The following is a 63548-nucleotide window of genomic DNA, read 5'->3' as shown; positions in this document are numbered from 1 at the left end:
CGCCCAGTCAGCCCCCACCCAATCCCCACCCCATTCTCTCCCCATCCCTCCCTCCCATGCTTGGCTTAGTGGTTAACATCTAGTATTATAGCAATTTATCCAAAATTAAAAATGATAATCTCACATAACAGTTTCATTTGTCTGATACCAAGCTTTTGATGACTTAAAGATAACATTTCAATATTTCTTTTTACTTTCTTTCTTACCAGAGAATATTTTTTTCTTTTTTTTAGGTGAAACTATCATATATTTATTTTTCAGAAAAAAATCTATCCTGATATGGAATATGGACTCTAGATACCCAAAACAATCTCGAAGCAAAAACAAAGCTAGAAGATGTATATTTTCTGATTTCAAACCATATAAAGCTACAATAATTGAAACAGTGTAGTACTGTTCTAAAGGCAGATATATAGACCATTGGAGTTAAATACAAGCCTAGAGCTAACTTCTTCCCTATATTGTCAAGTTATTTTTGACAAGGTTTCCACGAAGATTTGGTGGTGGAAATAATAATCTTTTAACTAAATATTGTTGAAAAATAATAATTACATGGAAAAGAATAAAATTGGACCCTTACCTAATCCCACATACAAGTATTAACTCAAACTAGATAAAAGACCTAAATATAAATCTTAAGACTATAAACTTTTAGGAGAAAATCTGGGTCATAAAACCTCACAACATTGAAATTGGCAGTGATTTCTTGGATATGATTTCAATGGCACAGGCAACAGAAGAATATACAAACTCCCTAAAAAATAAAAGAAAATATTGTATATCCAAAGACAATGTAAACAGAGTTAAAAGTTACTAATAGAATTGGATAAAATATTTCCAAATGCTATATCTGAAGGTATATTAATATTCCAACTAGAAATCCTAAAAATTAACAACAATAAAGGCAAACAATACAATTTAGAGATAGGTAAAAGACTAACATAAATAATGAATCTCCACAGATAACCAATCTTAGTTGTCTGTTGGATGGAAACTCTTGTTTCTCTGGTTCTGGTGAGTGTTACCTATTTCTTCTTTGTAGTTAATCTCTTTGAGTATTTTCTCTAGCGCTGGTTTTGAAGACATAAATTCCTTCAGTTTCTGTTTGTCATGGAAGCTTCTTATTTCTCCATCTAATTTGATAGAAAGTTTTGCTGGGTAGGAAATTTTTGGCTGGAAGTTGTTTTCTTTCAGAGTTTGGAATATGTTACTCCAAGCCCTTCTGGCTCTCATGACTTGGTTTGGGAAGTCTGGAGTGATTCTAATTGGTTTGCCTCTGAATGTCACTTGGCCCTTTGCTTTTGTTGCCTTTAAGATTCTCTGCTTGGCTTCCACATTGGTCATTTTGACAATTATATGGCGTGGGGATCCTCTTCTCGGATCCTGTCTAAAGGGAGTTCTATAAGTTTCCTGGATCTGTGTATCAACCTCTTGCTCTATATTTGGAAAATTTTCTGCTATTACTTCCTTGAAGAGATTGTTGATCCCTTTGGTATCACTTTCTTTTCCCTCCTCTATTCCAATTATTCTTAGGTTAGCTCTCTTAAGATGGGCCCATATTTCTTCAATGTCAGATTCCTGCTGTTGGATATCTTTTTCTAGATTAGAAACTATGCATTCATTTTTGGATTGCTCATCTTCTAAGAGCGAGATTCTGTTCTCCATGTGTTCTAATCGGTTGTTTGTGCTTTGAATTGAGGCCTTTACTTCATTAATTGCATCCTTTATCTCTTTTTGGCTCTCTCTGAGTTCTTTTCGAAGCACCTCTATTATTTCTACAGTTATTTTCCTGATTTGATCTTCTAGAAATCTCTGGTTTTCTGTTTTATCAGGTTCTGATGTTGTGGGGTTGTGCACATTCATTACTTCAGTGTTATTCCTCTTTCCCATGATTTCGGAGGTTTGTGCCTTCTCTGGGTTCTTCCCTTGGGTCACTATGGCTTCACTTAAGGTGCTCTGGATCTCGAGTCTGTATTATCTCAGACCCTACTACTCCTTTACTGGGTTGTATCACAGCGTCTCCGACCCAGGGAGTCGATAGAGGCTGCTTTAAACTATGGGGGATGCCAGGTTGCACGCTCTCCTATGGTGTGATATCTCTGCCACCACCACTCCCTCACTGGGTCAAGTCCCAGGAGGCACAATACTGGGATTTCTCCTCTGTGGCCCGCAATTTGACTCACTGTTCTTGAGTACGCAGATGTAGCTGTACTGGACTCGGTGAATTCACTGCTGCTGCCGCCGCCGGTGGCAATATGGCGCCTCTGCCACGCCCTCGGCCATGAGGCTGGCGTATTTTTTCTTCTCTGGTTTTGATTTCCACTCTGAATCCCTGCAGCGTGTGCTGAGCTCAGCCACTGGGAGCTTTAAATGCTGTCTGCGCCGAAAGATCCCGCCTGGCTGTTCCGCATCGGCTCACCTCGGCTTGCTGTAGCCGTCCGCTGAGTTCGCCGCTGCCGCTGGCAGTATGGCGCTGCTGCCGCGTCCTCGGGCGCGTGTGTCTCCTCTGTGGCCCTGAGCTCTGTTCTCAGTCCGCTTTCTCTCTGGAGCCTGGTGGTTTTTTTGTTTTTCTGGTGATGGTGTTTTCTGGCTATGAAAGGCGCTCTTTTTGTGGTAATGGAGATTGGTTGTTAGCGGGACTCTTAAGCCCCGCTTTTCTCGGTCGCCATCTTCCCGGAAGTCCCGACCTATTCTCTTAAATGGGAAAGTTGATCAACCTGCACATTGATTGACCCAGCAACTCAAAGCCCTTTGTGAGCTCCCGCTGTATGCCAAGCGGTCTTCTGAGCACCAAGGATGAAGCAACTGGTGGTTCAGGTGAGGGATCTTCTGTGAGCTGAGGGAGCGTTGCTGGAAACACTTGCAGGTACGACCAGGCACCACCATAGTACCTTGGCTTTTGCAAGGGGTCGATAAGTATTTGTTGGCTGAATGATGAAGGCCCCGCACATAGTTGTTAGGAGATGGATGGTAGAGATGCATAGAGATAATTGAGAGGAAGTGTCTTTATGTACTTCTATGTTGTCATTATTCCTGACAGGAAATGAACCATTCAGGTCCAGGCAGGACCAGATGGAAAATTCTGTCATTGATGGCTTACAAGAAGCCACATGAAGTTGGGTGTGTTGACTCACGCCTGTAATCCCAGTATTTGAGAGGCAGAGACAGAAGGATCTCAGGTTCAAGGCCAGCCTCAGCAACTTAGCAAAGCCCTCAGCAACTTAGTGTGACCCTGTTTCAAATTTTTAAAAGTAGGGCTGGCGGTGTAGCTCAGGTAAAATGCCCCTGGGTTCAATCCCCAGTAATGCGTGCACACACACACACACACAAAAAAAAAAAAAAAAAAAAAAACAGGAAGCGAACAGTGTTCACCAAGGACTGGAGAGAGAAAGGGAAGGGAGGGGAGGACAGATCCTCCCCTCCCCTCCCTTTCTCATGATCCTATCAGACATTCTGGCTGCCCAGCTCCATCAAGAATACCCCACCCCCAGACTACTCTCTCTGTAGCCGTCTCACTCTGGACCTGTCTGCCCACACTCTGCTCCAGCCATGGACTTCTTTCTAGTCTGCTGGTCAACCGCCCAGCCTCAGGGTGCTTCTCCACTGCTCAACGAGAATTCGCTTCTCAAACTGGACGAGTTGGTCTGGTCAAAAGCTGGACCCATACTAGGAGCGTACTCCTACCCATTCATTCATTCACTCACTCATTCATTCATGCATACATGTATACATTCATTAATTTGACAAATATTTTTAAAACTCCTACTGTGCTAGCCCTTCTCCCTATTATTGGAAAAATAAAGATAATTTAGACTTAGTCTTGTGGAGCATGGTGGCACACACCTGTAAACCTGGTACTAGGGAAACTGAGACAGGAAGGATTGCACTTCACGGCTAGTATGCAGTAATGTAGTGAGACGCTGTTTTAAAATAAAAAATATATATATGAGGAGGGTAGCTTAGGGGTAGAATACCCCTGTATTCAACCCCAGGAACCCCCACCATATACATACACAACTTAGTCTCTGATCTCAAGAAGCTGATAGGTGAGGAACCAGCCTGCAGAGAATTGTATTACTTAGAATGTTAAGAGTTTTAGCCCTGCATGGTGTTGTACACCTGCATCTCCGTACATGGTGGCTGAAAGAGGAGGCTCACAGGTTCAAAGCCAGCAATTTAGTGAAACCCTGAGAAATCTAGCAAGACTCATTTCAAAACAAAAGATAAAAAATAAAGAGCTGGGAGTGTAGCTCAGAAGTAGAACATTTCTGGGTTCAATCCCCAATATGTAAACTCAAAAAGCAAAACAAAACAAAAACAGTGAAGGGCTCCATAGGGAGCAGGAGAGGACAGAGCATCCACGCAGCGGTGCATGCCAAGGGAGATTCCAGAGGTCTCTTCATGGAGGGCCTGCAGAGAGGAGTGGAAAATTACCAGCCAAATCACACTGCGTTTTCAATTATTTACTAGCAAGTGTATTTACTTACTATCATGTGATACACACACACACACACACACACACACACACACACCATTATTTTGTCTTGCTCCTTGCTAAACCAGACAGCAAGAAACAACAGAGCACAGAAAGGACCACTGACACCCCACATAATCCTTCCTGCCCTGAGAGGTCCAGGCCCTAGCTCAGGCTAAAGTGATGGCCACAAGGCTGGAAAGGCCATTTTTAAAGAGCTTCCACTTAGGACCGTTTTGACATGAGAAAATAAAGTTTATTTCAGATTCTCTAGGCTTAGGATTAGGAGTCTGTGACAACCATCCATCAAGCCACCACTCTGAGGAAAAGCAAGGAGGCTAAACCTTAATACCATACTTATTATCCAGCCCAAAAGGTAGCCCGGGTCTTTAGTCTGCAGATTTCAAAATCAGGGTATCATGTGACCTTGCCGAAGGGCAGGAATGCTATCAGGAAGCTGTGTCAGCCACCGCACAGTTGATGTGCTCTGACTAAGGAGGGGGCAGGAAAAGGGCCCTTAATTCTTCTGGAGAGGGGGACAGGCTGGCAGACACAGCACATTCAGCAGTAAGGAGCTCAGAGGGCTGTGAATGAATAGGTCAGACTCAGCTCACTGTTCAAAGCGCAGAACAGCTCCTAGGCAAGACACATTTGCTGTAGCTTTAGAAATGAAGCCAGAAAGAACCCAAAAACACACATTAAGAAAAAAGATAGCCTCTTCAACAAATGGTGTTGGCAAACTTGATTAACCATATACAGAAAAATGAAAATAAACCACACTTTCTCACCCTGCACAAGAGTCAATTCAAGATGGATCAAAGACTTGGAAATCATACCAGATACTTTGTAGCTCCTTGAAGAAAGCATAGGTCCAACACTGCAACACATAAGCACAGGTACAAACTTTCTCAACAAGACCCCAAAAGGCACAAGAAGATAAAAGGTGAATCAATACATAAGATTGCATTAAACTGAAGAGCTCCTGTGCAACAAAGAAAACTATTAAGAACATCAACAGAGAGCCAATAGAATGGGAGATTTTTGCTGGATACCTCTCTGATAGAGGACTAATATCTAGAATAATACACAGAGAACTCAAGAAACTCACCACTAAGAAAATAACCCAATCATAAAATGGGCAAGTGAATCCAGATGTAGTGGTGCACAGTTGTAATTCTAGTACTTAGGAGGCTGAGACAGGAGGATCATAGGCTTGTGGCAAGCCTCAGCTACTTAGTGAGGCCTGCCACAACTTAGTGATACCCTGTTTCAAAATAAAGAATAAAAAATTAGGGCTGGGGGTGTAGCTCAGAGGTAGAATGCCCCTGGGTTCAATCCCCTGTGTCACAAAAAAATGGGAAAGTGAACTAAATAGACACTTCACAAAAGAAGAAATTCAAATGCCCAATAAATGTGTAAAAAATGTTCAGCATCATTAGCAACTAAAGACTCAAATCAAAGCTACCCTGAGATTTCACCTAACCCCACTTAGAATGTCAATCATTAAAAATATAAACAATATGCTTGGCATGGTGGCACACACTTGTAATCCCAGTACTTGAGAGGCTGAGACAGGAGGATCACAGGTACATGGCCAGTCTCAGCTGCTTAGTGAGGCCCTCTGCAACTTAGTGAGATCCTATTTCAAAATAAAGAATAAAAACTAGGTGGGGGTGTAGCTCGGAGGTAGAATGCCCGTAGGTTCAATTCCCTGGTATCACACACACACACACACACACACACACACAAATACAAACAAGCCAGACGTGGTGGCGCACACTTGTAATCCCAGCATTCAGGAGGCTGAGATGGGAGGATGGTGGTTCGCGGACAGCCTCAGCTACTTAGTGAGGCCCTTTGCAACCCAGTGAGACCGTTTCAAAATAAAGAATAAAAAATAGGGCTGGGAGTGTATCTTGGAGGTAGAATGCACCTGGGTTCCATCCCCAGTACAGAAAAAAAAAAAAGTACAAACAACAACGAATGCTGGCAAGGATGTAGAGAAGTGGGAACTCTAATACATTGCTGGTGAGATTGCAAATTAGTGAAACCCCTTTGAAAAACTGTATGGAAGATCCTCAGAAGAATGGGAATGAACCTCCGATATGACAAATCAATACTACTTCTAGGTATCTACCTGAAAGAATGAAAACCAAACTACCAGAGTAATGCATGTATTGCATACCTATATTCATAACCACACGATTCACAATTGCCAGTCAAGATGGCCGTCAAAAGATGAATGGATTACAAAACTATGGGATATATACACAATAAAATTTTACTCAGCCATAAAGAACAAAATTACGTCATTTGCGGAGAAATGGATGGAAGTGGAGAACATTATGCTAATTTAGATTAGTCAGAAAAGGTGAAAAATCGGATGTTCTCCCTAATAAGGGAGAAAATGGGGAATAGGAGGAACTCTAGATAAAGAAGGAGAAATCGTGAATGAGTAAAGTAGGCAACCTAGCTGAGGGGGATGGGAAAGGGAAGAGAGTAGCACCCTAATGTACATGATGTGCGTTCACAAACATACCAAAGTCAGTCACTAAGCTGGGAGGGGAGGAAGCGGGGTGGGAACTGGGAAAGGGCTAAAAGTGTGATGCGCACCACGTATGTCTTTGCCATTCTGTATCTCATAATGATGTATGATTACAATGCACCAATAATTAAAAAACAGAAGGATCTATAAAGAAAGTAAAGAAGCCAGAAGGAATCTCATCAGGAGACCAAAGGACCTTCATCCAGAGAACACTCCAGGGTGGAGACCAGGACTGCATGGCATGTACATGATGGGAACCAAGAGGTGACACACACACACACACACACACACACACACACACACACACTCACACACACGCGTTAGATGCTCTCTACACCTATAAATTTTTTAAAAGATTTTTAATGATAATATCTAATCCTGTCAGGTTTGGAGTAAAACTGGCATTGCTGTTTTACTCTGTACAACATAAACTGGTTGTACTTCTCTGGAAAACACTTTATCTGTCTATGGTCAATTCTTAGTCACCACAGATATGTTTTGTAAAGTCACCATTAACAGTGAATTAGTACCAGGCATATACTGCTCTGAAATTACATCTGTAATCTCAATACTTGGGAGACTGAGATAGGATGATTGCAGATTCGAGGCCAACCTTAGCAATTTAGCAAGGCCCTCAGCAACCTAATGGGAACCTGTTTCAAATTTTTAAAAAAGGGATTGCAGATGTCGCTCAGAGGTAGAACACCCATGGTTCAATGCCAAAAATTTAAAAAAAATCACTGAATTAGTGAACATGAAGCCATTGCTTCCAAAGGAAGCATATGATTAGGGTCTTGTGGGCCTCTGGTGACAATATTTTCATCCCCTGATTGATAGATAGATAAATAATTTGTTGGCAATGAGTTTCTGTTTAAAGGCAACATATTTAATAAACCACATATTGTTGATTTATTAAGGCTGAGCTCTCTGCCGCAGCTCTGTGACTCAGGCCTGAACGAAGTCTGCTGACGATACAGATTCTCTCCTAAGGCATCTCCCAACCTTCGTGCATTTCAAAACACCAAGGCAGCCCAATGCCTCAGTGATACTTCCATCAGCAAAACCACGAACACAAAGCACAAAATTCAAACACAAAACAAAACAAAAAAAAGGCACCAAATAACACGTGTTTACAACATAACCAAAACCAGAGAGCCAGTGGCATCACCTTGCTTGAAAGAATGTGCATACCAGGTGACTCAAATGTGTACTTACCAGCACAGATCCAAAAGGGGTCAGGACAACACAGCAAGTATTGATTTAGGGTTTATAAATAAATTTCAGCAAGTGGATGAATTCACAAATTCAGAATCCATGGAAAAACGTAAGATCTACTGTGTATATCAGGAGCCAAAAGCTCACACAGGTTAAAAGACACAGGTGAGGGCTGGGGGTTTGGAGTATGGCTCTGTGGGTTTGCTGGGCATGTGAAGCCCAGGCTCCATCCTCAGCATTGTAAGGAAAGAAGACGCGAGAGGTGACCATAATCTACACCTGCCTTCCTGATTTCCCTTAATTGAACTGATCCTCTTTCAGCTGAAAATGATCCATCTGAGACCCAGAGCAGGGACCTGACTATTGAGCACCGCTGTGCATTGCAGGCTAAGTAAGCACCCACCATAGCGAGGATTGTTAAAGATGCTACATTTGTGTCACATTTTTGCATCACAAAACCCCACCTGATGATCCTGGAGATCATCCGACCCCAGGACCTTTGTCCTTGCTGTCTGCACCATCCAGAATACTCCAAACATTTGGTTGGCTCTCTCCTTCCCTCCATCCCTTTCGCCTTTCTGCTCAGTGAGGCCTTCTCTCCCACCCACTCCCCGCTCTCCCCCTGCCCTTTCCCATTCTGTCTCCATAGAAATTACGATAGTTGTCTTGGCAGTTTATGTATCGTATCGTTATCTCTCACACATTCAAACTAAGGGGAGAGGTTTCGTATATTTCGCTGTATCCCCCATTCCTAGAAGAAGGCCCAGCGCATAGTGGACACTCAATGAAAATTTGTTGGTGGAATGAATGAATATTATAAAAGTGGGAATTAAAATTTTTGCAATTGCAAAAATGGGAATTAACGTTTTTGTATTATTGTGTTAAGCACTTGATACAGGTGACCTCACTGAAATCGCAGAGCCTTAACAAGGGCAGTGGCATGCCCATCTGACAGGGGAAGGAACCTTCCTTAGGGTCAACCAGCTAGAAAGACACTGTGCTACAATACACACTAGATTTTCCTCACTTTTATTATTATTATTGTGTGTGTGGTACTGGAGATTGAACCCAGGGACATTCTACCTCTGATTTACACCCCCAGCCCTTTTTATTTTTTATTTTGAAACAGGGTCTCACTAAGCTGCCAAGGGCCTCGCTAAGTTGATAAAGCTGGCCGTGAACCTGCAATCCTCCTGTCTCAGCCTTCCGAGTACTGGGATTACAAGAGTGTGCCACCATGCCTGGCTAGATTTTTCTCGCTTTAAAGCCACTACACCGATACTTCTCCATCTGTCTATGGTGAAGGACCAGTTGGATTTTTTTTTCTTTTCAGTCCATTGAGATTGAAAACAGAAAAAATGAAACACGGAAACCCGACTGAGCACAACGTGTGCCCGAATGCTGGTACTGCCCCCCAGTGACAGCCTGAGCTCCCAACAGCTCTGCCCTGAACCCAAAGAACCAACCGGTCCCAAGTGTCCCGGTCATCAGGAGCTGGAGCTGAGGATCCGGGAGAACAGTCTGTGCTTTGTTTTATCTGTGGGAATTCAAAATTTTCACAAGTCGAATTCCCTTTATTTGACCCCTTCCAGGTGTGGGAGGCGGATTTTCTCACATTTAATTTTCAGGTCAAAAACCCTGCTTTTCCTCTGCTTCGAATGTTGCTCCTTGGCCTCCTCGTGGAGTGCTATTTGGTGGTTAGAGTGAACCAAACCAACCACCCCACCAAATAGCACTGCTGAGCCTCCCACTACACCGGCTATTTATTTCCCTCACAGTACTTACCACTGCCAGGAATGACCTTTTATGCCTTTGCTTACCCGTTTCCCTTCTCTCTTCCTTCTTTCCAATACACACTCTAGGAGAGCTGGACCCCAGTTCATCAGTCTCTACCTACCACTTGGCCCAGAGTCAGGCGCCTTGACCCTGGTGAGTAAATTCAGTAAGAAAACAGAATGGAATGATGAAACAGCTCACCTGAGACCAGGCTCTGTGGTGCACACCTGGACTCCTAGTTCTTGGAGGTGGAGACTGGAGGATTGAAGAGTTCAAAGCCAGCCTCAAAAACTTGGTAAGGCTGGGCGTGGTGGCGCACACTTGTAATCCCCGCGCTTGGGAGGCAGAGACAGAAGGATCGCGCAGGTTCGAAGCCAGCTGCGTGCGCTGGCTTAGGAGACCCTGTTTCCAAATAAAAATGTAAAAATGGGTCTGGGAGTGTAGCCTGGAGGTAGAAGGGCTTCCAGGAACCCCAGTACCACCAAAAAAAAAAAAAAAAAAAAAAAACTTGGTAAGACCTTGTTTTTTAAAGAAACAGAAAATAAAATAAAGCCAAAGCCAAAGGTGCAGCTTGGAAGTAAAATGTTCCTGGGTTCAATCCCCAGCGAGAGAGAGAGAGAGAGAGAGAGAGAGAGAGAGAGAGAGAGAGAGAGAGAGAGAGAGGAGAGAGGAGAGAGGAGAGAGGAGAGAGGAGAGAGGAGAGAGGAGAGAGGAGAGAGGAGAGAGGAGAGAGGAGAGAGGAGAGAGGAGAGAGGAGAGAGGAGAGAGGAGAGAGGAGAGAGATGGATATCTGGGAACCAAGTCCTTTGCCATCCAACAGGTAACATGTAAGTGTGCCTGGGCGCCAGCCACCTAGATGAGGACCGGGGTCAGTGGGAGGACAGAGAGGAAGGCTCCTGACCTGCCAAGGTCACAGGCCTCAGCTCCCAACTCTGTGGTCCTCTTCTCTGCTTTTCTGGTCCTCTCTATTTTGTCTCATCTGTGTATACTTTTCTGCCTTTCTCACAATTGCGTTATCATGTAAGAAGGGATTACACCTATTTCTGAGGTTGCCAGGGAACTGCCATGCCATTACATTTGAGCTGCAAATAAAAAACGAGTAATCATTCAGTATTAAATACGTCCCAAGTAATTCTCAGAGCATATTTATACAGGAAATTGATTCATCATTAATCTGAAATTAAAATTTAACTGGTGTCGGGATTTTTTTTCTTTTTTCCCTTATTCTGACAATCTTATGTGTTTTACAGATAAGAATTTTTTTAGCACAGTGAGAACAAAGAGTTTCAATAACTTGCCCCAGTGGCACACAATCAGTTTGAGAGCTAGCCCTACCCCTATCATGGTTGAGACATTCACTAAAAGCGTCTCACAAGTCGGGACACTTGATCTCACAAAGCTCCTTTTATTCCTTTTCTCAAAAGCCCTGTGCTTCACTGGGCATGGTGGTGCACACTTGTAATCCCAGTACCTGGGAGGCTGAGACAGTTCGCTGACAGCCTCAGCTACTTAGTGAGGCCCTTCCCAACTCAGTGAGACCCTGTTTCAAAATAAAGAATAAAACATAGGGCTGGGGGCATAGCTCAGACATAGAATGCCCCTGGGTTCCATCCCCAGGACCACAAAATAAATAAATCAATAAATAAAACCCTGTGCTTGTGAGCTCAGGCCAATCCCAGCATGGCTGTCTAGTCCTATGTCCCATGAGAAACATCTTGTTGAAATATCTCCTTAGTTTCTAGCAAAAAGCCAATTTTAGTTTGTTTAATGCTTTTTAGTATTTTTCTGATTATAAAAATGCATCTTTTCCATATATTCACACAATGAAATGGTACACACCAAAGAAGAAAAGAACCTATTCTAATACACCCAACAATGGAACAGCTTGGTGAGTTTGTGTATATTTGTATACATCAAATAATATTGAGCCAGAGTCCAAACACAAAAGAGACCATTCCTTATGATTCTACGTATGTGAAGTGTAAAGAGTCAGAACTAATCTATGATGATGAAGTCAGAGAATAGCTCCTGCAGGGTGCAGGTCACTGAGGAAGGACGTGAGGGAACTTTATGGGTGTTTTGTATCTTGATCTGGATAGTATCATGCATTTGTATAAACATATAAAAACTCACCAAGCTGGGCGTGGTGGCGCACGCTTGTAATCCCCGCACTTGGGAGGCGGAGACAGGAGGATAGCGCAGGTTCTAACCCAGCCTTGCTGGCTTAAGAGACCCTGTTTCCAAATAAAATATGAAAAAATAGGTCTGGGAGTGTAGCCCGGAGGTAGAAGGGTTCCATCCTCAGTACCACCAAAAAAAAAAAAAGAAACCTCACCAAATTGTTCTAATAATATTTGATGCTTTTCCATTTGCAATACTTTAATAAAATATTTAAGATAAGCAAAGTAAAGCATGCTCATTTTTATAAAAAATGCCTAGACACATACAAAAATATTTTTACACCATTGTATTTCCACCACAGGGAGGTATCACCACTGGTCTTGCAGTGTGTATCCTTCCAGGTCTTTGCCCAGTCACATTAACTTCTCATCAGGGCCTCCCGACGGTCACTGGAGATGCTAACTTATTTAGGAGTCTAATTTCCTGGACATATCTTCCACTTACCCAGGAAGCCGTGACACAACCAGATTTAATTTGACCATATTTAGAAGAGCGTGGAACAATTAACAGCAAATAAAGGGAATTAAAATCAAATTGAACACAGCCTTTCAATATGTCTTACAATTTGATGTTAAGCACAGTAATGAATATGAAATGAAAGCCTGGATTGGAGGGTTTCTGGAGCCTCCTGGGACCTCGAGTGCCACCTACTGGTCACATTCTGGCATGACACCCCACTGCAATATGAGGACTTGCTACCTAACCTAACCTCCCCAATTACGATGTCTGTCTCCTTTTCTCCTGTGAATGGATACATTTCCCCCAAGAGCTCTCCAGTGCATTGCACCATTCCTACAACGTAGAATCATCTGAAATATTTGATGAATGAAAGAAAGTATATATGAATGGGCGTTTGGAATAATCCCCACCTGATCTGCCTCAAGGATTCTCTTGAAAGAATGGCTGAGAGGTCCACTGGTAGAGATAACATGTATGTGAGAGGATATTCTGACAATCCAATGCCAGGGTGCATAGGATTCAAATGTTTACCTGGACAAGCAGGGAGATGACAAGGACCAGTCCTGGGCCAGAAAAAAGAAATGTAGCTGGGCGTGGTGGTGCAGCCTCTAATCCCAGTACTTGGGAGGCTGGTATCAGAGAATTGCAGGTTCAAGGTCAGCCTCAGCAACCTAGCAAGACCCTATTTCAAAATAACGAATAAAAAGGGCTGGGGTGTAGCTCAGAGGTAGAAAGCTCCTGGATTTAATCTCCAGTACCGAGAGAGAGAGAGAGAGAGAGAGAGGAGAGAGAGAGAGAGAGAGAGAGAGAGAGAGAGAGAGATATGAAATAATAAAGTTAAACAAATGTAAAATATTTTGAAACAGGGACTCAATAAGCCCTGTTTGCTCTTTTCCATTTCCTCTGCCCCTAGCCCCAGCTCACAAATCCTTTGCAAGTTGCCGAAGGGGTTAAGGATGGAGCTTGTCCTTTCCTGGGCTCATTCGCAGGTGCAGCCATGTCCAGTGCTGTCTGTTGTCAGTTCTGAAACAAGCCAGGGCCGCTGCGTTCTTGGATGTGCATTGGCCCATCAAGCTCCCCCCCCCCCGCACCAGGAACAGCGGGTTCTGAGCCATCGCTGTCAGCCTGGCTGACGGTGAGGTGCCCATCTGAGCGTGTCCACCACTGACAGCGGTTGACAAGCGTCCCGCCGCCTGGCTTTTAGATGCTGCCAGCGGGGGCCCTGGTCAGCACAGAGCCGGAGTGATGTGGTGGGAAGAGTGTGGGCGAGGGGTCAGAAGGCTGGGCTCTGCCACTCGCTGGCTGGGTGACCTTGAACAAGTCAGCTTGCCCTCAACCATATATAAGCCATTTCATTAGAACAATGTAACAAGATAATGCCCAGCAAAACACTTTGTAAACTACAGTGCTGTACATAGGGTAAGGTGTAACCGCTATTACTACCCCGGTGAACACCTTGTCCAAGATGTGACCTGATCCAGCTCAAAAGCTGCAGGGAGTGTCACTGCATTGATCTGGATTTGGTTTCTACTTAGGAAGTCCAAGTAGCTGTTGTAGCAGCAATATGAAAAATTGTCTTTCACATCGAGCTTGTGCCCTCCTGGGACCTACCCCTACTGGTTACCCCTTTCAAGTTTCACCCACTTTTTGTTTGAGCAATTGATTTTTTAAAAACCAAATGTAAAGCTAGGCATGGTGGCACACCCCTAATCTCATGACTTGGGGGTCTGACACAGGAGGATCCCAGGTTGGAGAACAGCCTTGATAACTTAGACTCTCAGCAACTTAGCAAGACCCTGTTTCAAAACAAAAAATAAAAAAGACTGAGATGTAGCTTGGAGATAGAATGCCCCTGGGTTTAATTCCAAGTATTCCTCCCCCCAAAAATGTATGCTTTAGTTACATTTCCACTAGATAAATTTAATTTTAGTGTTTTGGTATGTCTATATAGATGATGATGATGATGATGATGATGATGATGATGATTGTGATACTGGAAATTTAAACCCAGAGGTGTTCTACTTCTGAGCTACACCCTCAGTTTTATTTATTTATTTATTTATTTATTTATTTATTTTGAAACAGGGTTTCTCTAAATTGCAGAGGGCCTTGCTAAATTGCTAAGGCTGACTTCGAACCTGCAATCCCGTCTTAGCCTCCCAAGTACTACTTTGCTACTTTGTCCATTCCACATATCATCTGACCTGAGCACTTTCTGAGCCCTGCATACTGTCAGGAGCTACAGAAGGCATCTGATAGGGCGTAACCAGTGCCACGGCAGAGGCAAGTCCTGGCCACGATGGTCTGAGCACAGGGCATCAGTTGGAAGGTTTCCCAAATCAGGAGATGTGGCAGAGAATGCCCACTCTTCTTCCTGAGTACACCACTGGACTATTCTCTGGCCCTGATGATTCTCAGTGCTTCCACATTAATGATCAGGTTTTCCTGGGATGATGAAAAGATGAAATCTATTGTGAGGACCTCTCATAATTTCTTCTGCCTCCCAAGCCAAAAAAAAAAAAAAAAATTGTGGGTGGCAACAGCTGGCTTGTTCTGAACTTTCTTTTTTTTCAAATTTAAATTATATATATATATATATATATGCATTAGAGTCTCACATATAATGTAGATCACATTGACATTGGCGTACATTCAAACAGTACTTGGTGCCCCCCCATCCTCATTTCCCTCCCTAACACCAAGTGTCCAAGTTAACAGTGGTATATTCACATGTATACACATAGTCACAGGTAGCACTTCCATTAATGAACCTCAGCCTTCTTCCTCCCCTACCCTTCCTCCCTGTCTCCACTGGGGATCTCCTCCATTATCCAGAGTCCCTCTAGTATCCCAAATACTCCCTAGCTCGAGCATATTAGAGAAAACAATGTCCCTGCTCTTTCTGTGCCTGGCTAATCTCACTTAACATAATATTCGCCAGGTCTTTCCATCTTCTTATGAATGATATAATTTTGTCCTGACCTTTCTGACCTCACACCTAGCCTCCCTCTTTACTAGTGGGCATGACCATTAAGCAAATGCCCGTCGCCTTCCTACTGTGGGCTAGAAACTGGATTTCAGGGTAGGCCTCCACTTCCTTCCCTGAAATCCAGAGTTCAAACTCCCCACCCTGGGAGGTGGAGCCATCTGCATCTTGGAAGAACCCCCTTCCCTGGCCCTTGCCTCTCAGTCTACACCACTTTCTGAGCATCTGCGTCCTGCATGGGTGGCCTAGCACAGGGGTCCCCAAGGTCCTGTGTAAAGGTGCCAGATCCTACCTGGAAGGAGAAGAGTGAGGGATAGCTCAGGCACTTGGTTTCTCCATTAGACCATGTTTTCACTGTACTGCGAAAAATCTGCACTACGGTCAACAAGCACAGACTAGAGCCCCAGGTTGGCAACTGAGGAACTGTGTGACTTTGGACAGGCCTAAGCTTCTTTGAAAAACAAATAAGTAAGTCTGATCTTTGAGTTACTTTTCAGTCTTCCATGCTGATTCCTGTTGCCTGAATGAACCTTCTACTCTGCTCTAATCTAGCTTTACAGAGAAACAAAAGAAATCTGCAAAAAGCAGCAGAAGGAAGGAAAAGACATGCAACCAGCCTGCCTTATAAGGATACATCTGCTGGCAATAAGTAGCCAAAACCTGAAAAACAATTGCTTAGGGTTATAATTTCAGAAATCTTTGGCGTCTGCCTTGCCTGCCACCTGATTTCTTTTAGGTCCAGACTAATCTTGTCCAGACTCAAGCTCAGTTCTAATTGTCAGGCCGGGCTTGAATTACTCATGGAATTTCTACACTGGGACCGTCTGGGTGATATTCTTTGCAGATGTGTTGGTCCTGGCCCCATCTTCAGGAACTGTTAATAATGAGCTGTTTGGACTGGCAAGTTCCGAAACTAAGGCCTTGGGTCTCCATTTCTTCACCTGTACACAAGGAAGTCATTTCCTCCCTGGTCTTTGGTTCTAGCATGTCTTCGGTTCTGTGCCTGCAGGTACCTCATCCTGAGATTCCACATGCAGTACACAACCAACAGCAAACAATGTAGACATTTTTAAAAAATGATGGCTGCCATCTGATGATTAAACTCAAAAGGAATTAGGCAATTAGCAAAGGACGTGGATCACACATGTGAGTCTAATTGCAGTGCATGCGAATGTTTGCTAAATTAGATAAATATGGGTTTGCAGTCACTCTGGCGCACAGATTGAGTTGTAAAGTTAGGGAAATATAAAAGTTAATTATAAGACGGGAATGATAAACACAGGGTATGTGCGCTAGTCCGATTAGGATTATTAACCCAGTAATCATCTCGCGCCACAGGTGGGGTGTTAGAGGAGTCCCAAGCCCATAGTCTAAATACTGCGTAATGTGGTGACCATGTTTTATAGGGCCTGAAGAGCATGCCTCATTTTTACAAGGCACCTGTCATTTGGGGAATGTCAGCACTGGGAGCTGATGACACTGGCTCAACCAGCCCACCTGCACTGACTCCCGTGCCTCCTCTTTATCCTTGCTGCCATGTGCAAAAGCTTACAGTCATCTCCTCCTCATCTTTATTCTTGCTCTGTATGTCCATTTGGCCAGAGTCTTGTCCATTTGTCCCACCAGGCACATTGCTAAAATTGTTAAGTCCAGGAAGCAGCTCTTGTAAGAGGGGCCCTGGGAAGGCAGCTGCAGTGGGGGCCTGAGTTCTGGAGGCAGCCGGCTTGGATTTCAGTCCTGGGCCCTTCACTAATTCTTTATTTTTATTTTATTTTATTGCAGGTCTGGGGATGAAACCCAGGGGCATTTGACCTCCGAGCTACACCCCTGCCCTTTTTTTTTATTATTATTCTTTATTTTGAAACCAGGTCTCACTGAGTTGCAGAGGGCCTCACTAAGTAGCTGAGGCTGTCCGTGAACCGCGATCCTCGGGTCTCCAGCCTCCCGAATGCTGGGATTACAAGTGTGTGCCACCACACCCGGCTTCCTTCACTAATTCTTTAAAAAGTTAGTTCAGCCCACTGTGCCCGGGTTCCTCGTCTAGGTCATGGAGACATAATATCACCTGCCTCCCGGGTTGTGGCAAGCCTAAAAGGAATTATTACTTTTCACAGCACTAAGAACACTGTCTAGCACAGAATAAGACTTATTTCTTATAGGTCTTATAAGAAATAAGTGACTTATTTCTTACTATTTGGTTTTCTTTGTTCATTAGTTCAACTAATCAAAAAAGTAAAGGCCCAGTGTGTCCAACGCACTGCGCTGATATTATGCTGATGACCGTAATGGGTGCTCAAGCACACCTTCCATCCTTACATGGGACGTACGGGGAAAACGTTGACATAAAGAAAAGTACGGTGCAGCAAAATAGATGTACCATTTTAAGTCTTACATAATGCTTGAGGAGGATTGGCCCTGCAAGGCAGCTGGAGAAAGCTTCATTGAAGCCAGGACACTATAGGATCTTTAACAGAGGGGAGTTTTAAAAAAACTGAGGTTTGGGTGGGAAGGTGTGTAACACTGCAGGCAGAGTGTTGGGCAGCTGCTAAGGCATTAGCAGGTAGGGTGGGTTGAGCAGAGATTTGAAAAGGCTCAACCCCCCCTCTCGATGCAGGAAGGGCGTTCCTCAAATGCATGTGCATTAGTGGGAAAGGTTTCCAGACCAAATAAAACTTGCCAGGTGGAAGACTGCATGCCATTTTCCACCTGGGGAAAGGGGTTGCTTCAGACTCTTTCTCTAGAGCCTAACTCCTTTTATCTCAGGCCATTTATCGCCCCTGGAAAGCAGCCCTTTTGGGTCTGTCATAACCGCACCCTTTCTCTGTAATGTAACTCCCTTTATCACTCCAAATAAACCTCTTATATTCTCTATTGGTATTTCCTGCGAATGCTTCCCATTCAGAAAAGCAAGACCTGAGGTGCTGCTGTATATTTAACTGAGGAATCTTCCACCAGGAACAATAAGACACTTAAGAAGCAAAGATGCTGAAGTCAGCAAACCCACAGCACTCATATTCTTGCCTGCAGTGATGGCAGGCCTGGAAAGGAGCCCAAGAAGCCTGAAAGGGCAGGGAGGGCCTTCCTGTCAACCCTGAGTTCTGACTTTATTCTGTGAGCCACAGAGAGTGCCCGGAATGTTTTATTTTTATAGTTTTATTGGTGCACTATAGTCTCGTATCAGCATGCAACTCATGGTGATAGTGACACACACGCACGCAGCACTTGGTGGGCTTCCCCCGGCTCCCTCCCCATTCCCCCCTTCCCTACAGAGGATATTGAAATTGACATTGGTATTCTCAGAGGTACATGATGTCGATGCCCTGGGATGTTTAAATGAAACATGCTAGGACAGGGGGTGTCGAAGGAAGACAGATGTGGCAGGGGGAGCCGACAGGGTGAAAAAGGAAGACCTGGTGGCGAAAGCGCTGAGAGGCTACAGCCCTGGTCCAAAGGTGTGGGGGTGAGGGTAGGAATGAAAATCCAGGGATACAGGGCACGTGGGAATAGGAGGACAAGACCCAATGGACGCACAGAGCAAGAGTAAAGAGGAGGAGATGACTAGCAGGATTTGAACTTGGGCAGGAAAGAAGAAAAGGCGACATGCTAGTCAACCAGTGACCCGATTCCTAGTTACCTGGGAAATAATGCAAACAAGGATCTCCGTGCTGTAGAAGGAGGCTCAGGGTGAGCAATCTGAACACAGGCTTGAGAGTTGGAGGGCTAGTTGTAACCTCCCAACAAGGATCAAAACATCGGACTTCTCAGGGATGTGGTGAAGATAAACGCTGTAGCATCATGCTAATATAAAGCACCTCAGCGCCTGCCAAGTAGGGAACACTCAGGAATCGTTGTTGTTGTTGTTGTTGTTGTTGTTGTTGTTTTTGTACTGAGGATTAGACCCAAGGACATTCTATTTTTGAGCTACACATCCAGCCCTCTTTTTAAAATTTATTTATTATTTGTCATTTTGAAACAAGTTCTCACTAAATTGCTGAGGTGGCCTTGAACCTGCCATCCTCCAGTCTTAGCTTCCCAAGTTCTGGGATTTACAGGCATGCGCCACCATGACCGGCAGAAAACGTCGAAATTGGAAAATGGAGCATATCTACCCCCCACTAAAAAACAAATAAACAAAAAACCTCCCACTAAACTTGTGCTGGACACTGTTTATTCCCCTTTGATGACTCAGAGGCTCTTCCCAGAGCTCGCAATACCACCAGCACACCACCGCCCCGCTAAAGCCTCCCAGGTGCACGTTTCCAGGTCAGATTAAAAGAAACCAGCTCACGCTATTGATTTGGAGCCTAAAGGCGGGAGAGCAGCGAGCAACAATCCCAGATGGAACTTGGGAGCTTGTCTGGGTCAAGTTCTCCCAAATTTTCTTCAGGGGCCGGTCATTTCTTCCCCCGCCCCTACGGCACTGCTGGCCTCCACATGCCTTTCTTGGTTTCCTGTGACAAAGGCCATGGGAGGTTCTCAGGGCTTCTGATCAGTCAGCTGGTGTGTGTGGATTTCAAAGGCCTGTTGACACAGCTGCATACCACTGGGCCGGGGCCAGGCACCAGGGGGAAGCCTGTGAAATGCTGCATCTCCACCTGGAGAGTAGCACAGTCCACCCGGAGGGGACAGATCAACCACCCCAGCTCCTGCAGCACCACTGTTTCTTCGACAAAAATTCAACACACAAAAGCAAACTGGTTCCACCCAATGGGCCACTGGAGTTTGAAAACAGAGACCTGAATCTTGCTTGTCCTGATCCTTTTTTTTTTTTTTTTTTTTTTTTTGTCACTGCAGAGCTCTGCTCAGGGCTGACATTTATTGCAAGCAATTGCCCTTCAGCCAAACTGCTGATTGAGTTTCAAAAATATCCTGAACCCTCTGAGACAGTCCTTTCAGAGTCTGGAGAGACAGAAAAACAGCAAGCTGTGAAGTCAGGGATTGACCTCAGTTCACTAGACTTCAAAGCCTACGCTTTCCCCAACTTCCAAGGGAAACTCAGCAACAGCATGGAATTGTTCAGCGCCTAGAGATTTAAGCAATCGAGCTCATTCTCTCCGTGTCACAGGGGAGGCAGCTGCAGCTCAGAGGAGCTGAGTGCCTGGTCTAAGGCCACACAGCGAGTGATCGATCCTACTTTGGAAACCAATAAGCCAGCAAAATGCTGGACCATATTAGTAAGTATTTCCTTATAATCAAATAGCAATTAACACTCTCAAATGATATTTTTATAGATGTTGCCTCGGTTGATGCCAGACCATCACTGAAGTCTTTATTTCACAGATATTACCAGCCCCTTTCATAGAGGAGGAAACCAAGCCTCCAAGAGTTCAATGGCTGACCCAAAGTCACGGAGCTAGTGGGTGCCAATGTAGGGGCCAGAGCTGGAGTCTTCAGAGCCTACACCAATGGCAGGTATTAACTGAATCTAATTCCATGGCCAGGCTACTTAGAGCAATTAAGGTATCTGTCCTGGGAGCCAAAAGACAGGCGAGCAAAGCATAGATCATAGAACAAATAAACAATAAGCCTTAAATTATGACTTATGGCACACTTACTAATAAAAGAACATATTTTTTCTTCTTCAATGTATCCTTCTCAAGCGTTTCTACAGATGAAATCCTTAAAAATGCATATGTAAAGCAGACCTCTAGTTGCAATGCTTCCAAAGACACTGGACATTTCTCCCCAACTGAGGACTGAATTCGTAGCACCTACAGTTAGGGGTGGTGGGAGGTGGAGGAAGGAGAGGAAAACATAGACCAGCTGGTTGGTCAGAAGAGAATTGCCGGAGGTTCTTTTTTTTTTTTTTTTTTTTGAGGTGGAGGGGTTAACTAGGGATTGAACTCAGGGGCATTCTACCTCTGAGTTACACCCCCAGTCCAGCCCTACTTTATTTTTTATTTTGAAATAGTGTCTTACTAAGTTGCTGAGAGTGTCACTTAGTTGCCAAGGCTGGTCTCAAAAGCTACAATCCTCCTCTCTTAGTCTCCAAAGTACTGGGATTACAGGTGTGTGCCACCACATTCAAATGACCAGAAGTTCTCAGACATAAACTGGCTACTAGGAATCTCTATAGAGTAATTAAAACAAGCAAAAGTAAAAAAATAGATATGCACGTATCGGGATTGGTTTGGATTATATCGTATATAGCAATACATAACAGCTATGAATGAGGATTTACCATGTGCTGTAAACATTGTGCTAAGCATCTTTTCTTCCACTAAATCATCTAATCCTCCTAATACAATCGTTCAAGGTGTGCATTTTAATGGAAAGGAAATTGAGAGAGGTTAAGTAATTTGCCAAAGGCTGCACGGCTCTAATGATGAGATAGGCTGTGTGTGTGTGTGTGTGTGTGTGTGTGTGTATGTGTGTTACTGGGGATTGAATCCAGGGGCATTTTACCTCTGAGCTACCCTGACCCCATTTTATTTTTTATCTGGAAAGAAGGCCTCACTAAGTTGCAGAAGGCCTCTCACTAAGTTGCTGAGGCTGGCCAGGTAATAGCGATCTTCTTGTCTCAGCCTCCCAAGTACTACTGGTAGAGATGGGTATTGAATAAGGAAAGTCTATTTCACACCAAAATCCAAACTTGCATCACCATCCTATCTAGGAAGGATAACCGACTAGAAAATGTCTCTCCTTTTTCCAGACCCCAAGTTTCTCCAAAAGCAGCCATTCATAATATGCACAACACAATATTACTAGCATAATGGTACTGAGAGATAACCAGTGTCCAAGCTATTTTTGTTAACAACCATCTTTCTGTTAATCAATAAAAAAGCAGTATCACTTTTTATTCTTCAAAATAACATTAAACAATCATATCTTTTTACTTCAAAGATTCAATTGGAACAAAGCTTAGCACCATTCAAAAAGCAATGTAGTACTATCCATTTTGGGGGCAAATGTAAATGCAGTCCATTAATAACTATAGCCACAAGTGGATTAATTTACTCTGACCAGTTTCCATGTTAATAAATGCTGTGAGCTTTAATTGAACATTTTCAATTAAGTCTGAGAGGAGAGCCTCTTTCCACTTCTTTCAGAAGGTCTTGTTTTCTGAACAAAACCAATTTGTGTAGGTCCTGTTCCATTTCCGTACTGTATGACAAAGTAGTACAGTGAGCAGTCAAACTCTACCATGATATGTCTGGATATTGCACATAAGTCAAATCAGATCCCAGAAACTGTGACCTTAAAAAAGGGGGCATTTGCAGGTGCCAAGGGGTTGGAAGAAACCTGCTCAGGGGTAGGGAAAACTGCACTGTTGGCGTGCCTGGTGACTGCCTATCACCTTCTGGATAAGGGACACTCCAGCCTAACACAGTTCATCAGGAGCTTATTCTGTTCCCCGGTGCTTCCCACACCCATCCGTGCTGATTTCAGTGATCAATCCAGGAGAAACAAGGTGGTATCCAGTGTCTCCAGTGACTCCGAAGCAGCACTCTTCAAGGACCCAGAGAAACAATGTGTCCAAATGAAGTCTACATCCCTGGAAAAGAAAAAGGGATTGGGGAAAAGAAAAAGAGGAGAAGGTGATGAGTAAGTAAAGAGTTGGTTTTGTTGTTGGGATCCCAAGTGCAGCCATCCTATAGCTGATGCTCAGCCTAATCCCTCGGCTCAGAGCTAGTGACCTGCACTCGCGGGCTTAAAAAGAGAGGCAGAACTCAGGTTTCTAGGGATGAAAAATACAGAGATTTTCAAAAACACGAGAGGGAGAGGCATAGGGGGGAAAAGTACTATATAGGAAAAAAGGCCTGCTTGTTGAATTGAGTAGTGGAAGAGAAGTCTTGTGTTTAGAAAGAAAAATAATAGCCAGGCATGGTGGCACATGCTTGTAATCTCAGCATTTGGGAGGCCGAGACAGGAGGATCACGGTTCAAGGACAGCCTCAGCTACTTAGTGAGGCCCTTTGCAGCTCAGGGAGACCCTGTTTGAAAATAAAGAATAAAAATAGGGCTGGGGGTATAGCTTGAAGGTAGAATGCCCCTGAGTTCTATCACCAGTACCGCAAAATAATAACAATAATAATAATAATAATAAATAATAATAATAACAACAACAACAACAATGGCTTTGCACCAGACCCCATTCTACTACTAGAAGCTATAAACTCCAAAAATGCAAAGACTTTGTCTCTCACTCATAATATACACTTAACATCTAATTCGGGGCTTGAGAGTATAATAGGCATCCAGTACACAACTTCTCAGTGAGTGAACAAATAAAACAGGTGCATCTAAAGTAAAAACAACCACAAAAAAACTTGTTTTAAACGGGTGGTAATTATGAGCTCATTTTTCTAATGTCATGGAGCATCAAGTATGTGTGAAGCACTGAACTTGGTGCTAAAGATAAAGATATTAAAAGATGAGGTACCTTGTAGGTTTGGTGGGATCACATTCTAGAGTAGAACCTTAATCAGCCAACGTTCACTAAACTGCTGCTCTTGGCCAGGCATCTGGCGGGGCCTTGGGAGACCAAGGCAAGAGCAAGTCCCTCTCCCCGCCCTCCAGAGCTCACGGAGGTGCAGGTGGGAGGTGTCTATAGCAGGAGTGAGTCTACAGCATTAACATCAAGAACAGGATGTGATGAATCCACCCAGAGGGAGATTAGGGAGATTAACACAGATACTTTTTCCAGCCAGGCTTTAAGCAAAGAACAGTAAGGACTGGTTACTTTTTTATGTCACCAGTTCCCACTCCTACTCCCAGAAATCTGTACATAAACTTCTTTAATATCCAGGAAGCTGGAAAAGTGTTCTTTCAGCCTACTGATAAGCACTAGATTACATGTTCCTCCATTCTTTGACCATTTGTACAATATATGTTCACTTATGCAAGGAGGACAGAACTCAGACTCCAGTTCCCTAAGAGGGCTGTCAGTACTTTGTGTTATTCTCGAGGCATTTAAAAATTTTAGGAGCAGTAATTGCTCAATAAATGACAGCAAATGTTGCTGCTGCAGCTGAGTCCCTGGCTGCAAATAACTATCCAGGGCTCTTGGGGAGGCTCCCACAGGAAGTACAAGAGGGTTTGGGGGATTTTACACACATCTGGGACAAGCTCTAACCTAGCCTAACTCCACAGTCAGCACCCAGGTAATCCCATTGCTGTAATGCAATCCCTTGCTTACCTGCATCCTCTTTAAATCCTGCCCAGATTGTATCCAGCGCCGTTCATTTGCAGGCAGAACAACAGACTTGTTAAAAGGACTGGGGAGGGCCGAGATTTGGTGGTGAGCAGCTGCAATCCAACCTAGCACGTGGGGATTTGTGCGATTTAAAGCTCTAGACAGCTGTTCTGTGGTGGCTGTGCCAACATGTGCTGCAGAAGTACAAACCCAAATTGCCTGTCTGGGTCAGGCTGGCAATGCAAGGAGATGGGAGGTGGGGCTTAAGAGAGACAGAAAAGGTCTAGGAACCCAGGAGTAGAGCAAGTCCTTCCTTAGCCCCTCGCCTGATTTGGTCAGAAAGGAAGGTCTTGCCTGCTCTTTACATACCCAGTGAGTGACTCTTTGGGGATAATGAAAAGGGACATGATTCAGAAATCCCAAACATTACCTTTGAATCTAGGCACCTCAGATGACACCTATCTTTCCCCTTTACCTTTGATATCTTTTTTCATAATACCCTGTTTAGTGTTAAAACGTGTTATGCAACACAGCAGCCCTCTGCGTTGTGCAACCCTCAAGGGTGGCAGCATAGAGTGGAAAAACTGGTCTAACTTCAGTGAGACCCAGATTACACAACGCAGTGAACAGAAGACCAGAAGCTAATGCACTGTAGCCCCTCAGAACATGTGATTAATAGCTAGAAAACATATTTGGTGGGAAAGGGAGAAAACACTCTGTGCAGCTTGCCTCACTGTCTGTCCTTGGTGGTGCAGTAAACCTAAGTGTTGTCAGTCCTCTTATATCTGCGCTCGATAGTCATGCCCTATTTCAAATCGACACCCTCTACAGTTTTGAGCAGAGCTGTGTTTGGCTGTCTTTTTGAAATTACTTTTACATAAAAGGGCCATTAAGACTTCCAAACTCAATCACCTCACTCTTCATAGGACTACTGTTCATCAAGTTCAGTGAGCTTGATTATAATAGCGCATGCGCCAGTAAGTCAGAATCACATATCTTTCCTTTTTCTTTTCTTCTTCCTTTTTTTTAAAATTGTATGTGTGTGTGTATTACTGGGGATTGAACCTAGGGGCATTCTACTTCTGAGCTACATCCTCGGCCTTTTTTATTTTGTTTCTGTTGTGAAACAAGGTCTCACTAGGTTGCTGAAAGTCTTGCTAAATTGCTGAAACTGGTCTCTAATCTACAATTCTGTCTTAGCCTCCCAAGCACTGGGATTATGGGGTACACCATCATGCCTGGCTCCTTTTCAATTTTTTATGTTAGAGGAGGTACTAAGATGATTAAGAGCTCGCCTAACATTTCACTAATATTGATTTCATATAAACTCCAAAGGCAATGGCCTGGGGTACAAACTGGGAGCAGGTATACCTGAGTTCTAATTCTGGCTCTAGCTAATTTGGTTACCACTCAAAGCTTTTGTGCCCCCATTTTACTTCTCTATACAATGATGCACAAATATCCTGTGGAGCAAGTAAGGACTATCGTCAGCACAGTGGTGAACATGGCTTTCAACAGAAAGAAATTTTAGGCAAAAAATAAGCACCAAATCTTCTGCTAAAAATTCCTTAGAGGACAAGAGACCACAGAAACAGACTTGGCTTCAAGTCCCAGCCCTGTCACTCACCTTGATACCGTGGGTATTACTTTACAACGTTCTGCTTTGCTTTCTGAATCATAACTCATGCTTAAATACCTGTGCTGGGTATAAAATGAGATGCCATCTGTCAAGTGCCACCAGATGTGGCTTCTCCTTTGCATTATTTGCCTTCCTTGGCACTCAGACACGTGCAGCACCATGGCCCTGTATCTCTGAACACGGGGGTATCTGACAGGCTGCTTCTGCAGAGACCCTTTAAAGGAGCCTTATGGCTCACCGGACTCCCATGGTGTAGAAACTAGGGACAGGTTAAAAAGAGCTAAACCCAAGCATCCCAAGCACTGATGGAAGGCAGGGAGGGTCAGAAGTACCAACTGCCCACATTTTGCTGATGCATGTATAGCCTCACCTTGCTCCAGAAAAAGTATACCTGAACTCAGCAAGACCCAGCTTCTCGGGGCTATGGGGTCAAAGGGGACCTGCTTAGCAACTCCTGCTTTATTTAAATCCCTGGGCTGCAGGTAGCCAGTCCCTCTCCACAACACCTGAAGGGCTAGTTTTCAAGTTCAAGTGTTTTCTTGAGCAGCACTTGCCTGAAGCTGGGGACACGCACCTCAGATGGTCACTAGAAGACAGGTATAAGACATGCCAACCCTTCTGGGAGCCCTGCACACCCTAAGGTAGTGTTTCCTGGGAAGATCGCCCCCCCTCCTCCCAGCCATCACCTTGGCCAGGGGCTGCAGCTCCAGATCACCTCTTCAGTATTGCATCCCCGCCCTTATCGGGTCAGGAAAATGTGGGAATGTCTCTGCTGCGTCAGCAATGGGTGATTCATTGGTGCACAAGGAAGAGAAGGAACTTGGAGAGAGTGGTCCCGAGCCTGCTGAATGGAGCTCGGAAGTGCAAAATAACAGAGGTGGGGGAAGAGCCCAAACCAAACGCTCCTAGCTGGGCGCTCAGTCCAGCAACCCCAGCCCAGGTCCCCAGAAAAGAGGAAACGTTTTATGGCAAAAAAGAGTAGAGCATGTCAACACGCGTGTAAACAATCCAGGCACGGGAAGGGCAGCGCTGGCGCCATCGGGCCTCGGTTTCTCCTTCAGCAAAATGAGGACTTTGGACTACACTGTCTCTTTACTCCACCGGTACTGTAAAACCCTACAATATACCAGGCGGGTGCCGACCGAGGCTCGGAGACCGAAAAAAGGGGAAAAGCGAGGGAAGACAATGGGGAAAAAAGGAAAGAGGGGGTGGGAGACTAGGGGCCTGGGGGACGCGGGACAGGCTTGGCGGGTTTTCAGGTCACTCCTCCTCCTCACACCTGAGTTCTCACGAATGGGCCAACACCTCGCACCCATCGAGTTTGGGCACCAGGAGCCCAGTTTCTCCCTCCTCGCACCAGTTTCTGGAAGCCGTGGGGTAGATGCTAGACAGCACAGTAATATATGCCTGGGATTGAAGGGGGAATGGTCCCGATCAGCTCCGGAGGGCAGGTGAGCGGATCCCGGTTTAAGCAGTGGGTGAGATGACCACAACCTGGAGATCACAGGGCGCCCGCGTTCCAGCGCGCGAGTCCTGGACAGTCCAAATTTCTCGCCCCAACTTTTAGCATGGGTAAGGGGTATATGCAAAAAAAAAAAAAAAAAGTTGCAGAACTTTTCCCCAACTCTGAGGAGAGGGCGGGAACGCTGGGCGGCGCCTGCACCCTGATTCGCGGGCGACTGGTGCGGAGAGGCTGGGATTGGCGCGCGGGGTCCGGGGCCGGGAAGAGCGGGCGTGGGGGAGGGGAGCGGCCCTCCCCGCCCGCGGGATCGGCTCGCGCCGGGAGCGGGTTAATTTCAAATCGGGGGCTTGACTGCTCCAGGACGGTCACGCTCCCCGTGCCCGCCCGCCGGCCCGCCAGTCCTGACCCCGGCGTTTCCCTCCGGCACCCACCTCGGCGCGGCGGGAAGCCCGGCCGACCGCCCGACACGAGGTGCTCCCTGGCCTGGGCGGGCAAGGGGTGCCGAGGAGTCCGGCCGCGGCCCCGCCGGCTCGAACCGAGAGGTGGACTGACAGGTCAGCGGGGCGCGGAGGGACGCGGCGCCGGGCGCGGCAGCCCGGGAGCGGGCCGGGGCGGGCGGCGGCGGCGGCGGCGGCCGTTTCCCGCCTCCCGCTCCGCCGGGGGCCGCGGAGGGAGGAGCCGCGCTCCCGCGCAGAGGGGCGGGGGCGAGCGAGGGGGAGGGGCGGGGTGCCGGGGTTCCGGGCGCGGGTTTGCCCGCGCTCCAGCCCCGCGCTGCGAAGGGGCGGCGCCGGCCACGGTCCGACTTTCCGCGCCAAATTTTTAAATCGAAGGCGGAAGGTCCGGCCCCGCCCCCGGTGCGGCCAGCCAATCCCAGGCCCGCGGAGGACCCTCTGATTGGACGGGATTCGTTGCTCTGGAAACCAAGAGGATGCTGTCCAGGAACTGTGGCGCGGACGGCGGGTCCGCGGCCTGGGGGGAGGTGCAGGTTGGCGGGGAGGAGGGGGAAGTTCTGGCGCGGAGCGGGTGGCGGCAGGGCGACCGTACCTGGCTGCCCCTCTGAACGAATGCAGCCTTCCAGGTCGGGGTCGAACGTCGTGGCTTGAACCCGCCACCTGAGTAGCGAGTTCCTTGGAGCTCTGCATCTTTAAAGAAGCTTTTTAAAAAGGAAAAAAAAATTTTAATCATAAGGCGCTCTTTAAATGCCCAGCAGTTCACTTAGAGCTTAGGGACTGAATTTTAAAATCTGAAATCAAGCAACTTCCCAGGACTCCTGCCGAGCACGTGTGTGTGAGGGCAGAAATATGGGCATCTAGATGCAGATTCCTATTCTGATCCTTGGGGGTCGTACCAGCTCAGCCCGAATCTGAGCTCGTGCGCTCTGTCCGGAGCCCCGATCTGTGGACAGGTGGGTGCTTGTTACAGTGTATTTGGTGGGGTTGGGAGAATGGCCCACGTTCTCTAAAGATGGGAGAGGACCGTCAATTCACTGGAAATAACTGTGGGTTACTTCAAGTCTTGTGACAGCACATGGGTTTTAGGAAGGTGTTTTACTAGTGGTTGCTGGAGTTCTCTGCTCCGTGGAGCTATCTCTGATCGGGAATAAAATATAAGTCCAATTTGTCGTTTTTCATTAGTCTTTGTTCCATGGCCTCTTGTCCGTGAAGGTATTTTTAGCAGATCTGGCGCTTATTTTTTTTTTCCCTAACTTTTCCTATTTTCTTTCTTCTTTAAGGATAATAGATTTTCTTAATAGAATTGATTGTACTACTTGAACCATCGGGATTTGGAAAGGAATTACAGATTTTTTCATTTTTAAAGAAACACTAAATGTATGAGAAATTGACAGAATGGAAATCGAAAAGGTACTTGTTAATTTTAATATTTATTGTTGCCGTTTTAAATGCAATATTATCCCGACTTAACTCCTTAAGTTTTCATTCTCTAGTGTCTTATTAATGTCATCACTTTTTGGTTAGCTTTTGCAAAAACCCATACGGAATGAAAATTTAGTCTTTGAAGAGGGATAGGTTTGCCCAGAATTAAATAAATCTTTTTATTCCAATGGTTCTGTGAAAGCCAGGCTTGGTGACACATGCCTGTAATCCTAGTACTTGGAAGGCTGAGACAGGAGAATTGCAGGTTTGTGGCCAGCCTCATCAACTTAGTGAGACGCTGTATTAAAATTTTAAAAATACTTCTGGGGGTGTAGTTCATAGGTAGAATGCCCATGGGTTCAATTTCTAGTACCAAAAATTAAATAAAAAAAACAAGGTTTGGTGGAAGTTGTAAAAAGACAGTAAAAAGATTTTTTTTTTCAGAATAAGGAAATTTGTTCATTACATTCCCAGGATTTTTGAGCAGAGGAAATTCAGAAAGGGTACTTGGCATGATTTGATATTAGATTTCTTTTTAAGGTAATGTTCTATCAAACTGTCAGCTTTTTTAACTACCAGGGATCAAAAATGCTGTTTATGAATAAATACTCTGTAAAATGACAGCAGGAATGTCTTGATTGTTGCTCCACTGCTGGTAGGTTTTTAAAAAGTGAACAGAAATGAAAATCTCTTTAAAGTTTTAGACATTAGCTAAATAAGAGACTTACTATTGCTCCTGATAGTGTGAGGCAGAGAACAGCACTCTCTAGCAAAATCCCTGGGTGCACATGCTGGCAAGGAGCCCCCTCCCTGGAATCCACCACACTAGCTGCCATGGAAGAGCTCCAGTACATGGAGTGAGAGGTCCAGCTTCCAGTCCTGTGTGGCTGCCTTCACCGGCATCTTCTGCTAAAAAGGAATACAAGATTTGGTGGAAAACACACATGGAAAAGCACTTGATACATCCTAAAGTGTCACAGAAGTGCAAAATAGTTCATGTTATTAGAGAATTAGGAAGTCTTTCTATTCTTTTACTTACAGCCGCCCCAAGCATTCTCTTTAAACAGATACAGACAGGAGTTTATGAAGTCTCCAGTGTCCAAAAGTGGAAGGAACCTAGTTTCCGTTAGTCTTATTTATGATCTTGTCCATCTGTAAACCAAGGGGGTGGTTATTCGCAGAGCAGATCTTCCTGGTCGGGCGTCCTGCTCTTGGGCACTCTTGATTTTCCTGATAAGTCTCACCATGTATCAGCCCTCACTTTTGTTTGGTTCTCTTCAAGTCAGCAGTGTTTAACTGAGTACCCACTGCATGCAGCCATTATGCGAGGTGGATCATGGTTTCAACCCTGAGTAAAGGTTGAGTAAAGTGAGTAAAGTTTGCTTCTAGGTTGAGATCACTTCAGATTCTCAGTCCTCTCAAGGAAAGATGAGTGGAAGGTGTATGGGAGCGCTCTAAACTATCTTTGCAACTCTTCTCTAAATCTGAAATTATTTCAAAATGGAGTTAGAAAGTTATAAGCTCTAGTGAAGAATTGTTTAGTTCTTGGAACAAAAGATGAAACAGGTCTGTGCTTTTTGCAAAATTAAAAGTGGGAACTTTAACTATCAGAATGCACAGTAAGTGTGATCATTGGAATATACTCTTTAACTTAATTTTATGATCTCATTAGGCGTTTTTTTCCTTAGCAATATTTGATTCATTGTATAACTTTTAGAGTCTAAGGTTAACTGATAAACCCTATTTACAGTGGATTTAACTATTTTTGTCTTTTGAACCAGGAAAATCTCTTTTTTGAGCCACATAAAAGGGGATTGATGAAAACACCCCTCAAAGAGTCCACCAAGGCAAATATAGTGCTGGCTGAGATCCAGCCTGACTTTGGCCCTCTGACCACACCCACCAAGCCCAAGGAAGTCTCCCAGGGAGAGCCGTGGACACCCACAGCCAATCTGAAGATGCTCATCAGTGCTGTGAGCCCTGAGATCCGGGACAGAGATCAGAAAAGGGGATTGTTTGACAACAGAAATGGATTACCTGAGGCCAAAGACTGTTTGCACGTAGGTGTTCAGAGGGCTGGATGGAGACTGGCAACTTACAGGGTTTTTGAAGGTGCTGCAGAAATGTGGGCAGTATAAAGCATCACCATTCTCAGGCTGATTGTTATTAACTTCCTTCAGAGTGCCACATGGTTCATACCCCACCAAATACAGCACTGGGAATTCTTATTTTTTTAGGTAAAGCTTTTATTGGTGCATTATAGTCTCACATCATAATGTAAACCATGTTTACAGTGGCATACATGCACACAACACTTGGTAGCCCCCCTTACCTGCTTTCCCATCTCCTCCCTTCCCAAAACAGAGTACTGAGATTGACACTAGTGTTTTCACATATATACACATAGTCAGTGGCAGTGATCCTATTAATGAGCCTCACTCTTCCTCCCCCTCTCCTTCCCTTAGATCACCCCCTTGGCTCCACTGAGGATTTTCTTCCATTATCTGAACTTCCCCCGGTATTCCAATTATTCCCTAGCTTGTGCATATTAGAGAAAACACGATTATTCACTTTCTGTGATTGAATAATCTCACTTAACAATGTTCTTCAGGTCCTTCCATTTTCTTGCAAATGACACAATTATTTTCTTTATTGCTGAGTAGAATTCCATTGTGTGTATTTTTCGTAATTTTGTAATCCATTCATTTGTTGGTGGACACCTGGGTTGGTTCCACAGCACTGGGAATTCAGACCCTTTGAGTGACATTTCAGGTTTCCTTTCAGATTTGCCAAGCAGTTTGTAACTGACTTTTCCCTACCCACAACTTTGCAGCTGTTCAAGCTAAGCATATGCATAAGTGGAGTTAGTCATCAATGGCAGATGCCTCTAATAAATCTGTCAAGCTCTATTTTAGAATAAGATGTCATTTACCTTTTATTTCATAGGAACACTTGTCTGGAGATGAATATGAGAAATCGCAACCAAGTCGAAAAGAGAAAAGTTTAGGATTATTGTGTCATAAGTTCTTAGCACGATATCCTGACTATCCCAACCCTGCTGTGAATAATGACATTTGTCTTGATGAAGTAGCAGAAGAACTCAGTAAGTATGGAAAGAGTTCACTGAAATAGTTCATAATTAAAGTGACTTTATGCAGTTAACTCCTTCAGGTCCATGTTCACATAGCCAGCATTCATAATAGCTACAAATGAGGCCAACATGGAATATTTAAGTTTCTTTTTAAATTTTTTTGGTGCATTGTAGTCATACATCTTAATGGGATACAAGATAGTGGAGACATACATGCACACATCATCCAATTAGCCCTTACCCAATTCCCACCTTCTCCCTCCTTCTCATGTTTGGCTAAGTGATTGATATTGATATGTTTGTTAAAGTACATCATGTGCAGGTTTCTAAAGTCCTTGATTTAAGAGTGAAGGTGAATAGTTTTTCATTTCACTGTATCTTAGAAGCAAAAAAAAAAAAAAATCACAACAGAGGTTGCTTCCCACTGTAGGCTGCCTCTGAATCGCTATAGGAACAACATTGTTTTATGACATATTTTTTTGCAATAAGCTACAACTCTGAACATTTGCCTTGGTCCTTCTGGAGAAGCTGGGGTCTACAGTTAACACTGAAGGCCCACTTCTGTGAGTAGGACCAGGTTTGCATGCTTCCTGCCGCTCAGCTGCCAGTCGTCAAGGGACTGACAGGGTTTCAGTATTTTGTGTTTGGCAAAAATCTCACCCCCTTTTGCTCCTCTCTTCATAGACCTGAATCTAGTTATAGCTAAAAAGCAGTCTGTGGCAAATATGGGTTATCTTTGGAGTCATGTAAATATCTTAATCTAAAACTTGGATAGGTTGCATAGGATATGGTTTTCTTTTTCTTTTTCTTTTTCTTTCTTTTTTTTTTTTTTTTTTGGTGGTACTGGGGTTCCTGGAAACCCTTCTACCTCCGGGCTACACTCCCAGACCTATATTTATATTTTTATTTGGAAACAGGGTCTCTTAAGCCAGCACAGCTGGCTTCGAACCTGTGCGATTCTCCTGTCTCCACCTCCCAAGTGCAAGGATTACAAGCGTGCGCCACCACGCCCAGGTGCATGGGATATGTTGCTGTCACCCCACGAAGAAGAGTTTTGCCCTTCTAACACATGTTTATAAATATTAACTATATTTTACATTTTAAGGATATGCCATTTAGATTCATCTACTTTCACATACACTTGATCTAGCTACTTAGGGTGTGTGTGTGTGTGTGTGTGTGTGTGTGTGTGTGTAGTAGTGAGAACTGAACCAAGAGAAAGGCATTCTACTTCTGAGCTGTACCTCCATTCCTTTTGTTTGTTTCTTTTGAAACAGTTTTACTAAGTTGCTGAGAGTCTCACTAAGTTGCTGAGACTGGTCTTGAACCTGCATTTCTCCTATCTCAGCCTCCCAAGTACTGGGATTGCAGGCATGTATCACCGAGCCCAGTGAGGATGTACTCTTTAAGTCAGTAGGCATCTATTCATCACCTGCTCTGTACCAGGCCATGTTGCAAGAGCTTGGGATACATCAGTGAACAAAACAAGAAAAACCCCCACTTGTGAGGAACCTATATTCTGATGGGTTTAATAGATACTGACTTAGTAAGTAAATAACAAGAGTTTGTTAGAAGATAACGTATGCTACAGGAGAAAAGAAATGGCGGAATGAAGTGAAAAGGATCAGGAGTGCTCATTTACAATGGAATATTAAATGATCAAGACAGGCCTCATTGAGAAGGTGACATCTGATCCAGGGCACCAGGGAGAAGGGGTTCTCTGCAGAAGCAATAGCTCAGGACCCGCTGTCTATCCCAGGGTTATTCGACAGATCCCAGGAACAGCAAGAGGCCACTAGGGGGCACCCTTCTTGAAATAGTGGCTACAGGCTGGATTTCATCCTCTATTTGAATTTAAATTAACATTGAAAGCAAATTTTCGGAATGAAGAAATTTCTAACATTACAGAATACCAAAAATTTTCTTTAACTACATTTATGGGAGTCACAGGATTTCTACTAGCATATTGTTAATGGTAGCTAGAATACAGGCAAAATTAGACCCAAAAAGGGATATACTTTTCTTTTATGTGAGATTTTTTGTTTTGTTTTTTGTGGTACTGGGGATGGAACCCAGGGGCATTCTACCTCTGAGATAAGCCCCCAGCCCTATTTATTTTATTCTTTATTTTGAAACAGGGTCTCACTGTGTTGCAAAGCATTTGCCACCACGCCTGTTATGTGAATTTATAAGAACTACATTATTATGGTTTTTGCACTTGTCAGAAATCTCAGTACTTTGTACCTATCACATGATTATTATAGATGGGTGTGTGTGTGTGTGTGTGTGTGTGTGTGTGTGTGTGTGTTGGAAGGGAAATACAAAAAAATAAAATGGGTTAAAAAGTGTGATTTAGTGTAATTTAGACTTAAAGACTCGGTTTCACTACTTCCTGGCTATTCATTGGGGTGATCTACTTAGCTGGCCTGAGCCTCATGGAAGAGCAGATACCTACCCCACAAGTTAGGCAAGCTGTATGGCTCGTATTTGACCCTCAATAGCTGTTGCCTTCCTAATTCACATGAACTTATATGGCCCCTTTCCTATCTTCACACTGCTTGTTACGTACATGCCTCCAGTAAAAACCAATTATATTACCCAGAACCAAAAAAAAAAAAAATTGAAGAAAAAGATATTTAATACTTTATGCATTACAAAACTGTGACCCTGGTCACCCACAATTGTGCATTCTTTATAGATGTTGAGCGCCGGCGAATTTACGATATTGTGAACGTCCTAGAGAGTTTACATATGGTGAGCCGTCTTGCCAAAAACAGGTACACTTGGCACGGGCGACATAATCTCAACAAAACCCTTGGGACTCTGAAGAGTGTTGGAGAAGAGAATAAGTACGCCGAGCAGATTATGATGATCAAAAAGAAAGAAAATGAGCAAGAGTTTGACTTCATTAAGAGTTACAGTATAGAGGATCACATCATCAAATCAAACACCGGCCAAAACGGCCACCCAGATGTGTGTTTTGTCGAACTCCCTGGAGTGGAATTTCGGGCAGGTGAGAGATAGGACAGAAAAGCCCAGGCTACGTGGTACTTTTCCTGGGTCTCAAGAAAAGGCCCCGTGGAGAACGCTGCTCTGACGCTACTGTCGCTTTTAATGTTAAAATACTGCAGTTGTCAGCTGGGTGATCAGGTGGTGGTATTTTTAGCCTTGTTACTTTAGAAGTGTCTTGTCCCTTCATGAATTTTAATTCTCTAATCCTCATCCTTCTCCCAAGCTTCTGTAAACAGCCGCAAAGACAAGTCCCTGAGAGTGATGAGCCAGAAATTTGTGATGCTGTTTTTGGTGTCAACGCCTCAGATAGTAAGCCTAGAAATTGCTGCCAAGATTTTAATTGGGGAGGACCATGTGGAAGATCTGGATAAAAGCAAGTTTAAAAGTAAGTGTCATGACAAACATGGAATGTTAGACCTGTTCCTAAAGTCTCAGTTACCCACTGATTTCCAAGTGGATTGGGCGCATGAATCTTCTGTAGTGATGCTTCTATCTGATGGCTTTCTCCCAGCAGCTGTGATTGTACCGCTTTAGCTAACTTGTAGGATTCAAAGATGTCTGATTGTATTTGTCTGACACTTTGGCTTCACTGGGTACGCTAACATTGTCCCCATTCACACAAGCAGAATCTGTACTGTCTGCTTGTCAAAATGAGCAATGGCTTGTAAAGTGTGACTGGATCCTAGACCTCTGCTCCTTCCACTGATGCTAAAATATGAAGGTATAAATAACATAAAATTGCCCCTGAAATGATCCAGAACACAAATGTCTTGCTTTGGCCAGATTACCTGTTCTGAGTCGGGAAACGATTACAGATTGGGTTTCTAGCACAGAGCTCTGCTCCCAGGACTATGCCAAGCTTTGCAAGAAGCCTCCATAAGGAGAATTAGGGAAGGTATGGAAAGGAGTGTTTGGCAGATAGGGAGGGGCCTGGGCATGCCTGTCTCTTTTGGGGGCTTGCCTGAATGAACATGGACCACTTGTGGGACCCAGCTGTGTGATGTGGAAGAGCTACCCCAAGGAACCAGTAGATTCTTTTATAGTAATACTGGAGTTCTCATACAGGGATACCTTCCCATCCCATTCCACATCCAGTGGAAGTATATTCAGTCCCCAGATTGATTCTGTATCTATAAAGATAGGAGGGGAAAGTAAAGGCAATAATGCTGGCGATTGGCTCGGGAGGCCCTGCAATTTGAGTAAACATGGCCTGATACTACTGATGGGTCACAGGCTTTTTCTGAGTCACCGGACAGGTTTCAGCTCTCTGCTTCACAGGTTAGTCACAGCCTTGGAAGCTATTCCAACAACTGTAGGTGTGTAATTTCTTGAATCTCCAGGGAATTCAGAATTTTCTGGCAGGGTATGAAGGAGGAGACTGGATTTGAAACAATGCTATCAAAATGGATGCGAGCACAGAGGTTTTGTAACAAAACTTCCTTAGACACAGGAGATTTGTGGCATGAATAAATTCATGCTTTTCATATTATATAAGGACAACATAAAAATTCACAGATTTTGTTGGGGTACCGAATTTTGCATGTTTATGATATCAAATAAACCTTAGTATAAACTATCATAAGCAGAAAAGCAATACATTTATAACTGATGCTTTATTTCTGTTTGTTTATACAATTCTTCTCAATCCTCATTAGAAGATACCTAGGATTGTTGACTTTTTATAAGTGAAGGGATCTCATTAAGCCATTTTTCCCTTTCTAATTTGTACCGTTGTCATTTCAAAATTTAGGATCAGCAGTAACTGTCTTAAATATTTAAAACTATGTTTCTGTTTTAATTAAAGCAGCATCACTAGAATAACTTAAAAGGAGTCAGATGTTTCTGTCTGGCATTGATGATTAAGATAACGCGTAGACTATCATGAATTTCTTATGAAGAAAACTCCTTTGATCTTTCATTATTTTAAAAAATGGCATGTTTACTTTTTTTCAGCAAAAATAAGGAGGCTGTATGACATAGCTAATGTTCTAAGTAGCCTCAATCTGATCAAGAAAGTTCATGTTACAGAGGAGAGAGGTCGAAAACCAGCATTTAAATGGACAGGCCCAGAAATCAGTCCAAATACCAGTGGTATGTACTTTTTTTCTTCCACTGCTTTTCTTTTGGATTAATGCACATTTGGAGAGATGCTTCCCTTCTCCTTTCCACCCACATGAAAAGACATACATAAATGGTGGTACAAACAATTGTAGATGAGTATCAATATAGGAAGTTGGCTACCGGTTCCATCAGCAACCCGAGGTCCATGGCCTCACACCCTGTGTCCAGGAAGTAGAATTTGTATGTGAAAGGATTTGAAGAGTTGAAGGTACCCCAGAGCATAAGATGCTATTGCTCTTACCCTGCTGCTTGGTGACCACAACAGGACCTGTACACATTTGAGGCTATGAAATGAGCTAATTCTGGTTTCAAGGTAGATAACTCTGCTTCCCAGCTCAACTCTGCAATGCTGACATTTTTGCCTTCCACCAAGACCACTGGGAAAGGGCAAGAATGTGGGCCATGGGAGCGGAGGGAGACCTCGGTACTAGCCCCAGCTCTGCCACTTATTAGCTGCGTGCCTTCACGCAGGCTACTTCTTTCTCCAAGGCTCGGCTTTACTACCTGGGAAATGGGAAGAACAATAGCACCTTTGCAGGGCTTTAGATGGGATCTCAGGAAAGGTCCTTTGGTGCAGGGATTTGCAGGCTCTAGGGCCACACTGTCCAGATGCACATCCCAGGCCCACAGGCTGGAAACTGGGAGACAGGCATTGACTGACGTGGACACACGTCTCTGTGTTCATGTTCTCATCTCTAACCCAGGGGTGCATTTCCTGAGAAGTACCTACCTCACAGAGCTCACATGAGGATCAACATAATTTGTCAGCTCCCATACCTGATTGTAAGACATAATTTTTCATCTATCATTAAGAAAGAAATATCAGTAATGCCTATATTCTATCACATTACTGGATAGAAAATACAGTCAGCCTTTTATATCCACAGGTTCCAGACCCAAGGATTCAACCAACTGGATTAAAAATATTCAACACATTTTTTGTGTCCGTACATGTACAAATCTTTTATGTCATTTCCATGATATAATCTTAATAGCTATTTGCATAGCATATGCAATGTATCAGATATTATAAGTAAACTAGAGATCACCTAAAATATACAGAAGTGTGTACATGGGTCATATGCAATATAGATTGTGTCATCCAGGGGGCACTTCTAGAACCAGTCCTCACTGGACACCAAGGGGCGATGGCACAGTGTGATTTCACTAATATAATATTTGAAACAGTAGCATATAGTCAGTGTTCTATAACTATGATCACTTTAATTCTTAAAATTGTTTTACAACTTCATTTCGATTTTGTATCTTGGCAGGAAGCCAAACTACCTGTACCTTATTACACTGGCCTTTTCTGTTTCAGGCTCCAGCCCAGTCATGCCTTTCCCCACCTCTGATTTGGAGGTGAGGCGGGCTACAAAAGAGAACTGTGCCAAAAACCTCTTTTCTACACGTGGGAAACCAAACTTTACTCGACACCCATCTCTTATCAAACTGGTAAAGAGTATAGAGAATGATCGGAGAAAGATAAATTCTGCTCCCAGCAGCCCTGTCAAGATCAACAAAGGTATGTTTTTCAGTAATATCAGGGCTCTGCTAGAAAGAATTAGAAGAATTCCTTTTTATCTGATTTTATTTAGCTCAATTGATCCTTACAATACTTAGAGAATTGTTTCAATAACCATATACCCAGGCCCTTTAACCCTAATTTACATATGAACTAAAAAATAAAAAGTAATGTGTGTTGGGCATGGTGGTCCACACCTGTAATCCCAGTACTTGGGAGGCTGAGGCAGGAGTGTCACAGGTTCAAAGCTCAACATCTTAGTAAGGCTCTCAGCAACTTAGTGAGACCCTATTTTCTTCTGGGTGTTTTTGTTGTTGTTGTTGTTGTTGTTGTTGTTTGTGTGTGTGTGTAGTGCTGGGGATGGAACCCAGAAACTTTCTACCTTCGGGCTATACTCCCAGATCTATTTTGCATTTTATTTGGAAACAGGGTCTTACTAAGTTGCTGAGAGCCTCGCTAAGTAACTGAGGCTGGCTTTGAACCTGCAGTCCTCCTGTCTCAGCCTCCCAAGCACTGGGATTACAAGCGTGCAATACCACACCCTGCTGACCCTATTTTCAAATTAAAAATAAAAATAAAAGTAGAGCTGGGGTATAACGTGGAGGTAGATTGCTCTTAGGTTCAATCCCCAGTACACACACACACAAAAAAAATAACAATTTGTAAGGTTGATAATATTTAATTGCTGTGCAACCATGAGGGCCAATGCATATTCCTTTGACTTCAGTGAGATTTCATCTATGTGAACATTATTTCTTTAGCTTGACCACCCTTCCCCCTTTTCTCTTTTGCCAGCTGAGAGTTCTCAGAATTCTACATCAATCCCCAGTAAAATGGCTCAGCTTGCGGCTATTTGCAAGATGCAGTTAGACGAGCAATCCGGGTAGGTTGGCAATGCTCTTTAGTAAAAGGATGAATTCCTTTTATATTGTGTTATTAGGATTACTTACTTTATGTGAGAATAGGCACTAGCCTTGGAAACCAGAGAGATAATTTTTCTCTATTTCCTACTCAGTCATTACAGAAATTAGTGTTTATTTCATAAAAGCGTGGCTTCACACTGAGGCTTAAAGTGGTAGAATATTTAGGAGAAAATGTGTTTCCATTGTGTCATGTTTTTAAATCTTACCTTCTAGTGAACCCAGAAAGAAAGTGAAAGTACAACTAGCAAGACCTGGGCACTGCAAACCAGTGGCCCCTCTGGATGCCCCGGCCGAGCTGGAGCTAAAGGCACCGTCCCTCATCCAGCCCTTGGGGGTGGTCCCCCTCATCCCCAGCCCGTTGTCATCGGCAGTGCCTGTGATCCTACCTCAGGCCCCTTCGGGCCCATCCTATGCCATCTACTTGCAGCCCACCCAAGCCCAAGCCATGACGCCACCCCAAGGCCTGAGCCCAACAGTCTGCCCCACCCACTCTTCTAAAGCTCCTGGATCAAAAGACTCCGCAGATGGCACCGCCAACGATGCCACCAAGTCCAGTGCCTCCTGCAGACCCGGAAGCTTGCTGCCAGCACCAGAGAAGCCAGGTGCAAAAGGCAGAAACAGGGAGACGGCTGCAGAAAGAGGCTCGAAGAGGGCAAGCACGCTCGAGGACAGTGTTTCCAAAAAGAAGCTGAAGGAGGACCTAAAAGGACTTGAAAATGTCTCTGCAGTAAGTACAACTTTGAAAACTTTGAACTGTGGTTTAAAATCCTAGGAGTCAGGCATGGTGGTGCCTGCCTGTAATACCAGCACTTAGAAGGCCGAGATGGGAGGATCACAGGTTTGAGGCCAGCCTCAGCAACTTAGCAAGGCTTTCAGCAACCTAGTGAGACTCTGTTTCAAAATAAAAAGGGCTGGGAATGTAGCTGGGAGGTAGAATGCCCCAGAGTTCATTCCCCAGTAAAACACACATACACACAAATTGGGAATTCTCTGGTCAATCAGGAGAATTTGGTAGCTTCTGAAATTTTACCAGAGCAAACAGCAGTCTCTCTGAAGACTAACTTTTCTTAGCATCCCGTAATCCAAAGGGGCGCCCCAGACAGCTAATCCCCGACCAGGATGACGGCAGGGACATTTTTAACCTTTGGGGGAAGGAATTACTTACTCTCTTTTTAAAGCATCACAGGTGGTTGTCCTTAAGTCCATTTCTCCATCACACACTGGAATGCAAACACCTGTCATGTGAGTCATAAATAATTTACAAGCAGATGTAATTCCAAATGGATAGATGCATGGGGTTCCTGTGACTCCTGCTTTCTGAGTCATTCCCCAATGTTTGTTTGGTATGTAACTGGCATCTGTTGCCTAGAAGATAATTCGTACCGGTTTTTACTCTCTATTTCAAATTAGACCACAATTTCTATTTCCTATGAATAGAGCAGTCAAACTGATCTTGGCAAACCGTAGACATATTAGCTACATTGGTTTCTAAAGGTATTGGCATTCGAGATAATATTTTTTCCTGGGTGGAGACTAGTTCAGGAGAGAATTGGATGCCTACCCACACATCAGACATTCTAGGTATTAGTAAAATTGATCTACATTGTTTCATTTTCTTCTCTAAGGATAACTATATCTGAAAGATATTACCATCAAATAAATACCCCTAAACATAGAAGCAGAAGTTAATTTCTCACTTGCCCCTGCTGTTAACTCAAGTTATTTTACTTCTCTACATCTTATTTTCCTCATCCATAAAGAATTTATTCCACCAATTTTTCCTGCTTGCCTACTGGGTAGAAGACTGCTCTGGATCAAATCTAGCCCAGCACCTGCCCTTGATGGCAGTTGCTTCTGAGTACTTGCCCCATGGCCATGTGACAGTTTTTGTGGGATTAAATGAATTGATTACACGAGGATATACATAAAGGGGTGTGTGATCCTTTTAAGACACCGTATCAGCTAAACGGCATTATGTGTAACTGTTGTTATTAGCAAGCTTTACAGTTTGCTGAATTTTCCCTGCAGATGGCCTCATGGAAACCATTCACAGCATCTATTATCTCACATAGTATTGTTTTGCATGTAATGTGCTTGCCAGGGGGAAATCACCAGGCCCCGGCTGGTTCTGTTCTCTGGGAGGTCCATAATCTCTCTGGGCCAATGGCTATGATTTCATGGTGGTCTCCTGTTCCTCCCTAAGTCATTCAGGATGAGGGTTTTTGTGGGTAGATTAATCCATGCCCTCCCCCTACTTTTTTTTTTTTTTTTTTTTTTCTGTTTCATCTCTGTGACTTCATTTTGACTGTCTTTAGCACGGACTGAACAGAACAAAGAAAATGAGAGATTCATGTGTTAATTTGCTCAACAAACATTTACTGAGAGTGTGCACTTTTGGGGATAGAGAAGAGGCAGCAGCAGCATGCGAATAAGCACAAACATATCAGATTGTGAATGATAAAAACGTTAGAGAAAATAAAAGAGGCAAGGTGATAGGAAGAGGGGGTGAGAGGGTGACTGTGGGCTATAAGAAAAGACATTCAAGTGGAAACATGACAAGTTCGTTCATTCTGCCAAGTCGTCGGTGCTTCTAATGTTTTTAATGGAATTGGCATTATAGGTTAAAAGATTTTGTAACATAGATTGTTGAAAATTAAACAATTATTATTATGAGAGTACTGTAGGCTTTATACTGAGGACTTGAATGTGTTAAGTTGGCAATCATAGTAACTTGGACCTGAGAGAGTATGACTGAAGATTACGGAGGGCAGCTTTGTATAAAAGACCCAAAGCCACCTTTGAAGGATTCTCCAGGGCTGAGGATGTGACTCAGTGGTAGAACACTTGCCTTGCATATGTGAGTTTCTGGGTTCAGTCCCCAGCACTGCAAAAATAGTAATAACAATGATGATAAAAACAGACTGGGCATAGTGTCACATGCCTATAATCCCAATACTTGGGAAGCTGAGATACTAGAGGATCGCAGGTTTGAGACCAACCTCAGCTACTTAGCAAGACTCTCAGCAATCTAGTGAGACTTTGTTTCAAACAAAAAAAGAACAAGGGCTTGGGGTGTAGCCCGTAGATAGCATGCCCCTAGGTTCAGTCCCCAGTACCAAAAAGAAAAATAAACTCTATTCCTATAGCTTTCAAGGTACCAACTCATAATGATTTTGAGGAGTACAGAGCATCTAACAAGCACAATTTAAATCTTGTGGTATACTTTGAATGCTGTGGATTCTGAATTCACTGGTTCCCAAAGAAAAGACCTCTTAAGAGCTAGATCAAAGTGTGGAGTGTTGTTTTGACAATGGAGGGAAGAAAGGTCTGAAGGAAGATAAAAGAAGGCCCCTACTTTCCGAGAGCTGCTCTTAGCTTTTATTAGCACAGTGAGGCCAGGCAGACCTTTCAGGGAGTCTAGCCACCCGGGGAGACTGTGTAGGGAAGTAGAGTGATCAAACAGGCAGTGTGGGAGGTACATGCCACCTGACACACAGTCCTTTTTTTATTTGTAATATTATTACTTTATTGCCCCAAGCCTTGCCCAATGACATGTATGTCCCTAACATGAATTAATAGGTTCTCTTTTTTTGTCTGGTATGCTTTTGTTTGCATGTTACAAGACAATGTGGCATCATCAGAGCCAGCAGTACTACAAAAAAATAAAAAAAAGTACAGGGTAAAGCCTATACTTGTATAATTCCTTTGTTCTAAATCAGAGGTCTCAAACTTTCTTTCAAGAACTAGACGATGAATATTTTTGGCTTTGTGGGCTATGTAGTCTCTTGTGTCTCCTCAACTCTGCTACTGTAGGAGGAGAGCAGCCATAGACAATAGTATATTAATGGCTTGACTATGTTCCAGTGAAACTATTTACAAAAACAAGCAGGGGATGGTATATGTCCAGGAGCCATTTTTTTCTCTAATTCAACATTGCTTAAAATATTTACTTTGAATATTAGTCCTCCTTCATAGCTTACTAAAAACTTAGTTGCCATGTAGTCTGAGAAATGCTACATGTAGTATGCTACACTTAAAGATAAATAATTCATGCCATCTTAAGTCTGTTGAAGTGCCTGCATGGTAGCGCACACCTGTAATCCCAGTACTTAGTTGGCTGAGACAGGAGGCTTTCAGGTTCAAAGCCATCCTCTGCAACTTAGGGGGGCTTTTAGTAATTTAGCCTCCAAATAAGAGATAAGATACCCTCGGGGTCACACACACACACACACACACACACACACACACACACACACAGAAAGCCTCTAGAAGATTTTCTACATTATTTATTATTTGCCTTTGTTTAAGCATTTCCCAAATGTATTTGACCATGAAGCAGGTAATACTCATTTGCATTCCCAGGAACTAGGGTTCCTCATACTACTCTTTGGAAAATATGATCCTACATAACTTAAGGACAATCAGGTAATGATCCAGGGGCACTGTAAGTGGTTTTCACAGTTTTCAGCTTGGTTCTGACAGCACTGATCATACCAAGAAGTCTAATAGAAGTTGGGAGATCAGTATGCGAGTAGGTGCTATGTGAGTTCTACACTGAGCAGGCTCAGGCAGCACGTAAGAAATAGGATACTGGCTCTGCACACAGGAGGCCGAGGCAGGAGAATCCCAAGTTTGGGGCTAACTTGGGCAACTTAGGTCTTGTCTCAAAATAAAAGTTCTCAAAAGGTACTGGGGATGTAGTTCAGTGGTGGAGCACTTGGCTAGCACAGCAAGGCCCTGGATTTAATCCCTAGCATCATAAAAGAAAAAAGAAAGAGGTAGATGGTCTCTATTACTTGGGGTGGGCAGGAGGTTGTTGTCTTCTAAGGGCCAATGGCTGGGCTGCCTTCAGAGGTCTTGGTTTCATGAGACATGCGGCCACTAAAAGTTCCTGGCCTGGCAGAGATCTTTTTCTTCCCATTTAATTTTTGTGTATAAAATTAAACCTTTCCTCTTTGTTTTCCAGACCCTGTTCCCATCAGGATACCTAATTCCTCTCGCCCAGTGCTCATCCCTGGGGGCAGAATCCATTTTGCACAGTAAAGAAAACTCAGGTATACTTTCTCCAAACCACAGGATCTACAGCTCCCCGATTGCAGGTGAGCAGACCCAAAACACTATTCCAACGCCACTGACGCCTTAAGAACTTCTCTGACACCTGTCTGTGTTTTTAACATTTCTCCCCTTTTTTTCTAGGTGTTATTCCAGTGACCTCCTCGGAACTCTCTGCTGTTAATTTCCCCTCTTTTCATGTGACACCTTTGAAGCTGATGGTTTCACCGACCTCCATGGCAGCTGTCCCTGTCGGGAATAGTCCGGCTCTCGCTTCAACCCACCCCGTTCCTGTCCAGAACCCAAGCTCAGCCATTGTAAACTTTACCCTGCAGCACCTGGGACTCCTCTCCCCCAGTGTGCAGGTGTCGGCCAGCCCTGGGCCTGGAACTGGAACCGTTCCTTTGTCCCCAAGAACAGAATCAGTTAGTGTCATACCAGAGAATGCAAGCTCTCAGCAAGGAAGGGCCACCAGCTCTGACTCTCCAGTCCCAGGCCAGAGCCAACTAAATGGACAATCAGTTGCTGTGACAGGGGCTCAGCAGGTGAGAGTATTTCCATTTCATTTAGTTATTCTCGAGGGATTTGTTTTGGGGTGATTTGTTGTTGGGATTTGTTTGGTTTGGGTTTTAGTACTGAGGATGAAACCTAGGGGTGTTCAACCACTGAGCCACATTGCCAGCCCATTCTGAGACAAGGTCTTGCTAAGTTCCCCAGGACAGCCCTGGCCTTGGGATCCTCCTACCTGGCTTTGTGAGTAGCTGGGATTATAGATGTGTACCACCGCACCTGGCTGTTCCTTGAGTCACTAAGGGCCAAATATTTGTATCACAGGGGACTCACTTTTGCTCTCCTTTGGAGAGGGAACCAGAAGAGCACCCAAGGAATCCATGTTATTGGGTTATCATGAGACTCAGTCTTCTTTTAGAAAAATAATTGAGAATGTAGAATTCATCAAGGATCCTCTAGCCAATTCTGGGATATGCTAGTTTCCCAACATGGGATGCGTTCACCCAGCCCAGCGGTCCAAGGCTGATAGGGCATCTGTATCTCTGTGGGTCTGACTCCTTTTCTACCTTCATCTCTTTCCAAACAGCCCATTCCTGTGACACCCAAAGGGTCACAATTAGTGGCCGAAAGTTTCTTCCGTACCCCAGGTGGACCGACCAAGCCGACCGGCTCGTCGTGCATGGATTTTGATGGTGCTGATAAAACCTCCTTTGGAACCCTCTTTGTCCCACAGCGAAAACTGGAAGTCTCCACAGAGGATGTCCACTAATTGATACATATGGGCTTAATTTAATTTTCTAAAGTTATTTAATAGAGAAGATATACATAGACTGATTTGGAGACAATAATCTCTGAAGATACTGTAAATACGTTGGAGGTTTACTCAGTCTCAAAAGCAAATACTTGTTTTCATACTTAAACACACACACACACACACACACACACACACACACACACACACACACGTATTTGTATTAAGTATTAAGAGCAAGTTCAGCCTTCAGTCCTATAAAATAAAAGTAAATGTTGAACTAAGATACATTAACTTTTAGGAGGGGAATGTTCATTATTTCAGCTGTGCCTATATTATTATGCAATGTGACTATATTAAAGTTTACTTCCCATTTAGTAAATATGTTTGACTTCCGTAACAGCATTCTCTTAAACTTTTTGCACAAAGACAAGGCTGTGTGATGTATAATGTATTTTTATATAGGATGGCTATAGCTCTATTTTTTGTAATTTCTTTGATCTATTGTTGCAGTATGTCTTTTTGTAGAATTTGCAACAATACTTAATCAAGTCTATGGAAAAATTTATTTATAAATGTATTTTTAATCATAAATTGTTCAAATTAAAACTTTTCTAAGATGTAGTTCACATTTTCATTTGGCCATTTAGGACACTATGGGGAGAAAATTAAGATTAATATCATAGGCAGATTCTTGGTAAGGGAAATAACATCCTGGGTTCCCTGATATGTGGAGTTTATAGAAAGTTCCTACATCCTTCCTCCTGTTGACCCCCTGTACTGCTTGGAACAGTGCTCTTGGCTTTGGAGAGGCTGTGCCTCAGCCAAGGACACCCTGCTAGTCCTGGGTACTTCCCACCCCACCCTGGAAGATTGGAATGAATGGCAGGAGCTAGGGTACTCACTGGAATGACAGCACCTGTTGCCGGCCTCTTGCTCTTTATAAAGGAAGGCCTGCCACCAGGCCTGTCACTGCTTTCTGGATTGTCCAGCTTCAGGGAAAGGAGAGAAGCAATAAGGGCCCTTTCCTCCACTCAGGGGACCACCTCACTACACCCCATGAGCTCCAAGAGGAGTGAGCTCAGTGTGTTAAATGTGCATTTCTGCTGGGTGTGGTGGCGCACACTTATAATCCCAGTACTTGGGAGATTGAGACAGGAGGATCCAGGTTTGTGGCCAGCCTCAGCTACTTAGGCCCTCCAAAACTTAGTGAGACCCTGTTTCAAAAATAAAGGGTAACAAATCAGACTGGGGGGTATAGCTCAGAAATAGAATGCCCCTGGGTTCAATCCCCAGCACCCCTAAAAAAAATGTGCATCTTTTGACCCCCTTGATACGGGATGAATCACATAGATTAGGAATTGACAAGACCGCTTCCCTAGTCAAAGACATGTTTTCAGTGCTAGGAATTGAACTGCAGGTGCTCTGCTATGGAGCTACATACTCACCTTTTTAAATTTTGAGACAGTATCTCACTTAACTGCCTAGGCTGGCCTCAAACTTGTGATCCTCCTGCCACAACTTCCAAAATTGCTGGGATTACAAGTGTGTGCCATTGCACTTGGCTTCTGGTCAGGTTCGTAAAGGATCCTCATGATTTCTGTTTCCTACATGTTTATATCAAGCACTGTGCCATATGTTTTAACTGTACTATCTGTATAAGTTTGATCTGTGAGGTCATAGATCAAAGAAGTTAAAGCAACAAGCTCAGTCACACTGCTCATATGCAAGGACTCAACCCATGTCTATTAAACTTCTTTATCCATTGCCCATCTGACTCCAGATGCAACCTAGCAACTCTGGCAGGAACCTAGCATATTGTGTCAGAGTAATTTGAGCACTCATCAGATTACCCCTTTTAAATACACATATTTTGTTTGGGCAACCAAGTTTAGCTAAGTGGGCAGGTTTTCACTTTGACCTAGAGATACCTCTTCCTGGGAACCATTTTCTCCAAATTACCCTTTGCTTTTACCCTAATTGGAGTATGTGAAAATGGACCACGGTAGCAAATGTTCTACCACTGAGCTTTACCCCCAGCCCCCACCCCTTTTTTTTTTTTTTTTTTTTTTTTTTGGTACTGGGGATGGAACCCTTCTGCCTCCGGGCTACACTTTCAGACCTATTATATACCTAAAATGGACCACGGTAGCAAATGTTCTACCACTGAGCTTTACCCCCAGCCCCCACCCCTTTTTTTTTTTTTTTTTTTTTTTTTGGTGGTGGTACTGGGGTTCCTGGAAGCCCTTCTACCTCTGGGCTACACTCCAGACCTTCTTTACATTTTTATTTGGAAACAGGGTCTCCTAAGCCAGGGAGCGTGGCTGGCTTCAAACCTGCGTGATCCTCTTGTCTCTGCCTCCCAAGCGCGGGGATTACAAGCGTGCGCCACCACGCCCAGCCTATTTTATATTTTTATTTGGAAACAGGGTCTGGCCATTCGAACCTGCGCAATCCTGTCTCCGCCTCCCAAGCATGGGGATTCCAAGTGTGTGCCACCACACCTGGCTCTACCAGCCCTTTTTTTATTTGTGAGAGAGGGTCTTGCTAAACTGCCCGGGCTGGACTCCAACTTTCAATCCTCCCTCAGCCTCCTAAATAGTTGGGCTGACGGACATGCATCACCACACCCAATTAAATGCCCCCTGCACCAGATGTGGTGGCACACACCTGTAATCCCAGTACTTGGGAGGCAGACAGGAGGCTCACAGATTCAAGGCCAGCCCTAGTAAATTAGCAAGGACCTCAGAAAATTAGTGAGACCCTATTTCAAAATTAGGGCAGGGAAGTGTAGCTCAAAGGTAGAACACCTGTTGGTTCAGTTCCCAGTGTTACAAAATAAAATAAATTGTGCTTATAGTGGAGACTATAAAGCATTTACATGCAATAAGGAGAAGGTAAGTTGCCAGTGGTAGATATAGACAAAGTGTGTAGTTCTACCAGGCTACTATACTTAATTGTACATGAAGAACTCTGTGAGAAGCACCAACCCAGACAGAAAGCCACTGTACCTCTGAGAAGGTGAGGCTTCCTACATCCCCATCCTTTGACAGAGCTGGAGATGGTGGAGACCAAGGTTCTGTTCTGCTTCCTTCATTGGTTCTCTACATGCAGAAGAAACTCCCTGGGGAGTCAGATGCACAGGGAGAAAGGTGTGTTAGATTCCAGGCAGCTCTAGTGACTGTCCTGCCCAGTTTTCAACTCTGTCAGATTTACAAAGGCTGCCTCTTGATCACCACCTCCTAGTGTCCGCACCCTTTAGAGATCCCTTCCCCTGTGTGGGTGAAGTCTGTGAGCTTCTAAGCAATAAGACAGTAAAAGTGATAGTGCAGGATTGTGTGTGTGATTGTGTCAGACCAGATTGTAGTACCTTTTTTGATAGAGTCTTCTGGGGAATCCAACATGGCAAGGGACCGGGCAGCCATTTGGAGGTGAAGGCAGCCTATAGCCAGCAACCAGGAAGAATCTGAAATCTTCAGGCCCACCTATAGCCACAAAGAACTGAATTCTGGCAACAAGATGCATAAGCTTACAGATCCTTTCCCAGTCAAGTCCTGGATGAGATAGCAGTTCCTACCGCCATACTGATTGCAGCCTAATGAGACGCTAAGCTGAAGACCCAACTAGGCCATGGCCAGACTACTGATCCATACAGAGTGCAATAATAAACATGTTTTAAGATGCTAAGCTTATGGTGATATTGCTAAACAGCAATATATAAGTGCAACCACATGACCCACCAGTATTCCTATCTTCTTCCTCTTTGCCCTACAATTATCCATTAGCTTTAAAGGAATGTATAGAAGGACTATCCCTGTACAGTGCTAATCCAAAGGGTTTTAGTGGGAGAACACTTAAACCATCTCCATCTTTACAGCTAGAAGCAAACTTGAAGATGCTAGGTAATAGCACACTAGTGGACAAAGTTGTCTGCTCAACATGCAGTTCCTTTCCCCAAATTGCCTCCTTATTTCCTCTTAAGGGATTTCATTCTCCACATTGGATAGAGCCTGGTGACTGTCATTGGGGGCCCAGCCCTGGTCTAGCAAGAGCAGCCTTGGCATCCGGCCGAAAGTGACCTCCCTGGAATCTGATGCTCCATCTATGCCAGCAGTGGTGTTGTTACCAATCTGTTTCTGCTGTGTTCTGTTTCTGTAGCTGGGGTTCCCGCTCCCAGGCCTTTGCAAAGGCACCTGCCCATGTTCAAACCCAAGATTCAGCCAGACCACAGAGGGAAACCCAGAGCCAAGGCTCCCCAATTCTCAGGTCAGTTCTTGTTCCTTGAGCCAATCAAAATCTAGACAAACAGCTAACAGAAGAGGCCTTCAGAAATGCTATCTCTTTAAGAAATGCAAGTAACTCACCTACATTCAAGTGATATAAAATGCCATTTTAAATACCTAAAGGGAAAATAGTATTAAAATAAGAGATAAGAAACCAGGAAATTAAAGCAAGAGAATTTGGTGCCAAAAAAATTTTTTTAACTGACTTTAAAGCAAATTCCCTCAACCTTGTCCTTTTCAAGTGATTAGTGTTTCTGTAGATAAAGGATAAAGAGATTTTCAGAACTTAAAGCAGATAAGCTGTCTAAGCAATCCTATTAATTATATAAAAGGGTGTGTATTGACTGCAGATTCTTTACAGTATTTATCACTGACTGACTGGTGGTTTTCAAATATGGAGGGCCTAAAATAAAAGATAAGTTCAAAGGAAACCTGTCATTATTTTGAGTTGAAAAACCAACAATCTCTTAATTGACTTTTAAAGGAGCAATTTTACATCTCAAACTCTCACTTGAGTGAACTCAGTCAACAACTTGCTCAATTGGATCAGTAGCTAAATGAGGACTTGTCTTAAATGTCAACATTTTGTAGAAAAATATAGGTAGAGACTATATTATCAGTTCCCTCCAACTGCCATTAACAGCATTTTTTAAAGACACTATGCAGAAGGTCCTTGATTTACAATGATTTGGCTGTGGCTTTTTTACTTTATTACAGTACAAAAGCAATATACATTCAGTAGAAACTAAACATGGAAATTTAAGTTTTGAACATCTGGCCTTGTTATATGGGATACAATGCTTTCTTGTGGTGCTGGGCAGTGGCAGCAAACTGCAGCTCTCTGTCAATGGTGGGAACCTGAGAGCATACAATTTGTACTCTATAGTGGACAATATTGCTAAGCTGTGGTGTTCTGTAGGTTAGGAAGGTAAGAAAAATTAAATGCATTTTCAACTTACGATCTTTTCAAGTTATGATGGGTTTACTGGGACAAAACTCCCTCATAAGCAGAGAAGTGTCTGCAGATTGCACTCTAATTTTAAAGTATTTATTCAGGGGAATTTGCAGAAGGTGTTGAAGGAGAGATGAAGCAGCCACGATGACTCTCCGAAGGTCACTATGACTTGATGCAGTAACAGACACAGAGGTGCCCATTGTTTCCCTCTTGACATCTCCGTCTTTCACTTCTTGTCCCCCTCCTCTTCCTGATGGCAGGTTCAGCTGATAAGCAGTGGTTCCCATCTATCACCATAATCCTCATTGTTTTCCTATGACAGGCCCCTTCTTTGCAGCCTCCCTTTGGTGGCTGGACATGCTTGGCTCCTTTGATTGTCTGAGTCATGCCTCCTGGTCCTCCAAACTTGCCTTTCAACCCTTCACTTCCCCAGCTTTTCCCATAGTTGTGTACGGTCTAATTCCTGTAAGAAACCCCTTACTTCATAACTCATTGTGGTTCTCCTATCCTAATTAAACCCTGACTATGTGGCATGTGGCACCTTGGAGAGGAAATGGGAAAGGGGGTCCAGAGACAGCCAAGAGCTGCCCACTTCCCAGTGCGCAGAGAATAGACTGCATCAGTAAGTTAGCACTTTGCAAAGCTGTGGGTCATTATCGTTGCTACAAACCCGGGAGCTGAAAAATTCTTAGATCAAAGTGTCCTTTACAAATGCACTGTACGGAGCTCAGCCACTGCCCCCTGCAGTCCTCCAGCCCAGTTCAGTGACAGTGACAGGAGATACCGCACCCAAGATCTCACATGACTCAGCTTGGCGAGGCAGAAAATGCATGGCCGAGGCGCTCCACAGACTTCTTAAACCAGACTTCGTAAGGCTAAGGCCCTTAACCTCTCAGAACTGGTTTCCTCCTCTACTGGTAACAAAAGTAACCTCAAGGAGATGACTTCTGATGGCCCTCAAAAATAATTGTTTTTATGAAAATCAAGTTCAAACTCACTAGTGATTCAGTGCACAGAAAAAACTATATTGAAAAAAACTTTTATCAAATATATGGGAAAGAGATGATCCTAGGGAGAAAAGGAGACTCTAATGAAACCACTAATCCTCAGACTTTAACACATGATATTCCTCTTATCGAGAACACATAAGCCAGATTTAGAATATATTGCTATCATTTCAAGACGTTGTTACTTCCATGAAACTGTTCTTACAGATCCATCCATTCTTGTATTATTTTTATCACCTTGACTTTGCAGTTCTGTACTTTTTGTCCTTTCTATGATGTTTTTCAAGATGACCTATATGATCTAAAGCTTTGTTTAGAAATTTGAGGGATATTTGCTTAGAAATAGACTGGTACCTATTAACAAGAAGCTTTGTGAATGAGATGTTCTGAATAATATAAAGTCTCAGGATCTCAGGCCGGAAATGCCCTTAGAGATCATCTCGTCTATGGGCTCATAAACTTCCAACTCTCAACTGGTGCCAGTTTGGTTGTATCAAAAACACCCAGAAGGCATCTATTACAGATTTATAGGTTCCTATTTACAAAGATGGGTCTAGAGAAGGGCCCTTGAATATGTACTTTTTAAAGATTCCTAGGTAGCTGGGCGTGGTGGCACACGCTTGTAATCCCAGAATTTGGGAGGCTGAGACAGGAGGATCATGGTTCGCGGACAGCCTCAGCTACTATTTAGTGTGGCCCTTTGAAACTCAGTGAGACCCTGTTTCAAAAAATAAAGAATTAAAAAATAGGGCCAAAGTGTTGCCCAGAGGTAGAATGCCCCTGCGTTTCATCCCCAGAACTACAAAATAAATAAATAAACATTCCTAGGTAAATCTAATATGTTGCTAGGTGTGAAGGATAACTTCCATCCAGTATTTAAATTGTCAACACAAGCCGGGCGTGGAGGTGCACACTTGTGATCCCAGCATTTGGGAGGCTGAGACCTGAGGATCACAGGTTCGCGGACAGCCTCAGCTACTGAGTGAGGCCCTCCTCAACTCAGTGAGACCCTGTTTCAAAATTAAGAATAAAGCCGGGTGTTGGCGGCGCATGCTTATAATCCCCGCGCTTGGGAGGCGGAGACAGGAGGATTGCGCTACTGGTTCGGAGCCAGCCGTGCTGGCTTAAGAGACCCTGTTTCTAAATAAAAATATAAAAATAGGTCTGGGAGTGTAGCCCAGAGGTAGAAGGGCTTCCAGGAACCCCAGTACCACAAAAAATGAAATAAAATAAAAATTAAGAATAAAAAGTTGGGCAGGGTGTGTAGCTTGGAGGTCAAATGACTCTGGGTTCCATCCCCAGACCCTCAAAATAAATAAATAAATAAATAAATAAATAAATAAATAAATTGTCAACACAGAAATTGTAGCACCACTCAGAGCTATTTTCTCCACTGACTATAATACTGAAAGAAAAACTGGCATGGCAGTAACCTTACTGGGTTTTTCTTTCCTTCTTCATCTTTTGCCTTTGACTTTAGAACCACCACCCTCAGAAGGCTAGACATATCTTGTATATGAACCTAATCTAGTTGATTGCTTATTAAAATAAACAAACAAATAAAAATTATGTTCTTTGGAGGATTTTAACAGGACCCAGGGGCTCACAATATTATGTTCAAAAAATTCAAATCTGCAATTCGAAATTACTTGATTTATAAAACAGAAAAAAAAGGTCTGCCTGATTTTCAAGGGGGAAAGAGGCCAAACTAAAGATTATTCAGGTGGAAGCAAAAGCAAATACTCTTAAAATGATTGGAAATATAGAAGTTCTCATCAGAATGAAAGAAAGTATAAAAAAGAACCTAGTGGAAATTTTAGGCCTTAAAAATACAGTATCTGAAATTAAAACCTTACATCATCCAAAAATGAACCCAATGTGGACAAGATATGAGTATAAAATGTAAACTTCTAAAGCATTCAGAAAGAAACATTAGAGAAAAATCTTTGCTACTTTAGGTTAAGCAAAAAGGTTACTTGAGCCAGGCATGGTGGTGCACACTTGTAATCCCAGCATTTGGGAGGCTGAGACAGGAGGATCGTGGTTCACTGGCAGCCTCAGCTACTCAGTGAGGCCCCATGCAACTCAGTGAGACCCTGTTTCAAAATAAAGAATAAAAAATAGGGCCAGGAGTAAAGGGGTATATCTCAAAGGTAGAATTCCCCTGTGTTCCATCCCCAGTACTGCAACAACAACAAAAAAGGTTGTACCTACAATTCTAGAAACAGAGCCCACGAAAGAGAGATTGTTGAAGTAGCCTTCATGAATATAAAAAGAAGTACAGAAGGCACTCATCGTACATATATAGGTCTTGCATCCAGACAATTTAAAGAACTCTTAAAACTTAATAAGAAAGTAATCCAATGGGCAAAATACTTGAACAGTCACTTTACTAAAGGAGATATATGATAATAAATAAATATAAGAAAAGGCTGAAGAAGTTATATAATAATAAGTATAAGAAAAGAGGCTTAACATCATTATTAGAAGAATGCAAGCACAAATCACACTAAATACCATTATACAACTATTAGAATGGCTAAAATTTTAAAAAATGGATCATACCAAGTGCTAGTGAGGGTGCAGAGTAACTGACACTTTTGCACATTGCTGCTGGGAATGCACAGACAGTGGACAATGATTTGGCAGCTTCTTTAAAATTTGAAAGTGGACTTAACCAAAACTGTAAAAAGCCAAATAACAATCCATTTTTCCTGCTTCTCTGAGCTTCATATATCTATATGATTCAGTGTCATGAAAGCGGCTTTGAAAAATCTTCTGTCATTATTGCTTCAGATATTTCTTATGTTCCTTTTTCTCTCTTCCTCTCCATATTCTCATTATGTGAGTTCATACTTTTTGTAATTGTCCTATAATTCCCAGATATTCTATCCCATTTATGTTTAGTCTTTCTTCTCTTTGATTTGTTTGGGCAGTTTCTATTGACATATTCTCAAGTTCAATGACTCTTTACTCCTCTGTGTCTAGTGGCTCCATCAAAGGGATTCTTCATTTTTTTTCACAGTGTTGTTGTTTTTAAATATTTAAATCTTTTTTTTTTTTTTAGAATTTTCATCTCTCTGCTCACAGTACCCCATCTGTTTTTGCATATAGTCTACCTCTCCACTAGAGCCTGGTTCTATGAATCACAGTTATTTTAGACTCCTGGTCTGATTATTCCAATATCCCTGCTATATCTGACCCTGGTCCAATACTTTATCTCTTCAAATTCTGCTTTTTGCCCACTGGTATGTCTTGTAATATTTTGTGGAAAGCAGAATATGATGTATTGTGGTTAAGTGAGCTCAGTACTGGTTCTCACAGAAATTTCTGCTCACAGGTTTTTACTCCAGTAAATCATGGTTCTTTGAATCCACCCACCTGAGTCTCCAATTTGGGTATAACAACTTTTCCAGTGATTTCAATTTTCAGATGAATCTAAGAAGAGTTGTTAATATTAGTTGTTCACCCTTTTACTTGTGGTTAGGATGGGTGACAACTTCCAAGCTCCTTAAATGCCAGGCAAGAAGCTAGAAGCCTCCTCAAATATTCTTGAACTGATAAAGGAATGAACACTATGATAGACCTATATACTCCAATACTTCTCAATGAAAGGGAACACACACACCGTGGCTGGGTCGTCAATCGGATGAGTATCATGTGTACTTCGCTCAGTGAAAGTAATCTGATTCAGAAGGCTCCATACGGTGTGATTCTATTTATATGACATCCTGGAAAAAGCGAAGATACAGGGATGAAGAGCAAGTCAGTGGTTGCAGAAGCTAGAAATGAAAGTGGATGTGAATACAAAAAGCAAGACAAAAGAATATGGTGTGGTGGGAGAACTACCCCATATCTTAATTTGGGGGGTACTTATGTGAGCCTATGCATTTGTTAGAACACATAAAACTGTACAATAATGAGAACATATATTTTAAAGTGATTTTTTGGTGTGTGGGGTTTGAATCCAGAGGCATTCTCCCTCTGAGCTACACCCTTAGCCCTATTTTATTTTTTATTTTGAACAGGGGTTCACTAAGTTGCAGAGAGCCTCATTAAACTGCTGAGGCTGGCCTTGAACCTGTGATGCTCCTGTCTCTGCCTTCCAAGTACTAAGATTATACGTCAGCTTTAAAATATTTTTAATTGCCATTACAATACCCCATCTGGGTTGTTTTCACACTTGACTTGAAGGTTTTCTGTGGTGGGGAATTTGCTTGTGTTACTGACAGCTGATCCCATTGATGCAGTTTCCCAATCACTTGGAAATGGATTGCAGGTTGCCAAGATATTAATCCTTTCAGCCCTTGGGCAGGTGGGAGTAATGAGACTACTCTTTTCTACAATGGACTATAAAATTATCTCATTTTCTGTTGTTGCCATAGCCTTGTCAAACAGCTAAACAATTATCTTTTACATGAAAATAGTATCAGCCCGTTTGCCATGTATACCCTCACTGGTCTTAGTTTTTCTTTTTCTTGTAAGAAATCTGTTCCTATCTATGACAGTTCATCAAATATTTGAAGATTTTCTATAGATTTTCATATTCCCACTATCATCATTTCTTCTTTTCTGAATATTTGTGTCTGATTCCTTGGGCTATTTCTCATATGACATGTATTTAAGATTTTCACTTCCAGAACATGAACTTCATTTTCAATATCTCTTCTGAATCGCCATAAGAAAACAGAATGTTTAATTTTCAATTACCTTAGAATCTACAAGGAAAGGCTTTGTTTTCATTGAAATGAATCCCATCAATTCTGCAATCACGCATCCAGCAAAGTATGTATGATGTAATCTATCACTGTAGACTGAAAATATTACAATATCTCATGGCCATCAGGTTTTGAGGTCTGTCTCTACTCGCTCCACAGCTTCTCAGAGCTCCTAGAGCACTTTAAAATTCTAATAATTGTTCAATTTATTTATTTTTCCAATTTTATTTGTGTTACCCAAAGTTTGCAGAACATGTTAAAATAAGCCTGATGAGAGTGGGTATTCTTGCCTTGCTTCTACTTTTGAATTCTATTCTTCTGGTGTTTTATGTCATTTAAAATGTTACTTATTTTTATAAAATTAAGGTGGTATTTCAGAAATGGATGTTGGTGTATGACTACTTAATTTAGAATGATTAAGATACATTAAATCTACTGTATCAATGTGTTAGCAAATTTCTTAAACATTTATCTTGTCTAACTTTATGGGATAAATACTACTTGATTATAGATGGTTATTATTAAATATATTTTGAACTTAAAAAAAAATTCTAGCATAGGGGGACAGCTCACTAGAAGGAATTAATAGACTCCAAACAAGTCAACAACAAGTACAGCACAACTCCCTGCACTGTAGCTCAGCATCTATAAGAGGATTCACATCTAGAGAAAGATCCACATTTGTCACACCATTGACTGGGCCCTTTCTACCACTGTGTTACCCGTGACTAGAGCTCCTAATTACCCTAAACACTTTTCTTCAAATGCTCATGAGGCAAATTCCTCCTATCTTGCATGAAACAGGAGACCTTACTTACGTTCCAGCTAATCTTAGGAAATTGCTCCTTACACAGTTTTTCACCATCTGCTTAAGTTTATACTCCAGCTGATAGACCCTGCTATAACAGTATAACCCTGATATACTTAGTAAGAAATAAATTTCATCCCCTGTGGGATTATATCATTGACTTGTTGGTCTATGACAGAAAAATTCAGTTTCAGAAATAGGGCTAAAGCCTGCCATGTCCAAGATATTCCCTTCATAAATATTTGGAACACATTTCAAGTTATAATTTAAATTATATCACAAGAGAATATTTAGGCTTCTATTTCTACCTTCTTAGTCAAAAAAATCAATAAATAAGCCTATTTTATAAGTTAGAAAGATATTTCTGGATAAAAGACATTTCTGCTAAAGCAATTTAAAAGTAGATTTTTGGTTGAATATAACTACTAAAAATGGGGAGAAATTCTTTGTAGTGTTCTGCAAAAGACACTGTCAAGAAAATAAGACAAGCCACAGACTAGAAGAAAATCCTTACAAAGCACTTCTCTAATAAGTCCTGTTATCTAAAGCATACAAAGAACTCTGAAAACTCAACAATTCCAAGCAAATAATTCAGTTAAGAAATAGACAAAATGATCAGAACATTTTACTAAAAATATATAGACAGCAAATAAGTATATGAAAAGATGTTCGATATTATCTGTCATTAGGAAACTGCAAATAAAAATTTCATTACAATAAGATCCCACTATACGTTTATTAATTATTTAATTTTGAGACAGAGTCTCACTGAGTTGCAAAGAGCCTCACTAAGTAGCTGAGGCTGTCTGCGAACTACAATCCTCCTGTTTCAGCCTCCCAAATGCTGGGATTACAAACATGTGCCACCGTGTCGGGCCCACTATACATTTATTAAAGTGAAAAAAAATCTAAAACCATGACAACATGAGATGCTAGTGAGGCTATAGAGCAACAAGAATGCTTGCTTATTAATAATGGGAATTGCTTATTGATAATGGGAATGCAAAATGGTACAGCCATTAGAAGATAGTTTGGTAACTTCTTATAAAACTAAATACAGCATACTCTTACCATAAGGTCTAGTAACTAAGCTCTTTGATATTTACCCAAATGACTTACGTCCACACAAAAACTTGTGTTCAAACAAAAATATGTGCAGAAATGTTTATAGCAGTCTTATTCATTATTGCCAAAACTTGGAAATAACCAAGACGGTCTTCAAAAGAAGAATAGATAAATAATTTGTGGCACATCCAGTCAGTAAAACATTATTCAGAATTAAAACAAATGAGCAGCTGGGCGTGGTGGCGCACACATGTAATCCCAGTATTCGGGAGGCTGAGATCGTAGGAGCGCAGTTCGCGGACAGCCTCAACTACATAGTGAGGCCTTCCATAACTTAGTGAGACCCTGTTTCAAAATGAAGAATAAAAATCAGGAGCTAGCTCGGAGGTCAAATCCCCCTGGGTTTCATCCCCAGACCCACACACATACAAAAAAAGAGCTCTTGTCAGGTTTGGTTGTGCATGCCCATAATCCCAGTATGTGGGAAGCTGAGGCAAGATGCTTTCAGATTCAAGACTAGCCTTAGCAACTTAGCAAGACCTTGTTTCAACATAAAAAAAAAAGGGCTAGAGATATGTATCTTGGAGGTAGAATTCCCCTGGTTTCAATCCCCAATAGAAAGAAGGGAGGAAGGAGGGAAGGAAAAAAGGAAGGAAGGAAGGAAGGAAGGAAGGAAGGAAGGAAGATGTAGTAGGGACATAACAGACCACAAGTATTTTTATATTGATATCTGAATATCTGCTTTTGTTGAGAAAGGGTCATTCACACTCAAAGGAAATTAAGACTTAGCTTGCCTACATAAAAATTAATATTATCAAATTATGAAATTAGAAGACACCTTAGAAGTCATTTTGTATAGCACAACTATTCTATAAGTAAAGAAACTAGAACTCTCTGACAGCTAGTTAAAAGGAAAGCTAAGACTAGAAACCCCTAACTGCCACTCCGACATAATGTTATTTCCATTATTTATACAACCGGACCTTTTGGTTAAAATCAATGAAAGACTTCCAACCATTATAAAAATGCACTTAAGCTTTATTTTAACATTTAAATAAAGTAACTATACTCTTAAATAAGTAATTCTTTTTACTGAATCTGAGCTTTATCTACTGCTGCTCTATCATAGATATGGTAAGAATCGTCTCAAGATCTTTCAAGCCAGGCACAGGGATGCATGCCTGTAATCCCAGTACTTGGGAGGCTGAAACAGGAGGATTGCAGGTTAGAGGACACCTCAAAAATGTAGCAAGACTCCCCATGACCTAGAGAGCTCCTGCTTCAAAACAAAAAATTAAAAGAGCTGGGGGGCCAGGCGTGGTGGCGCACGCTTGTAATCCCCGCGCTTGGGAGGCAGAGACAGGAGGATCACACAGGTTCCAAGCCAGCTGTGCGCGCTGGCTTAGGAGACCCTGTTTCCAAATAAAAATGTAAAAATAGGTCTGGGAGTATAGCCCGGAGGTAGAAGGGCTTCCAGGAACCCCAGTACCACCAAAAAAATAAAAATAAATAAATAAAAAATAAAAGAGCTGGGGGTGTAATTTGGGGGTAGAACTCTCCTGGGTTCAATCTCCAGTCACAGTCAGGCTGTCTTTCTCACACACACACACACACACACACACACACACACACACACACACACACACACCTCAAAATTACTCAGTTATATGAATAAATTCAAACAAAAACTTTTCAAGTGCCTACTGGGTCTCGAAACTGAGGACACAGAGATAAGATTCTCTTTGCTTCTAAGTAGTTCATCATCTAACAAGCTAAAAAGAGCTGTGAATACCAGCCAAAGTTCCCCGTAATGAGAAGTAAAGAGAATCTTCTGGAGACCCAGAGCAGAAAGTAGCGCATCCGCCCTGGAGAGGGGCAGGCGCGGGGGCCCTCACTGAAGAGGTAGCATGTGAGCTGCTTATTGAAGGATGAGGAAGGCTCCATAAGAGGGAGAAGGTGAAGAAGGTGGAGGACATTCCCGGCAGAGGATGGAACATGAGCAAAGCAGAGAGGTATGAAAGTACTGGCTATTTTTGGAGAAGAGTGATTAGATTGGAGAGGGTGGAAGATAGGCTAAAGGAAAGGGGAGGGGGAGAAGAAGTTGGAAAGTTAATTTGGAGCAAGATGAAGAAACTTGAATGCCACATCAAATTTTTGACCACAATCCCACAGTAATGGGGTGATAACAGAGGTCTTCAAGCTGAAGAGTGCTTTCATCAGATGTTTTGAAAGACAACTTGGGTGGTAATGTGCTATATGGGAAAGAGGTAGTGTGCTCTGGAAACGCCTAGCAAGGCATCTGAACCAGGGCAAGAGGAGGAGCAGGAATAGAAAAGAGGGGTTGAATTGAAGATATGTCCAAAATCTGTTAGTGACATGGGTGACCAATCATAAAGTCTCTACTCAACCCAAGAAAATATCTCCAAAAGATGATCTCACCAATTCCCTTCCAGATCTCTTTAGTTGATTTGTGTCTATCAATTGTTGGCCTGTGATACTCACCTCAGGGGCTTGTGCTGCTCTGGGATTCTCCTAGTGGCTTTGTACTGGTTCAGCAGCAAATGTAGAAACAGCTTTTCCAGAATGCCAGGGACTACGGATGGGTCAGTGCAAAAGGAAGTTGAGTCGGTGCTTTCTTTGTGCAGGCACTCATGATCCCACGATATCCTCTTTGCCATCTAAATAATGACACTAGATGAGTTAAAATTTCCATCAGAACATGGACTCTGGAATAAAGAAACTGGGTTCAAGCCCTGATATTGTTCCCTAGGTGTGTAACTGAACCTCTCACCCAGGTATTTCATCTGTAAGTGGGGATAACAGCATTCATCCCCTCCACTGCTCAGGAAGGAGAAAAAGCAACAGAGAGAGAGACCAAGAATCTAAGAGAGAATCAAACATGAGATAGTGCTGGTAGGTTAAAAAGCATTATGTATGAAATTCTGTTACAGCAATCAATGAATGACCATGAAAATAAGCAGACCAATTTTTAAAATGTAGATGATGTCAATAAATAATCTATTTGTTTCATGAAGTCGCACTTCATTTCACTAAAGATGACAGTATTTGTTTTTATTTCTTGGTGGGGAAAAAAGAGCCATCTTGACACACTTTAGGTGTTGCTTTGTCCATTTTTTGTGCCCTTTTCAGATATGGCAAGGAGCAACCACTGAAGGGTAGGGTAGAGTTAATTCTCTTTTTAAAAAAGAACCAATGACAAGTGTCAGACCACTGGTGCATAAAAACAGTGAAAAGCCCTAGTTACTCCAAGCATGTGGCTGACATTGAATACATTATGGCCCAATTATGTTTCTTTTTAGAGTGGTTTAGATGAGCAGATGGAAGCTGAGTTCTTCTATAAAATATTCCTTCTTTTGTGTAGCATGGCTTAGAGCAGTGGTTTTCAAAGTAGGGAGGGAATGGGCAGAAACCTAGGAAATGTAAGATGATAGTAGAGCATGGTAAAAAGAATTAGAACTTTTATTATATTTACTTTTAACTTTTTAGTGCATAGTTTTGAACACGTTTTATTATGTAGCTATTACTATAGAAATTAATTTATAATTTAGTAAATATAGAAATGTATACATATAAATGTATAAAGGTGTGTGTGTGTGTGTGTGTGTGTGTGTATTGCTCAAAAATGTTTAATGACAGGACCATGATTAAATAAACATGGGGGGACTGTTAGGGTTTTGGAGTTAGATCTGAGTTTAAATTTTTCTTTTACCTCCATGCCATGTGCTTCCCAACAAATGAGCAGGTTTTAGTTTTCCTGGGGTGATGAAGCCTAGGAAGCAGCGGAATCTGGTCCTAACACTGTCTGTGCTAACTCACTGTGGACTCCACTGTCTGTCCGTGGGGACTTACCTTGTTTTCAAGAGCTGCATTCAATTTTATTCCTTGCTCACACAATGGGCATAATAATAACGCCTTCCTGCCATTTGTTATGGGGATTAAATACACATTGTTTGTAGTTCC

General features: G+C 42.9%; 1 protein-coding gene across 1 annotated transcript; it reads left to right on the top strand.

Annotated features, from left to right (window-relative positions):
• Positions 1 to 29719: 29719 nt before the first annotated feature.
• E2F8 (E2F transcription factor 8) lies at positions 29720 to 46749 on the top strand (the record flags this gene model as incomplete). Its single annotated transcript, XM_080690422.1, has 12 exons — positions 29720 to 29734; positions 31528 to 31806; positions 32693 to 32849; positions 35536 to 35850; positions 36073 to 36234; positions 37803 to 37940; positions 39292 to 39495; positions 40291 to 40378; positions 40632 to 41145; positions 45385 to 45517; positions 45615 to 46015; positions 46567 to 46749. 12 exons carry the CDS (start codon positions 29720 to 29722, stop codon positions 46747 to 46749), a joined length of 2589 nt encoding a protein of 862 aa, XP_080546548.1.
• Between the last annotated feature and the right edge of the window lie 16799 nt (positions 46750 to 63548).

This window comes from Muscardinus avellanarius (assembly GCF_963383645.1).
Source record: "Muscardinus avellanarius genome assembly, chromosome: 1".
Classification (NCBI taxonomy): domain Eukaryota; kingdom Metazoa; phylum Chordata; class Mammalia; order Rodentia; family Gliridae; genus Muscardinus; species Muscardinus avellanarius.
Note: the sequence above shows the minus strand (reverse complement) of the source record. Positions and strands in the feature narration are given on the sequence as shown.